The 71,879-nt window shown below is 35.0% G+C and overlaps 3 protein-coding genes and 1 long non-coding RNA gene across 9 annotated transcripts in view; 2 read left to right on the forward strand and 2 right to left on the reverse strand.

Annotated features, from left to right (window-relative positions):
- The first annotated feature begins 9,421 nt into the window (after window positions 1-9,421).
- On the forward strand, window positions 9,422-32,035 carry LOC114261331 (methylmalonate-semialdehyde dehydrogenase [acylating], mitochondrial). Of its 2 annotated transcripts, none has more exons than XM_028201596.2 (20): window positions 9,422-9,633; window positions 14,633-15,205; window positions 16,131-16,228; window positions 16,425-16,499; window positions 16,609-16,770; window positions 16,859-16,937; window positions 17,031-17,185; window positions 17,449-17,512; window positions 20,374-20,453; window positions 24,556-24,621; window positions 27,405-27,455; window positions 27,586-27,737; window positions 28,085-28,175; window positions 28,579-28,659; window positions 30,337-30,414; window positions 30,517-30,552; window positions 30,653-30,696; window positions 30,798-30,876; window positions 31,426-31,516; window positions 31,630-32,035. In XM_028201596.2, exons 2-20 carry the CDS (start codon window positions 14,656-14,658, stop codon window positions 31,848-31,850), a joined length of 2,253 nt encoding a protein of 750 aa, XP_028057397.2. In that variant the 5' UTR covers window positions 9,422-9,633; window positions 14,633-14,655; the 3' UTR covers window positions 31,851-32,035. The 2 variants fall into 2 exon arrangements, with proteins under 2 accessions (XP_028057397.2, XP_028057398.2); XM_028201597.2 differs by having other exon boundaries at window positions 16,428-16,499.
- A 3,502-nt stretch (window positions 32,036-35,537) lies between these two features.
- On the forward strand, window positions 35,538-51,276 carry ALDH6B2 (aldehyde dehydrogenase 6B2). Of its 3 annotated transcripts, none has more exons than XM_082905893.1 (19): window positions 35,538-35,756; window positions 35,897-35,994; window positions 36,749-36,820; window positions 36,944-37,105; window positions 37,195-37,273; window positions 37,360-37,514; window positions 38,289-38,352; window positions 39,810-39,889; window positions 40,142-40,207; window positions 40,645-40,695; window positions 40,816-40,967; window positions 48,464-48,554; window positions 48,757-48,837; window positions 49,856-49,933; window positions 50,057-50,092; window positions 50,191-50,234; window positions 50,319-50,397; window positions 50,849-50,939; window positions 51,074-51,276. In XM_082905893.1, exons 1-19 carry the CDS (start codon window positions 35,726-35,728, stop codon window positions 51,181-51,183), a joined length of 1,620 nt encoding a protein of 539 aa, XP_082762019.1. In that variant the 5' UTR covers window positions 35,538-35,725; the 3' UTR covers window positions 51,184-51,276. The 3 variants fall into 3 exon arrangements, 2 of the variants coding, with proteins under 2 accessions (XP_082762019.1, XP_082762018.1); XR_014350666.1 differs by having other exon boundaries at window positions 35,567-35,756; window positions 50,017-50,092; XM_082905892.1 differs by having other exon boundaries at window positions 35,588-35,756; window positions 50,191-50,397.
- Window positions 51,277-51,937: 661 nt separating this feature from the next.
- Window positions 51,938-60,358, reverse strand: LOC114261335 (uncharacterized). 3 transcript variants are annotated; one of them, XM_082905869.1, is made up of 8 exons: window positions 59,992-60,358; window positions 59,661-59,687; window positions 58,840-58,962; window positions 56,501-56,834; window positions 55,386-55,469; window positions 55,213-55,299; window positions 54,508-54,798; window positions 51,938-52,758 (listed from the first exon to the last, which is right to left on the reverse strand). In XM_082905869.1, the coding sequence occupies exons 1-8, from the start codon at window positions 60,048-60,050 to the stop codon at window positions 52,081-52,083; spliced, it is 1,683 nt and encodes a 560-aa protein (XP_082761995.1). In that variant the 5' UTR covers window positions 60,051-60,358; the 3' UTR covers window positions 51,938-52,080. The 3 variants fall into 3 exon arrangements, with proteins under 3 accessions (XP_082761995.1, XP_082761994.1, XP_082762003.1); XM_082905868.1 differs by having other exon boundaries at window positions 60,042-60,327; XM_082905877.1 differs by lacking the exons at window positions 58,840-58,962; window positions 59,661-59,687; window positions 59,992-60,358 and adding an exon at window positions 57,554-57,691.
- Window positions 60,359-69,827: 9,469 nt separating this feature from the next.
- Window positions 69,828-71,879, reverse strand: part of LOC145807529 (uncharacterized) — a 2,330-nt gene continuing 278 nt past the window's right edge. Inside the window, exon 2 of the long non-coding RNA XR_014350672.1 lies at window positions 69,828-70,166. This is a non-coding gene — a long non-coding RNA (uncharacterized LOC145807529). The remainder of the gene's footprint in view (window positions 70,167-71,879) is intronic.

Genomic DNA, 71,879 nt, shown 5'->3' on the forward strand with positions numbered 1-71,879 from the left:
TAGCGTTCCAGCGGTTGTCTTACGGGGGTCACGCCAGCGAGGAGGTCATAATGCCACCACCCCGCCTAGCTGTGCTTGTCCCTCTGGACACAGATTTGGCGAGGCTGAACGCCACCCCCTTCTCCCTTGAGATAGAAACCACTCCGCTCCCGGCGGGCTTTCACCAGCCCAAATTTACACTTTATGACGAAAAGACCGATCCATACATGCATATAAGCCACTTCCGGCAGGTTATGGCCGGACATAGGCGCAATAACGCCCTTATGTGCCTTATTTTTCCGTCAAGTTTGGGCGAGTTGGGCTTGAAATGGTTTGAGAGGCTGCCGGAGGAAAGCATCAAAAGGTGGCAGCAGTTGGCGGAAGCATTCGTGACTCGTTTCAAAACCAATACCAAAACGCCAAATAAAGTGGACCACTTTCTCAATGTTAAGATGGAGTCGAGTGACACTCTCAAGGCATACAACTCCAGGTATTGGGAAACTTTCAACAAGATTCTAGATTGCCCGATCAACCTGGCAATCACCCAATATAAGTGCAGTCTCCCGGTTGAACATAGGCTGTGGGACTCCTTACAATGAACCAGCCGACATCTATAGGGCAACTAATGCAGCGCATCAATGAGCACCTCCGCGTAGAAGATGATACGGCGGCATCCATCGCGAAGACAAATCCCGTGGTAATAGACAAAAGGGCGGCTGGCAAGGTGCACGCGGTCGGACAGGAGACTAACTGTCCAAGTGATCGCGTCGGGGAATCAGACCGTGGACCAAATCATCGAAACCAGGGTAGAGGTCACCGCAACGACCGAGCAGAATATCCCCGCGATGATGTAGCTGATGCTAACAAAAGGTTGAACGCCCGGACGGGCATCACCACGGTATTTAAGATTTCAATCTATCGCATACTTAGTGAAATCTGTGATGAGGATTACGTCTGGTTTCCTGCTAAGTTGAGCGATGCGCAAAAGGGCTTCAATCCGCGGTACCGCTACACATATCACAGGGAGCGCGGACACCGGACAGAGGACTGTTTGCCTTTGAAGCAACACTTTGAAGAGTTAGTCCCAGTCAGTCATTTAGACCTTTACATTGATGGGGGAGTTAAGGTCGCGCATCCCACTCCGGCTGATCCACTTGGACCGGATGACTTAGAGGCGCCCCCTCAAGGAGTGGTCAATGTGATCCACGGCATAGTGGAGCCAGCGCGTGTATGTGAGCTCCGAGGAATGATCAAAAAGACGGAACATATGAGTGAGGTTTTGTCAGTCCAGCCCGCGATCAAACGAGGGAAGACCGAAAAGAAAGATGTGATTAGTTTTTCATCTGACGACCTAGAGCATTTTCAAACACTGCACAGCGACGCCCTGGTAGTCACCCTCCGCATCAGAGACTTCGATGTCAAGCGCATCCTGATTGACCAAGGAAGCTCGGTTGAGATTATGTATTACGATGCGTTTAAGCAACTCAAACTCCAAGATACAGACTTGGCTCCGGCAACTTCGCCACTAGTGAGTTTCAACTTGTAACCGGAGTGGCCTATGGGAAAGATAATCTTGCCAGTCAAGGCCGGATCCGTGGTCAAGTAAGTGAAGTTCTGGGTATTGAAGGTGCCGTCCACATACAACTTGATCTTAGGTAGGGGATGGCTTCATGCAATGCAGGCGGTAGCATCAACCTATCACCAGGTTATGAGATTCCCTTCGGCTATGGGGGAAGTTGAGGAAATTTGGAGCGATCAAGTCATGTCGAAGCAATGTTTCGTGGCAGTGAATGGGAGCTGAGCTGCCAAAGGCTTCGTGCAAATGATTGAAGGTCCAGAAGACCAGAGTGTCCTTGATGACGTGGGCACCAGGGCCGAGGACAAGGCTGTTGAAGAGTTGGTAGAAGTACGGATTGACACGAAAAGTCCAAACAAGTTCTTTTTGCTGGGATCCAGCATGACCGCCCAAGAACGAACCGAGATGGTAGAATTCTTGATGGCCAATATCGAAGTTTTCACATGGACGCCATATGACATGCCTGCCATTGATCCAAGCTTTATTTGCCACCAACTCAATGTTTTCCCAGATGCGCGACCAGTCATTCAAAGAACGAGAAGATCGGCTCTTCATCACGACGAGGTAGTCGCGGAGGAAGTAAGGAACCTGTTAGAAGCAAGAGCCATCCAGGAAGTGCACTACCCTCGGTGGGTTTCAAATACGGTTGTCGTACCAAAGAATAATGGGAAGTGGCGAGTTTGCATTGATTACAAGACGATCAACCGAGCTTGCCCTAAAGATAGCTTTTCTCTGCCCAAAACTGACTAGCTGATGGATCTTACGGCCGGGCATAACAGGCTCAGTTTCTTGGATGCCTATCGCAGTTATCACCAGATCGCTATGCATGCTCCCGACCGCGAGATAACCTCTTTCACCATCCTAAGGGGACTATTCTGCTATCGAGTCATGCCTTTTGGTTTGAAGAACGCCGGGGCAACTTTCCAAAGAATGATGACCAAAATGTTCGCTCCTCTGCTAGGCCGGACGATGGAGGCTTATATCGATGACATGGTAGTCAAAAGTCGACATCAGGCAGACCACTTATCCGACCTAGCTGAGATGTTCGCCATTCTCAAATAGCACAAGCTACGCCTGAATGCGTCAAAGTGTGCCTCCGACATGGGATCCGGGAAATTCCTGGACTTCCTAGTCACAAACCGAGGCATCGAGGCAGACCCCACACAAATCAAAGCCGTACAAGAATTGAAGTAGCCCAACTTGGCAAATGACGTGCAGTATCTTGCCAGTATGGCAGCCACGGTTAACCGATTCATAAGCCGGTCATCAGATCGCTGCCGCCATTTCTTTCGAGCCTTGAAATCCAAGTTTTCATGAGACGAGGAATGTGACAAGGCTTTGGCCGAGCTCAAGGCGTATTTGTCCTCTGCCCCATTATTGGTGACGCCCAAGCCTTTCGAAGAACTCTACCTTTATTTGGCAGTTTCTCAGCATGCAGTTAGTGCGGTACTTGTCCGGTCCGAGGGTATCCAGTATTTGCCTGTCTTTTATGTGAGCAAAACCTTGTTACCGGCCGAGTCGAGGTATTTGCCGCTGGAAAAACTTGCTTTGGCATTGATGATGGCCTTTAGGAAATTGGCGCACTACTTTCATGCTCACACAATCATTGTGTTGACTGAATTCCCTCTCAAAGCCTTGTTCAAATGGGCGGATTTCTCCAGTCGAATCCTGAAGTAGGCGGTCGAATTGGGACAGTTCGACGTCAAGTTTCAACCCCGAATTTCCATAAAAGCACAAGCATTGGCCAATGTTATTGCTGAATTCTCGCCTGGAATTCATCCAGTATGCCCAGTGGATCTCGCCGCGGTAGCCGAGAAAGTGAATGAAGGCTCAATGGAAATTGCACAACAGGGTGATGGTGGCAACGCGGAACTTGCGCGCCCGTCCATAGCACCTCCTGTCGGCATAGTACAGCAGCCTGGCAATGCGATAATAGACTTGGGTATAACAGACCAACCTGTTGGGTCCTGTACCGCATCGTCGATGGGGGATGAAATGGAACCAAACAGCAGTGAACCTGAAACCGGACAGCTGAGTGCCCATGATCCCATCAACCTTCACGCCTCCCAGGACCCCTCAGAGTATTGGAAACTCTTCGTCGGTGAAATGTGAAAACTTTTTGTAGATGGAGCCTCAAATCGTCACGGCGCCGGGCTGGGCATAGTTTTGATCTCGCCAGATGGTCTGACCATGTCTAGTGTCGGTTTCGCTCGGCCAAGGATCAGGTCCCATGTCTAGAGGTGCAACTTGGGTGGGCTCAACCCGAGCAACCCGAGCCCAGCCCGAATTTTTTTCTTGGATAAAATATTTTTAAATTCGGTACGGGTTTGGGCAAAAATTTAGAAGCTCGAATTAAATTTGGGCTAGCTTGGGCAAAGGCGTCAAACAACCTGAGCAACCCGAAACCCGAATTATATATATATATATATATATATATATATAAATATATAAAAATATTAAATATACGTGTAAATTATTAGCCATTACATGATATTAAAGTAATTTATATTATTAAATCATATTGAATATATATTATATATACAAATAACATAAAATCTTATTTTTTTTTCTTTTTATTTTCACTCATAAATTGTAAAAACTACTGTAGTGGCATCTCTCTTACATTATATAAATTATTTATTTTGATAGTATTAATGATTTTCTATAAATAAATAAAAAATTGTAAATAGAGTCAAATTTTAATAATTTAATAATGTAGCTACAAAAAAAAAACAAACTAAAATTCATTTACAATTCGGGCAACTCGGGCAATTCAGGTTTAACTCGGGTCGGGCTTGGGCAAACAACCCCGGGTTACAATTCGGGTTTGGGCAGGTCTCAGCACAACTTGGACTGGGCTTGGACAACCTCCCAACCCAACCCAACCCAACCCAACCCAACCCGTCCGAGTTGCACCCCTACCCGTGTCTGGGCCAAGCTTACTTGGCCGAGATGATCGCTCGCCAACCCAGGTTCCATGGCTCACACGTTTAGCTCGGCGGGAAAGGCCTTCTGTTTACCGACTCGACCTGTCTTGAACTCGGCTCTGCCGAAATGCTACTGGGCTCGGTTGTTATGGAGCTCGGCGAGCGGAGCACTCAGACTTGTTACGCAGCACGGTCGTGTGAGGCTGAGGTGATGCCATCGGGCTGCCGACTTCCACCTAATGTTGTCTGGCGGTTTGGTTAGGTGGTGTTTGTTAGATTTGTGCTGACAGATGGGAGAGCAGCTCCACGTGTCAAGAGACTAATGAGTGCAGAGTAGAGTGCATAAAGTATATAAATATGACTGCGCCCCCCATGCTGATGATGGAACATCATTTGGTGAGATACAATTTGACATTAATAAAATTTCTCTCTCTCTCTCTGAGTGTGTGCTAACTTGACCGTCGGAGGGGTTTTCCGGCAACACACCGCCGGGTAGCTCACCGCCATTGTGTTCTCAGGTCGATCGAATAGATTCAGAATTTGGACGAAAGGAGTACGAATAGCATCGAATATCTTTTCCCCGTATAGGTATTGTATTAAGTTTTGAATAATTTTAATACAAGTATAAAAGATTAAATATAATTAAATTATAACATAGGTGATATAGTATAAGAAAAATGATGCCACTTCAAATTATTTATTTTCTTCATCTAACAATTAAAAATAATTATATCTTTTTGTTGTTTTCCAACCGAATATAATATCTCATTTTTTTTAACCATAAAAAATAATCAAGTAATTCATCCTAAAGTTTTCCTTGTATTTCTTGAGAACCCTATGACGCTTGACCATCTTGGTGCATTGTAGTGATCCAATTGCGATGAAAGTACAGATATGGGAAGGCTCAACTCTGGTGAATTATTTCTCATTTAACCCGTCCATTTATTTGGGTAAAAAATAATTTTTTGTAGAATTTTCTTTTTTTACGGAATATTTTTAGAAAATGTTTTTTAATGTTTGGTGATGGTGGAATGAGAGTAAAAGTAGAGGTAATGAGAGGGTGGTGGGATGGCAATAGTGATGGTGGCGGTAATCCTAGTGATGGTGGTGTGGTAATAGAGAGAGGAGTGATAATATTTATAAGACTTTAGTCCAAAAAATGACAATTTGATGACATTAAAATAATTTTAACAGTTAGATAATATTCATTATATATAGAATTTTCGTATATTCATATACACAATTTTTTGGGTGGGTAAACATATATACAATTAAACACAACATAAAGGCCATATTTGTTTTGCGGTTTGAGTGGCTAGATTAGACTGTCAGGGTTGTGGGTCTCACCACAACATGTTTGGTGGTGAAATAAGAGGGCGGATTGATAGTCCAAGGGGTTTAGTAATCCCCCTCAGTAGGAGGATTAGCTTGGTTGGATTTTAGGTGGAATTAGGAAAATAATGAAAGAATTGAGTCTATTTTATATAAAAAAATAAAACAATAATTTACCAAGTGCACCGGTTTGTTTTAAATTTTTTAATATAAAAATAATTTATTTATTTATATTATATAAAAATAATTTAGTAATTTAATAATCTAATCACTAATCATCTCCCATACTGTCATAAAAATAAACACACTTTTACTTAATCCTCTCATTAACAATCCACACATTAATAATTCCTTCACTAACTATCCTCTCACTAACCATCCCATCCAACTAATCTGTCAAATAAATGTGGCCAAAAAATATTTTCATTTCTAGATTAGAAATAGCAAAGACTAAGGTAACAACAATGATACAATAATTTATCGAATCTTATCTTTATATCTTATCAAATAAATTATTTATTTTAATATTACTAATAAACTTATTTAAAGGTCTAAATTTGCTAAATTAATTAGCCTAGTTAAAAAAAAAAAAAATTCAAATTTATGGTCAATACAAAGTTATGCTCAGGTCGGATTTAAGAAGGCATTCGAATAATAAATCAGGCTTGGACAACTTTAAAACAATTCAAATTGGGCTTGGCCAATGCAACCCGTGCCAAACACGCATGAGTTGCACCTTAGTGCCCACTTTCGTATCACGTTGTGGGCAAATCAGGGAGGTGGCTGGTGGACGAAGTGGGAATGAATTAATTTTATAAAGAGCGGCACTATTATGCTGTGTTTGGTTGGGGGATTTGGTGAGGGATTTGGAAAGGGAAATGGAAAAGGTAGGTGAAATGTGAATAAAATATGTATATATTTCACATAGTTTCACACACCTTTTCCCTTTCCATTTCCAAATCCCTTCCCAAATCCCCCAACCAAACACACCATTAGTGTGTTTGGTTTGAATTTTTTAAATTAAATTTTTGATTTTTGTGCTTTTTTATTTTTAGTAAATATTTTTAAATATTTTTTTATTTTTTTAGATACATCCTATTTAGATGTGTCTAAAAAGTAAAAAAAAATTGTGAAAAAATATTTTAAAAAATTAATAAATACATAAAAATATAGAAAATGTACTGAATTCTCTTTTTTTTTGTATTTTTTGTATTTAGTGAATTTTTAAAAGGTTTTTTTCACAAATTTTTTACTTTTTAGATATATTTATGTTAGGTATGTCTAAAAAGTAAAAAAAAAAAGCTTAAAATATTAAAAAAATCAATAAAAACAAAAAAACATGAAAAACAAGAAAATAAAATTTTCTGAAAAGTATTTTTGGAAAACTCTAACCAAGCAAATTAGCATTTTATTAATTATTTTGGATCTTTTATTTCTTTTGAGCCTTCATTTATAAATTTTGAAATTCTCAAAATTTCTTTTTCTCCTCAAATAATACTAAAATTATCCTTGTGAAAATATTCCACTCATTGAATGCACACTTTCACACTCCAAAAAAATCTCTCTTCCAAAAAATTATAACAAAACCCACACCAAGAAAAAGAACAGACAATGTGATTATTGTTTCTGCTGCCTCATCCACCATTGTCACAGTTAGTATACTCTCTCTGTCTCTCTCTATATATATACATAATTTCTTAATTTTTCTCGTAATAATTTATTCTCTTGTAATAAAAAAAATTTATAATAATGGATTTGGTTAGTTTTGTTGGTAGATATTATAAAATTATGAGTTCAACAGAGAATTACGCATCAATATTATCAAAGTTACGTGATGAAGGAATAACTTTTGAACTTGTTAATGGATTTGAGCTACTTCCGATAATTTCTGCAAGCGTTAAAAATTTTGACTATTCAATGTGTTAATAAATTTTCATGTTCAGACCTACATTCTCGAACATTACTTATTTGTTCAGGAATGCCTTCCCGACCAAGTAAGTAATGTTCAGGCATGTATTTTCAAACTTGAAAAAATAAAAACTTTTGCAAGCGTTAACAATTTTAACTATTCAATGTATTAAGAAAATTTCATATTCGGACCTGCATTCATGAACATTACTTATTTGTTTATAAATGTCTTCCCAAACAAATAAGTAATATTTGGACCTGTATTCCCAAACTTGAAAAAATGAAAACTTTTGCAAGCGTTAACAATTTTAACTATTCAATGTATTAAGACATTTCCATGTTCGGGTCTGTATTCTCAAACATTACTTATTTGTTCGAGAACGCTATCCCGAACAAATAAATAATGTTTGCGCCTTTATTCTGCCAAAAGGTTGCCATTGTTACTGCTAAAATATTACCATTGTTGGAGAAGTGTAGCTAGTCAAATGGTTGCCACTGTTACCGCCGGAATATTGTTGCAAAAAGGTTTTCAAAGTTTTGAGGATGGGTTGGTTTTGAAGGTGAGATTTGGAAAAGATGGATGAATCGTGATGGAGGTGTGCGCTCTCATAAACCCTAATTAATGATGTAGTGGGTGTGTATGTTTAATTGTGATATGAGGTGTCCCGAAGTTAATGATATCCTTTTTAGTAATTTTATTTAAGGTTATTATTGTAATAAAAAAGGTTAAAATTTAGGGAGTCCAAAATAATTTATGGAGTGCTAATAGCAACATTCTTTATCAATTACCTTGGCAATATTAAATATAAAAAAATTCCTGTAAGAACTACGTTGTAGGTGGTACTAGGGGTGGATAAATATTAGGTTGGACTGGGATGAGATTATATAATGAGAGATTTTGTGTTTTCATAAGTTCGGCCTAGCCCAGCCCTAACATTCGGCCTTTATATCTATTCAAGTCCAGTCTACAAAATAATTATAAATTCTAGAAAAATGTTTGAGGGCTCGAAATTGTTTGGCTCGAAATTGGCATGAAACCCAAAACGACGTCGTTTTGGATTCTCTTACCGGTAAGAGAAGTAAGATAATCAAAAAAAGAGAATAAAAAACGACGTCGTTCTGAGTTTCGAGCCAATTTCGAGCTTGAAATGTTCGGGCCCTGTAGCAGTTCTATAAATTCTAAGTCCACTAATCAGACTATATGTTAAAAAAATTAAAACATTTTATAATTAAATTCAATTACATATTATATATTTTAAATAAATATATTGATATCGTTATAGTTATAAAAAAATTATATATAAATTGAAGAATTTTTTAAATAAATTCAACCAAATATCACCACAAATGTGAGTTATAATAAAACTAGCAAAGATAAAATCTAGATAAAAAAAACAAAAAATTAATGTATTATAAATAAAAAAATAATTAATTAATTTAATAGCAAGTGAGTCCAAGCCAAATTGAATGTAGAAATCCATATTCCAAATTCCAAATCCAATTCATTAATATTTGAGACTGAAAATATTGATGTAATCCAATCTTATAAACTAAAACAGCATTCTCAAATTTTATAAAAACAGAATTGAACTGAGCGGGCCAACGGACCATGTCAGCAACATATGCTAAACCGGTATCAAACTCCTGTAACCATGAAGCGGTCCTTTTTTTGGCTGTTAAACCGTTCGAATAGCCGAGTTTTTCCCACAAATCGAAACTGAGACCCGTCCGGTCCAGTACATGAACCGTATTGCTTTAATATAGCCGATACAAAGAAACACAGTGGCCTTGGCCCCTAGGGCTAAATTTTTTTTGCTGATCTGTTTCGATGGCGGACTCGAAGTTCTTCTGATCGTCAATCAATTTCAATTTGCTTGTCTTTTTCCCAACGAATCATTCTATCCCCTCCAGGTATTTCTCTCTCTCTATAAATACATGTAGATTGTATCGAGAATTTGAATGTGTTAGTCTCAGATTGTCTGTTTGATCGTTCTATTGAAGCATCTTTTTCTTAGTATCGTCAAAATTGAGAAATTAGCAATTTTTTTGGGTCTAATTTGACTAAAAAAAGTTGTCATTACATAAAAATTATAATCGTGATGTCCAGGTTCAATAGCAATTGTGGCTTAACGTGTTCAATTATGGAGTTTTTGTAATTAAGTTTATACTTGGAGCATTTTTGCCTGTATTGTGGATGTTTTGGACGACAAAGTTTTGAACAAACAGGTTCATAGACTAATATTTTACTTGTTTTGATGTAAAATGTGTTACACTAGGGCTCCTTTTGTTTCGACGTGAAATTACACAAAAAAATATTTTTCTTGTAAATTAATTTTACACAGAAAAAATGTTTTTGTCTTTGTTTTTGTTTTTTGGCATTTGGTTTGGTTGACACTTGATAAAAACATTTTATTGCCTAAAAGAGAAATTTTGATTATATGGTGTCATTTTGATTAATATTTATTTGAAAAAGCTAAATGTGTTGAAAAGGTAGTGAGTGAGTGTCAATTTTGTAAAAATTGACTTATGGAATTTTTAAAGGTAAGTCATTTTTTGAAAAAATGATGCAAAAATATTTTCTTTAAAAAATGTTTGCTTGCCTTTTGTTCAATCAAACAACGGAAAATGAGTAAAATATTTTTAACAAAAACATTTTACGTCAAAACAAATGGAGTGTAGATAATTTTTTCTGTGTAAAAATGTCTTACAGGAACATGATTTTTTTTTGTTTTTTTGTTTTTTGAGATTATTTGGTGGCCTTCGAGCAATGACACTTGTCATGTTGTCTTTCTATAAACCCAACAAAAAGTATTGAGTTCTTTTGTATTGACGAATAAAAATCAAGTTGGTTCACCACATGAACTTGCCCCCAGACCACCAAATAATTTTCCTTTTTTTCTTCCAGTTACAGTGTTTCTTGTTCTTTTTATGCCCTGCTCCACTGAATGGTTCAAGTTTTGTAGAAGCAGATCATATATTTTAAGAAACTAGGTAGCACGGTGATATTTAGAAAGCAGTCTCAGTTGAAATTATTTCAGTTAAAAAAAGAAAAAAAGGAAAAAGTGCGAGACCAAAGTAAAATTCTTCAAAGTTAATTTAATGATATGGAATTCAATAATAGACCTTGTGATAATGTGTCATTGTAAATTTGTAATAAAAAGTTTGATATTCGGGTTTGGCTTGGTGTATTGCACCTGTTTACAAACGGGATGGGTTCAGGTTGACTTTCCTGGACCTAATTGGTCATTATACTGTTTTGAGCAATTTTGTTACTGAAAAGTCGTATTTTTTTTGTTTTTGTTTTAATATGATTAAAAACGTGTAAAATAACTGAATGGACATGCCAGGGTTGATGAACTTTTAAATAGGACACATACAATGTTTGTCACGACCCAAATCTGTCCCTAAAAGTTTAAGCCATGACCGGCCTGTCCGTAGGCCTCAAAACAAAAATATCCAAAAACATTTTAGTCACTAAAGGGGCCTAAAGCAGAAGCAAGTAAAAAATCTGAATGTTCATTGAGCAGTGCTTATATGCCAGGATTCTTAAAACATCATGCTGTATTTAGAATATTCACATACATGATCCATATACACATAAATCCAAGTCATATACACATAAGTCCAAGTCATCTAATTATGTACAAAGGGATAACCATCCAAAATTACTATGATGCAACGATTCCTTAGGTCTATTCAAATTACTAGTAAAGGTTTCCGACACAAAAGAATGGGTAGAATCTGAATCAAATAATACATGAGCGGAGTGACCATCGATAGAGAAGGTACCTGACACCACAGTCTCAGTATTCTGAGCATCACCAGGAATGAGAGCAAATACTCTTCCCTGTCTAGCATTGTCTCTAGTATTGGTGGGTTTTGCACTAGTCTTTGTAGTTCGAGCTGGAGTTGAGCCGGCTGAACTAGTAGTGGCTCTATTCCCGTTTTGTCGGTCTCTCTGAGGGCAATCCCTTGCTAAATATTCCGTCTTTCCACACTTGAAACAAGCCCCGGTTACCTGATAACAAGTCCCACGGTGCCTCTTCCTACAATCTGGACAAGCTGGTGCTGATTCACAAGTAGAGGCTGAAGTACTAGAGGTTCCCAAGTTTGGTTTCTTGTTCTGAGATGCCACTGGTCCCCTTGGTGCTTGCGCATTCTGCCTCTTCCCCGTCCATTCAAAGATTTGATTTTGAGCAGCTATATTACCTTTAACCACTATCGCCCTTTCCAACACATCGACATAGGTAGGCAATTTCAACACATTAATTCGATCCAAAATAGCATTCTGGTGTCCTTCTTCGAACTTTCTTGCTTTCTTGTAGTCCGTATCCACCATGTGTGGTACGAAATGGACTAACTCTGAAAATTGTGCTTCATACTCTGCTACCGTTTTGTTCCCTTGCCTCAAAGTCTCAAATTTTGTCACTTTCTTATCTTGCATACACTGTGGAAAATACGTATCATAGAAAAGCTCCAAAAATCGAGCCCAGGTCAACCCTTGATGTTCATTTCTAGTGAGTATCCACCATCTCCGTGCTTCGTCTTCAAGAGTAAAAGCGGCAAGTTGTACTTTCTGTGCCTCGGTGCAGGGAAAGACCTCAAACAATCTCTCTATGCCTAAGGCCGATGCTTCGGCTTTCATCGGATCAATACCCCCCTTGAATGGTGGCGGTTTCATCTTCTTAAACTCTTTTGTAAGTTTAATGGTTCGGTCCTTAGCTTGATGGTCTTGCACCATGTGGTACAGGCACCGGTGGCTGTGGTGGTTGCTGTTGTTGTTGTCTCATAGGTTCTGCCATGTCCGTAATCATTCTTTTCAACCGATCAAGCTGTGCGGAGGTAGAGTCTTCCATATCATCCATCCTTGTCCACATAAGAAACTCATCTTAAGACTTGATTTCAACCAATTGGAGGAGGATTTAGAGTAGTTTAGTTGATTCCCACTTACCTTGAGCTAAATCTTTGAATTAATCCTTCAATTTCTTCAATTCCCAAGCTCTTAGTTGAATTCTCTTTCCTCTCTCTTTTTTCTTCTTTCTTCTCTCTTTTCTCTTCCCAGGAGATATGTTTGATGTTTGGATGTGTCTAAATATCATAAGGCTCATATATATATATATATAATATCCAAGAAAGCTTAGCTCACTAAGTCTAAGGTCAAGCTTAACTAAGCATTGAGCCCAATAAATCAATTTAATTCATTATGAATCAAATTTTTACAAAATTTCATATTATGTCCTAAAAATCATACTAATCCTAACTGTAAAGTCAAATTCTGGTTATCGCGCCTTTAAGGCTTTCAATTTTCAGTCCAAAGGTCATGATTTCAAACGATTTTCTCATAACCGACAGATACAATTCCATAAACATGTAATTCACACATTTAAACATGCCATTCACATCAAGCACATAAACACACATATAATCACATATATAATGAGGAAATTAAAGCATAAGAGAGGGTCGGGTTGCTACAATGGTCATGTTCCCTATTGTATGTAATCATTTTTCTGTTAAGTTATCTACCACTTCTTAGTGATTATCATTTTGTATTAGAATCTTGATCCTCTACTTCTCATCTATCTTCTTATATGATATATATAATATTACTTTCAAGTTGCAAAAGATTAATGATATCTTAGCCTAACAACAATGTGGAAATTACTAAGAAAGAAATGGTCAGATTTGAATCGAAAAGAGAGAAAAATAAAGAAATGTAATATAGCAAATATAGACTTAACACACCTGTCATACTTTTCCTTCTATAATAATTGTCCTATCATCCTATACAACATAGAATTGAGATTTCTATTATTACTAAAGAAAATAAGAATGAATATTATAAGATGATAATTAATGATTCAAAAATTACATAAGCAATGGAATGAAAGGATTTTAATGTGTATGTTGAGCCAAGATTCTCCCTTTGTTTGATCTTTGTATATATTATCATTGCGTTGGGTGTAGTAGTGGCTGGTGTGACTTGTGAGAAATGAGAATTGATCACTTGATTGTTACTAGACAAGTGCCATATGCCATGACCAAGGCCTTATCTTTTGGGATTTTTTTCACTTTGAAGTTAGGTACATCCCACTATTTCTTTTGGTTATCAAGAGAGAGTCTGTATGGTTATTGAGAGACGGTTAGCCTGAAGCAGTTTTTTGAATTGTAAGGGAAAGAATTGTGGAACATGGGTATGTGTGTATATCTAATAATGGTGAAATGATCAGTAATTAAACCTCATATTTTCCATTCAGAAGTTGTTAAAAAAAGTCATAAATCATTAGATTCTTTACAAAATATGGTATGGCTTCGAGATTATATGAAGGGAGAAAACCATTTAGGTGCTCCTTTTTTCTTTTTTTCATGAAGCGGTGTTGATGACTCTAAAATAATTGGATAATTCTAAGCGTTCCTTAACAACTTAAATATATGAAATGAAGGGCAAATATGAGATTTAGTGGATTTTAAATTACGAGTCCCTTAAGATAAGGTCCACACACATGGTGACCCTTGTTTTGCTGTTGGACAACTATAAAAGTTGAACCCTCATCTGACCTCTCCCTTTTTATGCCATACCAGCAATTACACCACAACAGAGATACAACATTTTGGTACGGCCCTTAATGTCTTCAAAAATTTTTACTTGGGTGTTGGTCTCTGAGACTCTTTTTACTCTCCACGGCTTTGCCATTGGCAGAATATTAAAATGGACAAGTAAAGCTTTGCAGAATCCAGAGAACTAGCCAGTCTATTTATCAGAATTGATTGGAATAGGGTTTCACTAACCAATCAGTTGGATAAGTTCAATAAATTTGAATCTTATGTCTTTGCTGTAACTTAACTTTGAAAATGAAGATGTCCAACTTGCTTCCCCTCTTCTCAGCAAGAAATTCCATCTTTGATGCAGGTTTTTTACTTTCTTTATTGTTGATGGATATCCAAGATTATGCAGGGTTATCTGAAACCCTACAGATGCTTCCACCTCCACCTGGAAGTTTTTTAGATCGAGAAGAACTTATCCAACATGTTGGGGAGTTTGCCATATCCCAGGGATATGTTGTAACTATCAAGCAATCTAAGAAGGACAGAGTGGTAATCCTTGGCTGTGACAGAGGAGGTGTTTATCGTAATAGACGAAAACCTATTGATGAGGCATCTGGTGAACATTCTCGCAAAAGAAAAACAGGTTCTCGGCTTACAAATTGTCCATTTGAATGTGTGGGTAAAAAGGATGATGGCTTGTGGGTGCTCACCATTAAAAATGGTGAGCACAACCATGAACCATTGAAGGACATTTCAGAGCATCCTTCTGCTCGTCGCTTCACAGAGACAGAAGTGCTTTTAATTAAAGAGATGACAGAAGCTGGTTTAAAACCACGCCAAATTCTAAAGAGGTTGAGACAAAGCAATCCAGAGCTTTTGTCTACGCCAAAGCATGTTTACAATGTCAAGGCTAAGCTCCGACATGGAAACCTTGCAGGTCAAGCACCCCTCTACCAACTTACAGTTTGACACACTTTCTTTTGTTCATTTCTGTCTGGCTGTCTATCTATCTTTATTTCTTCACTTTTCATCATTTATACATGGTCACAAGATATGTACTACTTCATGTCAAGCTTCTTTATTTTTTATTTTCATCATTTGACTGCTCTGAATCTATTTTTATATGAACATACAGTGTGCTACAATCCTTGATTACTCTTTTCACCCCCTTCTCCCCTTCCCCTCTTTCACTGACGTGCTTTGTAATTGTTAGTCATATTTATTCCCTTATTAAGAAGTAGGATAGTACCTTTACATTGCTATTGTCTTATGATTGATTGCTATGCCTACTTGACAAGTCAGAATGCTTTCCATCAAGGCTTAAATTGGATTCTGCACTCCATTTTTTTTGTTCATGATTGGTGTGTCCTTTGATATCACATTGTTGATTGCTTATGCAGATAAAGGTGGTGATAAGTAATATTTTATGGATTGATGCTCATTATTGTGGGATCTGTTCTCTTTTATAATCTGTTTTTGAATGTTTTAGGTGTCGGTCCAATCTAGTGAAACTTTCAACCGTTTGTTCTCAAGAAAACATGCTGTTTTGGAAGATGATGTCGCAGGCAATGGTTAATATAAGATTAACATAGTGAGAGCTATGATATTTCAATTATTATTTTTTATAAGTTTTTAAAGTCAGTAAGTGAAGTGAGCTGAGAGAGATTGTAATGGTTCTGCTAAAGGGCATAAACAATTGGTGAATGTTTCTATTTTGCTTCAAGATGTTCAGTGTTATGAAATTGACAAGCTATCCCTTATGTCCTTCGCTTTAGAGCCCCAAGTATGCCTGATGTAAATTAGGCAGTTCTTGAAGGCTTTCTCTTTTTTTCTCACAAAAGACTGGTATTTTTGTGTTTCAGTGAAGAGATTCAAGACATTGAGACCTCAAGCATCTGTTGTGGGAAACATACATCTCCCGTCAACTAGTGAGCCATCTTGGAGGCAGCGCTACCCTCCGGTAAGCTTAGATGTGACTTAGATGATCTCAACTTAATGCCTGTTCTCGACTAGTGGGGGGGCAATGTTACATGTGTACATATACAGGAATAGATCATCATGTATTAGCCTTTATGCTTCTTTACTCCACCCTCCTCTCCTTGTGAGGTTATATATTTAGAAGTTATACTAGATTAAACCTCATTGATTATATCTAGCAGAGGGTTCCCAATCTCATTGGCGGTAGATTTGTTGATTCGCAATCATTGGCATCCATTGACATAATAAATCCTGTAAGTACAGAAAATGTCCAATTACTTTCTGTTTTCTTCCTTTCTTTCTTGCTTTCTTCTGTCGACTAAGTTAGTAATGAGTAAATGAATTTTTTTTAATCATTAATAGGCAACGCAACAAGTTGTCTCTCAAGTTCCTTTAACCTCAGCTGAAGAATTCAGAGCTGCAGTGTTTGCTGCAAAAAGGGCTTTTCCATCATGGCGAAACACACCAGCTACCACCCGTCAACGTATCATGTTCAAGCTCCAAGACCTTATCCGGAGAGACATTGTAAGTGCATTGGGATGTCAGTGATGTGAATCTTATCAAACTTATCACATTTCGTTAATGATAATTTGTAATTGTAATTATGTCCTAGGACAAGCTTGCATTGAATATTACTACTGAGCAGGGTAAAACATTGAAGGATGCATACAGTGAAGTTTTACGTGGGCTAGGTTGGTGTCTTTTCTGCTTTCTTTCTTGAAAAAATAGCTAAGGTTTTGAGCTCGGTTGGTTATGTTCATTAAAATTTTGCCTTTCTCTTGTAGAGGTTGTGGAGCATGCTTGTGGAACGGCAAGTCTGCAAATGGGGGAATTTGCCTCAAATGTACCGAATGGAATTGACACTTACAGCATTAGAGAGCCACTTGGTGTTTGTGCTGGGATTTGTCCTTTCAACTTCCCAGCAATGATTCCATTATGGGTAAGACAATTGTGTTTTTTTCTATTTCTTTTCATGCCTTGCATGTTTCGGTGTTTCTATCTAGATATTTCTTCTTTGTGCTTACTGAAATTATACGCATTTCTTTGTGTTCATACCACAAGTGCGCACTGCGTGGTCATGTCTGTGCTGTGGTTTTGTTAGATACTAAATGCAAATTTTGTGGTTTTGGGATGCTTAGTGGATTTCATTACCCCGACTCGAGAAAATAATAGTAATTCCATATTTTGTGTCAATTTTTGCAGATGTTTCCCATTGCAGTTACATGTGGCAATACATTTATTCTAAAGCCCTCTGAGAAAGATCCAGGTGATTGTTATCTCTTGCTATTATTTTTCTCCATGAACTACTGGAGCATTCCCTCCCAGTTTTATGATTTGTGGAATCCTAGCTGGTTTTGCCCTAGATTTTTACTTTTATGTTCTTTTCTTTTTTAGTGAAATGTTTTGCCTTATATGACATGAATTTAAATTTGGACAATTTATTCATTCATCTTGGTAGGAATGACGTCTAAAGCACCAGTGATGCATGTATGAAGAAGCTCTTAAGCATGAAAATTTTCTAAGGTCAACATTCATTAGTTTTTTAACATGCTTAACTTTTTTTTGGTGTCAAGACTGTCGGTAGCTATTTAATGTCTCTATTCATCTGATTAGCTTGTCACTGCTCCATAATTTTTATATGTGCATTAGTCTCCTTCAAATTATTGGGATTTTGTGTTTCAGTGGACACTCTTTCAACAACCTTTTTCTGATAAGTACTTTTTTCGGCAACCTAGAAGCTGATTTTACTTTTCTATTCCATGACAGATACCTTAATTCACTTACTAATGATAATTTACTTTAATTAAATAGAAAGAATCCCATGAATCTAAAAGTACAAAATTACCCCCATGCTAAAGATGAAATAACCAGACCTAAAAATACAAGTTCAACCCCCTTTCAAACTCTCATGATGCAAGCATCATTGAGAGTCGAGAGTCGAGAGTTTGTCAAGTAACAATAAAAAAAACGAGCAGATATGTGAGCCTTAGTAATGGAGTCTGCAAGCTTCAATAGACTTCCCCTCTCTCTCCTTTAATTTTCACTGTTGGAAAATGACTGTTGATTTTTATTCTTGACCAGTGAAAAACTATATTCAGCTTGCTTGTTTTCATTTTTCAAAAAATACTTTTCAAAAAATTCTACTTTCTTATTTTTCGTATTTTTTTGTTTTTACTGATTTTTTTAAATATTTTAAGTAATTTTTTTACTTTTTAGACACACCTAACATATATACACCTAAAAAGTAAAAAAATTGTAAAAAAAATCTTTTAAAAATTCACTAAATACCAAAAATACAAAAAAAAATACAAGAATTCAATACATTTTTTGTATTTCTATGTATTTATTAATTTTTAAAATATTTTTTCGCATTTTTTTTTTTACTTTTTAGATACATCTAACTAAGGTGCATCTAAAAAAGTAAAAAAAATGTTTAAAATTTAAAAAATATCCACTAAAAACAAAAGAATACGAAAACTAAAAAACTCAGTTTTCAAAAAATTTAATCTAGAAAACTCAAACCAAACACACTGATTGATTTTCTATTTCTGTGCAATAATGTATTTAGGAAAAATGATTGTTTAAGTGTGAATTTAGGAAAATATATTGATTTTCTAGCCTTTGAGAAAATGAATTAGCAGTAGAATTGAAGTGTGCATTATGTAAAAATATTCTCCAATTTGATTGTAAAAGTGGATTTTGGCAAATTCAATTGACTGAAGAGTCAAAAAAATTGACAGTCTTCAGTATACCTAGAGGACATTACCACTGGAATGTTATGCCTTTTGGGTTAAATATTGCACCACAGGTATTTCAATGGTGGATGGATACAATTTTTAAGGATATTAAAGATTGTTGTGTAGTTTATATTGATGATATACTTATCTTCTCTAAAACCAAAGAGGAGCATAAGAAACATTTAAAATTACTTTGTGAAAGATTCCAAAAACATGGAATTATTTTGTCTCCAAAAAAGATTGAATTAGAAAAAGAATCAATTGAATTTTTGGGAATAATTTTAGACCAAAAACGTTTAAAATTACAAGAACATATTTTGTCCAAAGTACGAGATTTTCCTAATACTCTTGAAAATATAACACAATTACAGAGTCTATTAGGCATTTTAAATTATGGACGAAATTTTATTAAAAATCTTTCAAGGATCAATCTGTTTCTTAGGATAGACATATCTACTTAGAAGAGTTTTGTGGCACTAGCAGTCGTATCAAATCTAAACATACACATTATGTAGTACACTGTTGAGTCAGTGAATAAATTCCTTTTGTTCATTGCCAAGTGAAGTGGGATATTTGGATTCTGTCTTCAATTTTTTCTTTCTTTTTGACTTGTTGATCATTGCCTCAAACAGCTTTTGACTTCGCTTTAAATTGGTGCATTTGATTTGAGAAGTAAGGCGGTGCAGTTGCTTTTTCTTTGGGAATTCAAATGAAAATAAATTGGATTTTTGTTGAAGGGGAAATGCTTATTGCAATGTTAAGGCCTTTTTTCTCTTTTGGGAAGTGCTAAGCTTATTGGCTTGTTTTGGTCACATTACCTCTCCATTTTTTGCTTGTCTCTTCGTAATAAGTAGAAAAGCCAGCTTTTTTAGCACTTCCCAAAACAAAATACCTATTGCTTTGGAGCTTTAGGAATTTTGCTTCCTTTTTCTGGATTGTTAGGATTCAGAAGCTTGAGAATGTGATTTTGGTTTCCCCCTTTTTCCTTGAATGACTGTTTCTTATAAATAAAAAGAAAAATGTCACCTCTCTAAAGAATTATAATTAATTCTCTAGAAAGCTTTTCCACCACTCTGTTCTCAATTTTTTGAAATTTATTTTTGATACATCTTCATCATAGCCTCACAATGGATGGGTTTTGAGAGAAAAACTGTGAATAGCTATCTTACAAGAGGTTCTGTGAACATTAGCTTGTTGCCTTGAAAATCCTTAATTGTTTGATTTGCTTGCAATCTTTCCTCATTATATTCATAAGCTGGTTATTGGTTGTTGGTTATGCATTCTCATTATTCTACATCGCTTCTCTCGAAGTATATATATATAATATCATATTTTATTTGATTGTTTTGTTAGTACGCATTCATAAGACATTTATTTGTTGTTGTTTCAGGAGCTTCTATTATACTTGCAGAGTTAGCAATGGAGGCTGGGTTGCCCAATGGTGTCTTAAGCATTGTTCATGGCACCAATGTAAGTTCTGAATTACTTGTGATAGGCATTATCTGATTGAGTGCAATCCCCTGACACTCTCAAGAGTTAATGTGCAATATTTTATTGACCTTCATTATTTTTTTGTTGGACTCCTGATAGATAAAAAAAAATGATGCATGAAGGAGTGCCAAACGAGGGTGGCATGTAAACAAGATGTATACAAAAAATAATGATAGATGCAAAATAATATATATACATGCATTCTCATTAGGGATGGCAATGGGGGTTAATGGGGTGAATATTAATTCTCCATCCCCATTCCCCAATAATTATTTTTCCCTATTCCCCATCCCCCATTCCCTATGGGTAGTACCCTCCCCATCTTCTAATGGGTTTGGATATTCCCTAACCCAACTTGACCCTTTTTTTTAATTTTTTTTTTTAAAGATTCACAACCAAAGCTAAATATACATTCAATATATATATATATATATATATATATATATATTTTCTATAAGATTCACAACCAAAGTTAAATATACATTCAATCTTCTTCTTTTTTTCTTTTTTTTTAAGGTTCACAACTCTTTTTTTTTTTTAAAGATTCACAACGAAAGCTAAATATACATTAAATCTTATTTTATTTTATTTTATTTGGCTCAACAACAAAATCAAATACACATTAATTAACATTGTCACATTATTCTTGTCAAATTTTATGTATATCTAGAATTTTTTTAATTTATTTAGAAAAACTCTATTTCCTACAAAAAAAATTCCATTTTCTTTTTAAATTTTTTTTTTTAATTTTATGTATCTCATTCTCTTTTCTATTAATTGATCCTCGATAATCTGAATGTGAGTTATTGCTCTCGTTTCCATCTTCTTTTTCTTCTTCTTTTTTCTTTTTAAAATTTTTATTTGTATTTATAGAATGAATTTTCTTGTTTCAATATCTCCTGCAATTGTTTTATTGGATTTCTCTCTGATTTGATGGTAACCTTAGATTGAATTTTTCAATTTTCATCTTAACTAGCGATCACCTTAATTAAAATTTTGTACATTTTTGTCTTCAATTTTCATGTTTTGGTTATGATTAATTGCACGTTTTTGATCGATAGTCACAATCTTGTCACCGCTAGATTGTCATCATCGCAAATTGCCGTTGTTGTAGTAAGAGGATGAGAGAGAGTGAGAATTAAAACTCTAATTGTCAACAGAGTAGGGATGGCAATGGATAACCTACCATGTGAGTATCCATGGAGACCCAACCCAAATACTTGGATTTCCCCTTTTTTCTTGTCCATTGAGTAGGGTAAGTGATATTCTTTAAATCTCAACCGGGGATGGGTCGGCGATGGGTACCCACTAATTTCCCCATATTTTTTATTGGGTACTTCGGAAAATAATTTCTCCATATGTTTTCACTATTCTGTTGACAATTAGAATTCTAATTCTCACTCTCTCTCATCCTCTCACTATAGTAATGGTGATTTGCGATGACGACAATCTAGCGATGACAAGATTGTAAATATCGATAAAAAAACGTGCAATTAATCATAACCAAAATATGGAAATTGAAGACAAAAATGTATAAAATTTTAATTAAGGTGATTGCTAGTTAAGATGAAAATGGAAAATTCAATGTAAGGTTACCGTCAAATCAGAGAAAAATCCAATAAAACAATTGCAGGAGATATTGAAACAAGAAAATTCATTCTATAAATGCAAATAAAAATTTAAAAAGGAAAAAAGAAAAAGAAGAAGAAGAAGATGGAAATGAGAGCAATAACTCACCTTCAGATTATCGAAGATCAATTAATAGAGAGGAGAAGGAGATACAAAAAATTTAAAAAGAAGATGAAATTTTTTTGTAGGAATAGAATTTTTCTAAATAAATTTAAAAAATTCTAGATATAAATAAAATTTGACAAGAATAATGTGACAATGTTAATTAATATGTATTTGATTTTGTTGTTGAGCCAAAAAAAATAAAATAAGATTGAATGTATATTTAGTTTTGGTTGTGAATCTTTAAAAAAAGTAAAGAAAAGAAAAAAAGGGTTGTGAACATTAAAAAAAAACAAAATTTAAAAAAAAAGAAAAAAAAAAGATTGAATGGATATTTAGATTTGGTTGTAAATCTTAAAATAAAAAAAAAGAAGAAGTTGTGAACCTTAAAAAAAAAAAAATTAAAAAAAAAAAAAGATTGAATGTATATTTAGTTTTGGTTGTGAATCTTAAAATAAAATAAAAAGTTGTGAATCTAAAAAAAAAAACAAAATTTAAAAAAAAAAGAAAAAAAAAAGATTGAATATATATTTAGCTTTGGTTGTCAATCTTTAAAAAAAAAAAAAAAAAATATATATATATATATGGGGAAATTTAGTGGGTACCCATCCCCGACTCATCCCTTGTGGATATTTAAAGAATATCACTTACCCTACCCGACAGATAAGAAAAAAGGAAAAAACTCATGTATTTGAGTTAGATCTCCATGGATACCTACAGGGTAGGTTATCCATTACCATCCCTAATTCTCAGCCTCCTGTAACTAGATGAATGCACCATAGCACGCTGCATCTATGTGCACTTTGAGCAGCCTCGAACTATCCTATGGGTTAGTTTTCCATATCATATTGATCTTAACTTCTATTTCCCTAACCTCAAGGGGTTGGCCTACTGGGCACAACTTGGGGCCTGGGAGTGTGCTCCCTATAGGTCTTAGGTTCAATACTCACTAGCTGCAATAAACTCCTTGGGGCCAGTCCATATAGGGTGTTTGCTCTGGCTTTAAATGAGGCCCCCGCAAGTGGGCGGTAGGATTGGTCTACTGGGATTAGTCGAAGTGCGTATAAGCTAGCCCAAACACCCGATTATCAAAAAAAAAAAAAAGTTTCTATTTTCCTTTCCTGATAATTGAAAGTTGCACTAAAGCGTGCAAAGGGTACACTATGCATGCATGTGGACATGCAGTGTACATAAAATAATGATAGGTGCACAATAATTAAGTGTGCTCTACACCTCCTCCAGCTATCCAACCCTTATATGATGCGCACACTGCGTCCCAGATAATGATAGGTGTTGTAAATCCCAGTGAATCTTTTCCAAATCTAGGAAAGCCATAAAGCATGGAATAGAACTCCTATACTGCCTCAACCGGACTTGCAACTCTCAACAAAAGCAAAGCTTCCAAACTAACACCCCCTTCCAGACTAACTTGCAAATGCTCTTCGAAACTGCAGTCCTGAATAAGTCTGGAAGTGCTTCCTTCAAGGGGCGATTAGCAGACCAATATTGATCCAAAATCTAACTAAATGCCCGAATTAAAATTACATAATGTGCTTGGAGAATTCCTCCCAACCGTGCCAATATTATCTTTTTTAATGGTAAATTACAAATAAACTACTTATGTTTATGAAAAATATAGATTTTTCCTTGTGGTTCTAGATATTACAATCACCCCCATGTCTGTGAACAGTGTTACTTCGGAATGTAAAATGACAAAAATACCAATCATACCCAAAAATAATAAAAAAATATAAAATTTTATGTCTTCTCCTTCACACCCGAGGTATTTTATCCCTCCTCCTCAACCCTTCATCAACTCTATTTGAAGTATCTCTCCCCCACCCCCACCCCCACCATGCCTCTTCTCTCTCTCACCCCTCTCTTTCTCTCTCACTGAATCATTACTACCACCATTTATGTCGATTGCAATGCTTTTATGTAACATGTATATATGTGCTATATATATAATTACAGTGCACAGTGCATGCCTCAATCAACCAAGCCATAGTTGAACATGTCCCTTTGAAAGAAAGGAAGAAAGGAGAAGCAATCCCTTTGAAGTGTTTCTTTTTCTTGTGGAGGTTGGGAATGGAAAGATGGACATGAAGTACATCAGAGGCGTATGGGCCTGTGTTATTTGTTTTTTTATTTATGTGATTTTGTTTTTTTTTTTCTTTTTTCATTTACTTGACTTCTCATCCTCCATTGTACTCTCTATTTACCTTTTCTTTTATTTAAGAAAATTTCTCATTTTATTGCATATTTTCCTACTGATTTATCAGTTGCCATAAACTAGTAATTTGATGTGTTGATGTCTCATTTTGCATTTATTTTCTTCAACTTTGGGCAGGAGATCATGAATGCTATCTGTGATGATGACGATATTAAAGCTATATCATTTGTTGGTTCCGATACAGTGAGTTTTTTTTCCTTGGTGTTCAATTCCTATTTAGTTACTATAGAATGCTCTATGTAATGATATGCTTATGAATTTTCTACAATCTGTTTCTGCAAAACTGCAAAAACTGGTAAATCTGCATCAACTGAATCCATCAGCAAATGCATGAATGCTGCTCTATTGAAAGTGAAATGAAAGGGGAAAGAAAATAAAAGTTTAATGATTATCTGACACAGGTGTTGCAGCTGCCAATTGTGAGCCTTGACTCCAAATTGATTGATTGCTATTCTCTTTTCCTTTTCTATCTGATTCCTAGTTTTAGTTTTATTTTATATAAATTCCAGATTAGTAATGAAGAATTGATGACCTGAAGTGGAAATGTGAAAAACACATCAAAAAGTGAAGAAAAAAATAAGAACTGTGTAATAAGAATGCACAAATTCCATAACTAAAAAACTATCACCCATAAAGAAAAAAGACAAGCAAATTTTTAAAGAAATTATAAAAACTTGTGGGTGAGAGGTGTGGTTAGAGGTAGTCCGGGACGATGGCGGGCATTTCAATGGCCTGAGATCACCGGAGGTGGAGAGGAGGAGGTCAAGGCAAGCTTGGAGAGGGAGAGGTTGGCAGTGATAGACCTTTGTTCACTAATGTAAAGTATAAGAGGGTGTTTAAGCATGAGGCTTGGTTGTATTGTTGTTGTTGTTGTGTCTCGTTGCATATACGATACGCTATATAGGCCATAGGAGTATTGGAGTCCAAGCGAACTGTTGGACAGGTGGCTCGTTCTCCTCAACTCTGCCAGAAGTGATATAAGCCTTTCTGCCGTCTGTGGCTTGCCGGCAGGCGGAGAGCAATGTTTCATGGCAGGCAGAAAGTAACGTTTCGTATATGCATCGGATGACATGAACGTAAGGTCATTGTTGCCTCTTCTCCAAGCTTGGTCGAGATGGAGTTGTCTTAGCAAGAAGACAACCATCTCGACGATCCCATGACCTCAGCTGCCAGTCCAGTATCCTCTGATGATCCAAAGCAGTAGTGCCTGGGTCCTGCTCCCAACCTAGGCATCCAAGTAGATAAATGGGCCAGGGCTCACCTTAGTGTTTAAGAGAGCCAAGGGCTCGCTTCCAAGTGACCAAGTAGGAGAATGGGCCGCGGGCTTATCTCAATGTTTAAGAGAGGGGCTCGCTTCTGAGCGATCAAGTAGGAGAATGGGCTGCAGGCCTATCTCAATGTTTAGGAGAGCCATTGTTTATCAATCCAAGTCCAAGTTAGCCGGGGGCTGATTGTATTGTTGTTTGGCCTTGGAGCGAGGTATGAAGGACCATGGGCCCTGCGGGGCCATGGTGCTGCCTATTGCAGGGCTCTTCATATCTAGATATATTTGGGCTTATATATACGGTCCCGCTTAGGCTAAGCAAATAGTTTTGGTTGCCTTGGCACATGGCGCCCATAGGGCTCGCCATGTATCAAACATACGAAATGTCAGACGTGGTGCCTTATTAGTCTGCCACGCAGGTGTGGTTTTGGTGATGTGGCACCTGTAGGGCTTGCCACGTATTGAGCTTGATACAAGTACCCACAAAACTCATCAAAATGTAATGGACAATCAAACAAAGAATTCAACTTAATACCTCTTCTATAAAAGAATTGCACACCTCAAATAAGGTGAAGTAGTAAAGCATGAATTGGTGTAATCTCATTATTGCCATGAAAGACTTTCTAATCAATTCTTAGCACCACCATCTGATTTTCATTACTGCCACCAACAAATCATCACTGCCAAAAGAAAATTCTTCTGATTAAAATGTGCTTGTAGATTCCATGAATCTATCAAAATCCACTTGTGGATGGAAAGAAAGAAATGAGTCTGGATGAATGCAGTGGTAAGTCATGATTTTGAAAGTAGTTGGACATGGTCTTGTTGGAGCTTTTATTGAGCACTTATGATTGGGACAGTTCATTGGTAGAGATTGCAGTGAGAAGGTAGGACTAGTATGTAAACGGATCGAGGTATTGGCTATTAGTAATTCTAACTGTTACTGTTTATTTATTGGAAAAAGAAAAAAAAAAATCCTAACTGTGACTTGTCCTTTTGTAAATTTTGTTATCTTTGCAAATTTCCACTTAATTACACTTAGAAGCAATAATTTTGAGAGATAAGTAAACTGATAATTTTGTTGTACAGTTGTAAATTTTGTTGTCTTTGCAAATTTCCATTTAATTACACTTAGAAGCAATAATTTTGAGAGATAAGTAAACTGATAATTTTGTTGTTTCAAAGAGAAAGGGAGAGACAAAATAACGTAAAAGCATTAATATTGTCAAATTTTTGTCTGAGTTCATTAATTGGAAACTAGAGAGAGAGAGAAAGTCAGTGGGACTTTTAGAAAGACAGAGTACCTGTGTTTCTTAATTCTTTAGCCATCTTTTACCCCTAACAGCGACTCATAGATGCTTGAAATGGATTCTAATGTTGAGAAGTACACTGATGCTTAATCAAGTTGTTTTCTTCTTTTCGTGAGACAATCATTTCTCACGCTTATATGTCAAAATGAGGGTGTTTGACTTGGTTGTTTTTTTTTTTTTTTTATTCTTTTTTTTATTTGTCATTGATATAGTAGGCATCTTATAATCATTTTCACTAAAATTGAAATGCTCAGTTCAAATATTTGTGGGTATACTCAGCATTTTTGTGCCATCAATTGATACTTGACTTTGACTAGGGCAAATAAAAAATTATTAAATTGATGTCACGTACTTTTTGTTAATTATATCCTTGTTTTTTATTTTTTTTCAAGGCTGGCAGGTATTTAGATGCTAGAGCATCAGCTAGTGGTAAACGTGTTCAGGTAGTAGCAGATTATCTTATCCTGGGAACAAACATGCATTTCTCTTTTGACTTATGAGCAAATATTTTAACCTTCCATACTCATAATGGTTGAAGTTGTCATGATTCGGTTGGCTGACTATTCTCTTCAGTCCAATATGGGAGCCAAAAATCCTGCAATTGTCCTGCCTGATGCAAACATGGATGCTACCTTGAACGCATTAGTTGCCGCTGGTTTTGGAGCTGCAGGACAGAGGTGCATGGCAATCAGCGCAGTTATTTTTGTCGGAAGCTCAAATTCATGGTATTCTGTTTCACTTTCACATGCTTGGCTATCCGACTCCTTTTTTTTTTTTTATCAAGGATTAGTCTCTTCCCTTCCTTCAATCATATCCTCTGTTTCCTTGTTATGTTCTTCAGTCTCTTCCTATTAAGATTAATTTGCCTAAAGTACTGAACTCTATTTAACTGAAAAAGTTGAAATTGATTCGTGTGCAAATTCACTTCTTGCAATATCACATATGCTATTTGTTGAAGTATCTAGTTTTCTGAATAGAAACCTGATAAGGATGATGGGAGTACTTAATTTCAGTTTCATGCTGGAAATGAGATGCATCAGAATAACCTGGAGCTCTATTATTTCCTTTTCAGGGAGGACAAACTAGTGGAGCGTGCTAAATCACTTAAAGTAAATGCTGGAACTGAACCAGATGCAGACCTTGGTCCTGTGATTAGCAAACAGGTTGATACATAGTTTAAATGTTGATTAATGCTAGAGACCCTAAAAATTTTACCAACGTTTTTACTAAATGTCTCACATGGGTGTGGGATCCACACAATGTGGGTCCTATGTGGGTCCCACACCCATATGAGACATTTGATAAAACTTTTGGTAGAATTTTTGGGGTCTCTAGCATTTTTGTTAAATGTTTTAATCATATATCCACGTTATCAATGTTGAGAAGATGATAAAATTAAATGCATCTACTTCTAACAATTATGATCTTGATACTTTTTGTAATGTTCATGATTAAAAAAATAATCTGTCGTGTGTGTGTTTTGGCTCTATGAGCTGCAGCACTCCTGACTACTTCTTGTTTCTGCTTATATTTTTATATTGCTTGGGTTTTCTGCTGTATCCACAGGCAAAAGAGCATGTATGCAGATTAATTCAGAATGGTATTGATAGCGGTGCCAGACTAGCACTTGATGGAAGAAACATTGTGGTATCTGTTTGTATCTTTCTTGTTTTGTCTTTTTTATTTCTGATGGTAGCAGATTTGCATATGAAGCATTACACCATTCCTGTGATGAATCTACCTAGGTTTTTATGTTGTTAACAAATGAGGGCCATGTGCTAACTCTCAAGCCATGATTAAGGAAGGATAAATCTGATTGTACATTTTCTTTACATAGAACATGCATGGCTACGTTATTTTTCTTTTGTTTTATTTTGGGGGGGATTAGTTTAAAGAACTTAAAGCATAGCATGATATGGTGCTTGGACCCCCAACCTAGGGTTTACTAGGAACTCAACCAGTGCAGCTATCAGCCCAGGTGGTTATTTTCTTGTTTTGATGCCTGTACTTTTGGATTTTATCAGATTGCACCTGTGATTTGTGAAAATTTTATGAAGCCTTTTGTCCCTTGAGAATTTTCCTGAATTAGGTTAAAAAGATACTGTCGAAGGTGGAATTTTTTTTTTTTTGTTGGGTCAACAATGCATGGGTAGCTATTGCTTATTGACGATTTGATTCACAGTTGTCACATTTTGGTTAATTGGTGTGCGTGCAAGTAAGATAGAGACCTGTTAATCTTCTCATTCATTGCCTAGTGGCCAGAGAGTTTGGGACTTGCTTAGTTTTGTTTGGGGTGCATTGGATTTTCCATAGGAGCGTTGGAAAAGAAGAAAGAAGGATTGGGTTAGCTCTTTTGCATTGATGATGCAAATTGTTTGTGATGAGCTGAGTCATAGATCTTTTGGGGGCATAGAGGAACTAGGGATGTTGAAACAACCACATAGTTTTGTTTGGGGTGCATTTGATTTTCCTTGGGAGAGTTGGAAGGGAAGAAAGAAGGCTTGGGTCAGCTGTTTTCCATTGATGGTGTAAATAGTTTGTGATGAGCTATTCATAGGTCGTTTGAGGGTATAGAGGAACTAGGTGTTGAAACGGCCACAGCCCATTGTTGGGCCCAAGTCTGGGCCCCTCCCTAGCTCACACCCCCCGGGTAGGGTATGGGCCTAGGTATTTGGTACCTGTTCCTGATGGCCCAACTCTGAGTGTGTTTTTCAAATCGGCTATGTGCCCGGCCCACCCTAGCCTGAAATTTCATAAGAGGGGAACAGTTAGCTTCGAATTTTTTTGTTTTTATTATTAATTTTGGCTGTAAAAACCCACCATCATTTTTTGTGTCTATAATGGGAATGGAGAATTGGGAACAAAGTTGGTCGTTGAAACTGAGGAACCACGAGTGGGATATCCACCATTTTGGGGAATACTTATCCAAAATGTACTTTTCCTTGAGCATGTCTCAAATAGAAAATTTGGAACAGTTTGCCAACTCTGGCCTCTAAATTCTTTCAACTAGAAATGGCCTAGTTAGTGTGTGAAACCCTCATCCTTCTATCTGGTGGGCTGAGTAGATCAATGTCTAGAGTGATACAGATAGATGCTGCTTTGACATAAAAAATGTGAGTCATAAGAAACTGAAACAAGACTAATGAAGGGTATGATTTTCAGTCCTCGAACGAGTCTCATGTATATTGGCTTTTGTGGTGGTGTAATGATTTGTTTGAAAGAATTTTAAGGAGCTTGTTCCTGATTGTGCTTTCATTTTTGAAGTATCCATGGTGGTCTATACTTTTAAGTTTTAACTAATTTATTCAAGGATGACAAAAATAGGTTCCAAGATATGAACTGGGCAACTTTATTGCTCCCACCATCTTATCTGACGTCAGAATTGACATGGAGTGTTACAAGGTATCTTATCTTTATGTTTCCAAAATCGACATAGGATATTTTGTGATATCCGGTGGAAGGACGGACTTGATCCTTGACAACACTTGATCTTCGTCTGCGCAGGAGGAAATTTATGGCCCGGTGCTTCTTTGCATGGAGGTTGGTATATCATCCCTACAATTCTCTTCGAAAATCAGGTGCTCTTGCTTATTATGGAAATTTAAATACATAATTGTTTTCTTGCCCTTGTTACCTTCAGGCTGATAACTTAGAGGAGGCCATAAACATTGTTAATAGAAACAAGTATGTCCCGGTTTTATCTTCCCTTGAACCTCTTTATAAATTTTGAAATTCTTGGAGCGTTGTATTTTTATTCTAGATGCTAACCCGCTCTCCTGGGGCAGATATGGCAATGGAGCCTCTATATTTACGACATCTGGTGCAGCTGCTAGGAAATTTCAGACCGAGGTTGAGGCGGGGCAGGTAACATGACATTTTTTAGCATGCCCTTTGACTGGTCAACAACTAGAATAACAGATGCTTTGATTGTACTTTAGACCCCAAACTGCTCTCGAGTTTTGTTTGCTTACTGCAAGTCCGTGATGGTCTTTTTGGACTGCCTTTTTTACTACTCTAGGTTGACGTTTGATGCTAGTTTAATTAGCTGAATCTGGAAAGATGGTTCCATCCAAAAATCAAAATGCAAGTTTAATTTAAAATTAAAATGGGGAATTTCCAGTTTCCCATAGCCGAGATTCCAGAAAACACAGAACTTGTTTAGCAAACTATTTCTGAAAACTGTTTCGGGGAAAATTTTCCGAAAAACAACCCACTATATAGTAAACATCAAAAAGTTGTTTTTGAATTTTCCAAAATTGTTTTGGCACAAAAAGTGAAACGATGTAAAAACATTGGGTGTTTTCAAACTTTTTTTTGTTTCCTTTCTGAAAACACAAGAAACGAAAATAACCAATCAGTTTTCATTCGAATTTTTTTCATAGGAAGCTCTAACATGAACTGTTTTGGACTCAGGTCGGTATAAATGTCCCAGTTGCAGCCCCGCTACCCTTTTTCTCATTTACTGGCTCCAAGGCATCTTTTGCAGGAGATCTCAATTTCTTAGGTAAAAATATAGTAAATCAAGAGAACATGCTATTTAGAGCAGCTTACAAGTGGATATGATAACTGTAATATTTCTGAATTTTTGCGGAAATTGAAAGTTTTGTGAATTTGCAGGCAAGGCAGGAGTACAGTTTTACACCCATATCAAAACAGTGACTCAGCAATGGAAGGATTTTTCTGTAGGCGACGGTGTATCCCTAGCAAATGATGAGTCCCTGGTGTTGCCAACATCGGATGGATCACAACAGGCACTGCCAACTTCTGATGGATCGCAACAGACATTGCCAACATCCGATGGATCACAACAGACCGCAACAGACATTGGAAACTTCTGATGGGTCACAACAGATGCAAATCGCCTAATCATCATTCTAGTTTACACATGTTTTTTTTTCTTTTTCTTTTTCTTTTTATTATTTGTAATTTATTTTTGTGTATTTTTTCCTTTTTTTTTGGAGTAGCTTCTGTAGATTCTCTCTTAACCCTTCAATGATAAAAGTAGTCTTTCCCTTCTCTTTTCTTATACTCCTCTTTTCTGGGTTATATAGGCCATGGGCAATGTCCATTGAGTATATATTTGGTTCTAGTGCTTGTACATAAATAATATTTATATATATATATATATATATGAATATGAATATTATTAAGGTGATGTTAAAGAAATTTTAAAATTTTGTATACCTTAACAAGACTCTGTATAAGAACATCCATAAATGGAATGGCTTAAATGAAGTTTGAAAACTATCTTGGATAAAATGAAGTTTTCAAATGATAGGTATTGGTCTAAATAGAGAAGTTCTATCATTTTTTAAGAATGTAAGAAAGTCCAATCTTATTATTTATCTTGTTTTCTCAATTTTAGATATAAAATAATGAGACTTTCATTAATAAATGCATATGGAATTTAATCACTTGTTTCTAACAGTGAGAAAAAAATGTAAGAAATGAAATTATATGTAAAAGTGTTAATTAATAGTGAAGTGAAATATTAGTTTAACAGCAATCAATAATTTCTAATTTATTTTTTTCGGAATTTATATTTGAATTTGAAAATAAAAACACAATTAGTTAACTACAATTTCTCAAATCTCAAAATAATTTATTTGGTTAAGTTGTTAAAATTTGTTATTTATTTATATTTATATTTAAATAAAAATTAATTTGATGAAAATAAATATCAAAAAAAAAAAAAAACTTTTAAAATGATAATTATTTATTATTTATTTTATCAAACTATTTTTTTAAAACAAATGTGTAAAATTTTAAAACTCAACTAACTAGTTGTGAATCAAAAATGTTAGAGACCTTAAAAATTTCACTAAAATTTTTATCAAATATTTTTTTTTTTTTGAGAACACATCAAATATTTTGTATAGATGTAAAACTCACATTTAATAAAAATTTTAATAAATTTTTTTAAAATTTCTAACATTGCTTTTTGTAAATAGGTTGATGTAGAAAGAACGTTCCAACAAGCATGTGGAGGCCCAAAGACAATTTGTTGACTGTCCCAACAAGCGTCACCAATACGTGGGTTATCTCTTGTCCAAAATAAAAGGAAATCATCTTTTTTGTCGTGAAACTATTTTTAAAAACTCATAATTTCAAATAAATAAAACAAAATTAAAAGTATACAAAATAGTATAAATCAATGAGAATAAATCTTACCTTTTACAAAATAAAATGTGATTTATTTTTGTATTTATAAATGTTAGATAAAATTATTTTTTTTAATTTGAATGAATGACTTTTATTGCAGGATCAATAATTTAGACGGTTCATAATATCAATATGCGTCTGAATTGAAATCTACAAGAGGGATATGAATGAGTATGAAGAGATATTAATATGAGTATAAATATTTAGGAAAAACTAGACATAAGTATAGTTTTTATAAAATATTTGTAGATTAATAAAAAAAAATATGAATTTAATTATTAATATTTATATAAAAAAAATCATTGATTTGATGTTTTTTTTTTAGAAAGATATGATGATGTGTATTTTTTCCAATATTTAAAAAATGAGGAATTTGTCATTACCCTCCTTGCTCTCCTCCTCCCACTTTTAGTGATTATTATTGGATAATAATATTCACACTTTCTTTTTAGTTTCTTGCACTCACACTTTATTTGTGAGACTAAAAAATAGAGTATGGATAACATTAACTTAATTACATTTGGCCACAAAAGTATGAGTTTTGCATCATTTTAATTTAAAATATTTTAACAATGTCAATTTTATTAAAAAAATTATGTGTCTTAATATGGCGCCATGTTTTAAAATGGATTCTCTTAAATTGGTCATCTAACTTGAGATAATATTTAGATTAGACTTCCCTCTAGAGGGTATTGTTGGACCTGTAGGGACTTATCACGAGTCCCATTTTAATAATTTGAACTGTTCAATGTGTAGAACTCATCGAGTATTATAAACTTGTAAAAAATCACGGTTAATCGGATATCGATAGATATCTCATTGGATCAGATTTTTGTCAACCGTTTATTTTTTCACCGTTTATTTTTTTTTAATGATACAAAACTGATTTGATCACATGACTATCAATATCCAATCAATGTAATTTTGTTTAGGTATGTATTCGACGAGTTCTACACATTAACGGTTCAGATTATCAAAACGGAACTCATAGTGGGCCTCCACTAGCCCAACACTATCTTCTAGTCCAATCACGAACCGGAGAAAAGCCAACTCCATAATATTTAAGCTTGCCAGACTTATTGTGGGGTTGACTTCGATGATTTAAATCTTTGTTGGGTAGAGAATATTTATGCAAAAAAATATTAAGATGATTAAATATTGATAACTATGAGATTGTTCGATTTGTATCTCAAATATAATTTTTGAGAAATTTTTTTAAAATTTTGTTTGGTTCAAATTTTTTGAAAAAAGATATCAAAATCACTTTCTCTCTTCTACAAATCAATCAATCACCTTTTTTTTTTCTCCTCTCTTCTTCTTAATCATTTTTTCTCTCACACACATCTACTTAACTATAACAACATATCAAATAATCCCAAACTCTCAAACTCCAAAACTATTTTTAAACTATACAACCAAACAAATCAAAAAATAAAAAATAAAATTAAAATCTCTTCCCAAATTATTTTTTAAAAATTTATCTCAAAACACAAACCAAACACACCCTATATCTCTAAATTACATTTGTATTTAAAAAAAATAAATGATTAAATGGTTCATATAATCAAAGTTGGCCTCAAAATAGACTAACTAAGACTAAACAATTTCTCAAATTGAGATAGTCAACTTGAGAAAATCTAAATTCTTACATAGTGTTTTGTTCACTGAAATAAATGAAAATAAAATGATTATTCCATCAAAATATTCATTATAATGTGTTTGATTAATTAAAAAATATATTATAAATGAAATCATTATCCATCATTCTAAGAAAATGATCATTTTATAAAATAAAATAAAATAAAAAATAAAATAAACCCTAAATACTAGCGCTTCATAACATTTACTTTTTTGGTTTATGTTTACAAAAATTTTATAAACTGATTTTTGTTTATTTTTAGAAAAACATAAACTACAAACGTGTTTGGTTTGAACAAAATGTTTGAAAAATTTTAAAAATATAAACTAAAAAATATGTTTGTTCAGGCCTAAAATATTTATATTTATTTTTTTATTATTTATGACAATGGGATCATACACATTATAATTGAAAAAAAAATTGTTAGTCAAAATTTTAAATTTCTATTTAAAAACTAACGTAAACTCAAGTTTATGTTTTTCTCTCAAATTTATAAACTGAGACAATCATTTATAAATTAAAAAGATTATCAAACATGTTTTTATGACAATTTTTAAAATTTTTATAAATATAAATTAAAAATTAAAAATAAAATAGTTGCCAAACAAGCACAATCATTCCAATCCATTATAACTTATTCCAATGAATCATATTTTTTTTTGTTTATCGAAATATTTTATTCAAACTTGATAAAGATTAGTGTAAATAAAGATAATATTAGTGTAAATAAAGATAATAAAAAAAATTAAAAATGGACCCACTAATGTGATAGGTCACACGTCAGTGAGTGAGAGTGACGGAGAAAATTTTGTAAAATGATTACTCGGCCAGTATATACTCACAAGCAGAGGAAGCAGTCCCATTTATTCTATCTCCTCCAAAATTCTCCAGACAATCATTAGAGCAAACACGATGTTACGGTTCACACTTCGACGAGGAGGAGGTATAGATAATCGAATTCTTATGCCTATATCTACATCTATATCCATCTATCTATCTATCTATATATATATATAACAATCGATTCAGTTTGTGTATAAACCCTTTGACTGAATTGATTCCTTCTCTCTGCGTGTTTTACAGCGAGGTCCTTGAGGTCTTTGAGTCCTCAGATCTTCGCCTTCACCAATTCTCACCTATCAACCGCCGCTGAACCATCTTTGAAACCACGCAGCCCTCCGGTTAGATGTGTTTGTTTCGTCAGAAAATTGTTTACTGGAAGTTTTTTTAATCCGGTAGATCATAAATTTCTTTTGTAATGAAACGGAACAAGTATTATACTCCAAGTATTTGAATGAGCATGATATTTTACTCTTATCTAATATCGATCACTCTCTGTTTGGTTGACTAGAATTTCCAGACCTGATAAGAAAGGTAATCGTTATGTTGTTCCATTTTGATGTAGAAGAATGGACTCAGCTAAGATTAGAAGTTCAATTAGTTTGCTTCGTTGACTTGAGATTTGTTTCGCGAAGGAAGAGTTTCATTTTTTTTGATTTTTTGTTTCCCGGGGAAAAAAAAGCGAAACAATTATTGTACCCTGCTGTATTTGAATGAGCATGATAATTTCTCCATCTATTGGTGTCCGATTGGTTGCCTGGAATTTCGAGACCTGAGAAGAAAAGTATAGAAAATAAATTGATAAATCGTTATGTTGTTCTATTTTGATGTATAAGAGTGGGCTCAGGTAAGGGTAGAAATTCAATTGGGTTGCTTAGTCAGCTAGTTAACTAGAGATTTGTTTCAAGAAGTCAGGGTTTCATTTTTTTTTTTTAATTTAAGTTTTTTCTTTTTTTATTTTTTTTTATCTTTGAGGTTTATGGCGTATGCCTTTTTGAATTTGTTTTCATTTGTCTTGTTTCTAGTTGCTATTATAGTTTGATTCTTTTTTGAAGTTGCAATGGCTTAAACGTCTCCTTGTTCTTATGGTATCAGAGGGTTCCAAATCTTATTGGAGGCCGCTTTGTAGATTCGCAATCATCTGAATTCATCGATGTTATAAACCCAGTGAGTGCTAGATTGCCTCAACAACCTTTTTTTTTTTTCTTCTCTTTCTTGTCTACTTGTTATTTTGTAAACAATCAATAGTGGATTTAATTTTTAATCTAATTGCAAGAAATTTGGTTATAGGCAACACAAGAAGTTGTTTCTCAACTTCCATTGACAACAAATGACGAGTTTAAAGCTGCAGTATCTGCAGCTAAACAAGCATTTCCCTCCTGGAGAAATACACCAATTACTACCCGTCAACGCATTATGTTCAAGCTGCAAGAGCTTATTCGGAGAGATATGGTAAGCGTGTTGGCAATTCTAAATCTAATTATATTAACTTTACACAAATTATGACATGTTATTAATGACAACCACCATACTTGTCTCAGGATAAGATTGCCATGAACATTACTACTGAACAAGGAAAGACGTTGAAGGATGCACAAGGGGATGTGTTCCGTGGGCTAGGTTGTTAGTGTTATTGTGCTCTATTCATATGGGATGATTTGATGGTAAGGCTTAGACTCTTTAAATTCATGGTTTTTCTCTTGCAGAGGTAGTGGAGCATGCTTGCGGAATGGCAACTTTGCAAATGGGGGAGTTCGCTCCCAACGTATCAAATGGAATTGATACCTACAGCCTCAGAGAGCCGCTTGGTGTTTGTGCTGGGATTTGTCCCTTCAACTTCCCTGCAATGATTCCCTTGTGGGTAAGGTGTTATTAATCTCTCTTCTTTTATTCCTTTTTCCCCCTTTCCCCTTTCGTCTTTTTTTTTTTTTATTTTATAATTTTTTTATTTTTCCACAAGTAGTATTGTTTTTTTGGGTAAGAAAAAGGTGCCAAGAGGGTGCCATTGAAGTACAAAAGGAAACAAAAGAAGAAAACCATATTCCACATGACCTCATGAATCATGGTTCCATAGAGTCAACAAAATTAAAAAAGAATCATCAGATGTCTTTCCTCTATGTGTAACCAACTAAACAAGAACTTAAAAATATACTCTAATACGCACCAAAGGATCAGCCCCATCAAGTGACTTCCAGTTTCTCTCCCCCCACTAACACCATATCAAGCATATTGTTACTATGTCCCACGCCTTATTTTTCCTCTTACTCATTTTGCTACCTCTCTAACATGAAAATAGCTTCAACACCAATCTGGAGTGAGTGAAACTCATGAAATCCCTAACAAGGATAGCACCAGGCTGTGTAACTCCCTAGCCACCCCACAATGAACGAGAAGCTGATCCACTGATTTTCGATCTTTTTTGCGCATACACGTCCAAGTTGGAAGGAGTTTCCTCCTAAATAAAGGAAAACTGAGGAAAGCCAAACCCAAACCCAAACAAGGATTGTCCATATGATCAGTAGCGGTTTTATGGTACTTGTTAGATTCTCTATACCTAATATATACATGCAAAAGGAAGGAAACATATATGTGCTCATTTTTCAAAATATTTGATTTGTTTTGTGGTTTTCTACAGATGTTTCCCGTTGCAACTACATGTGGGAATACCTTCATTCTAAAGCCATCAGAGAAAGATCCAGGTAATTGTTATTTCTTCATGCTAATCTGATTTATGAAATCTTATAGCGTCGTCACTTCCCTTATAGTGCTGTGATGAGTCAGTTTCTTGAGCAAGAATATTTGTTTTTTTTGGCATAGACAACATTTATCCAGGATAGTTTTTCGACCAGCCCTGAAGAGGTTACATCTAAAGCATGAGAACATGCAGGGGTATGTGAAGCAATTGGAGATGAGGATTTTGGGATCACAACTACTTTTGAGGTTGTTGATACATACAAGAGTGTTTAACCTTGAAGTTGGTCGCAAAACTAATCGTAGTGGCTCATTACTTATTCATGATTGCAAGATTCAGACATAAAAAAGACATTAATAATGTGGATGCAGGAAAATTGTCGCATATGCTATCTTTATCTTTATCTTGGGTGGTTTTGTCCATTCTGAGTTCAGAAATATTTGAAATAATTTTCTGGAAGCAGTTTGTGTTTACTAGGTGGCTTTCATGCTGCAGCCTTAGATGGTCTTTATCACAGTCATCTGTTGTCAGGTATACTGGAGGGTAACTTTAAGAGATTCATTTCAAGGAACCAAAACCCTTGTAATGCTGGTGATAGGCTGTTTAGGTTATTTGCTACTAAACCCTAAGAGATTTAGCTCAAGTAGAGTTCCTTCAACTGTTTGTGTTGAGACCTCGAATCTAGTAAACAGCAAAAGCCATGCCTTAACTGATAGAAAGCTCATGACTGGATAAAAAATTTAGGCTTCCTTGGAGTGATAGAACAACCTGTTTTTCCATTTGTGTTCACATCGTCTCTGGCCAAGTTTACTGTATGAAACAAATTTGGTGTTGTTTGTGCACATTCCTGCCGTCAACACTTCCTTGAAGGATGGAAATGATTACAGTTTTAGTTATTTTTACATGGATAAGCTATACCATGTCAGTGTTGCATATTGATCCCCTCTGCAACTTCAATCTCTGAAATTGAATATCAACCACTACTAATAATCTAGTTGGTACCTTGTCTTAGTGCTTTACATTTTGAGAATGTTTATGCTCTTAGTCCTTTACATTTTGAGAATGTTTATGCTGGATTTGCTTTGTATTAGTAAATATATACCTAATTTCTTACAGAGCCTTGAGGTCTGTCTGATTCTCAAGTTTTGACTGCCAATAAATTCTCACTTGTGGCATCAAAAAGGATAGTGTATTGAAAATTTGCCCATGACTGTCACAAGAAAGGTCTCTTAAAAGCCGTCAGCCTTTTGTAATTTATACCTTTTGCAATCCTGTAAATTATGTGACTTCTTTAGTCTTCATTCTTAGCATATAGGCCTGTCGTCGTCCATTCTCATCTATGTCTGACTTTTAATTCATGTTACTTGTTGTCAGTGTCAAGTCAAATGATGTGCAAACAACATTAAGTTTCTGATGTATGGCAAAGAGAATTCTTTTATTATTGCTCGTTTCTATTTTCTCCAGGTGCTTCTATTATGCTTGCAGAGCTGGCAAAGGAGGCTGGTTTACCTGATGGTGTTTTGAATATTGTTCATGGCACTAATGTATGCTCTAATTTCAACCATCACTATGAGACAAGCTTTCATTTGCCCACATAAGGATTAATTTGAGATATTTTATTGCTCGTCACTTTTAAATTTTTGAAGCTTGTGGCTTGTTACCAATGAAATTTGACAGATGCTTTATGCATAATTTGACATCTTCTCCACTTTAGCTCTATTTCATAAACGAATGGATTTTTTTTTAACGCTTGATTAATTGACTTTTAATTCCCTTTTTACTTAAATTTGAGGCAGGATATTGTTAATGCTATTTGTGATGATGACGATATCAGAGCTATTTCATTTGTTGGTTCAAATACAGTAAGTACTACCTCCATTTTTATTCTTTTTTGTTCATTTCCCAACACAATTCACTAGTCGTTGATAGTTGATTACAATTTCTTTGTCAAGTTATGTGACTGCTATTGTGGGTTCGCAGCCCATAACAATAGAAATGCATCTAGCCCATGCCTACCTTTAAATTAAAGGAAGAATAAATAAATAAAGATGTAAATGTACTTCTGCATCTCATTGCTCAAGTTAGTGAATAGTTAATGTATGACAGAACGTATGCTAGCTTCTGTTTAGCCAGTGTATTTCTATGGTATGTTATTAGAAAGACGACTTTTCCATATGCATGATCAAATCATTTCATTCTCTCATCTTGTTTTGAACTTATTGCAACTTTGGTGGGTATTACTTTGTGTATTGGTTAAATTCTGACTTGCTCCCCCCCACGCTCCCTCCTCCCTCCTTAGGCTGGGATGCATATATATTCAAGAGCATCAGCCAAAGGAAAGCGTGTTCAGGTTAGCACCAATTATCTGTTTAACAAACATGCAACTTTTTCTCCCAAGCAAATATGATTGCTTTTATAGCAAGCAATACATGACATAGAAACAATTGACAAGCTCACTCAACCTATTCAGTCCAATATGGGAGCCAAAAATCATGGAGTTGTCATGCCTGATGCAAATGTGGATGCTACATTAAATGCTTTAGCTGCAGCTGGTTTTGGTGCTGCAGGACAAAGGTGTATGGCCCTCAGCACAGTGGTCTTGGTTGGTGGATCAAAATCATGGTATTGTGGTGTATTCTACTTGTTTTGTTATTGGATCTTCTTGATCCAGCTCATCTCTGTTTCTTGACTGTTGCAAACTAAAAGAGTAGAATAATGACCCTATTGCAAATTGTTATTATCTTGAAGCTACAAGGGAATGGATGAGAAAGTGATTTGCTCTCTTAACTGTTACTTTACACGACACTATTATTTTGCACAATCCACTTCATGGAATTTGTGTTTTCGGTACTAGAGGTTACTCTTGAAGGGGTTTCTTGATGAAATGACTCTTAATTTAGACTGGTGCCAGCCTTGTTTCTTCTGTTGGTAATGAACAATTTTCAACACCATCCATAGTGAAAAATATAGAAATCCCCTAGATGTTAATTTGCGATTATGTATCAATTTAAGCAGTAAATAACAATCCCAATCAAATAATCAAGACAAATCGACACAACGATTTTACGAGGAAAAACCACAATTGGACACCTTCAATTGTGATAAAAAAAAAACCACGGGTAACAGTCACAAAACAATCTACTAATAAGATATAAAAGAATTACACAGGTATACTCTCAATTATCAAGCGAATCCACGCCCGAATTGAACCAACCTCTATGTGCCTCTTCCAACCCGTCTTCACCTCGGAATTGTCTAGACGATGAGCCACTTCGGAATCCACCAAAGTTTCAGGCTCGAATTCTTCAGAATCCACCGAAGAACAACTCTCTCTTTTGTGTAGAACAAACAAATAATCCTTTGATGTATACTCTTTAAACCATGAGTTGAATACTCAATCAAAACATCAAAAAAAACTAGCAAAATATCTCCAGGGATAAACCTTAATATCCAAAAGAAGATTTGGAGAAGTAATCATAGTTTTGGACTAAAACAGATACTTATAGAAATCTGGGACTGCGAAACTCGCTCGAGCGAAGACTCTCTCGCTCGAGCGAGGAACCAAAAACGCGTGTTTTCCATAAGTGGCTTCGCTCGAGCCATGCACCCTTCGCTCAAGCGTTCATTCATCTCTTTCAGGTTTTTTGCCAGACGCAGCCTTCGCTCGAGCGAGCACTCCTTCCATAAGTGGCTTCGCTCGAGCCATGCACCCTTCGCTCGAGCGTACATTCATCTCTTTCAAGTTTTTTGATCCCCGTCATAATCAGCGAAGTGATAATCTTGAAAACATTAACATCACAAACTTCTCTGCAAGGCACAATTCGGGTTGGATTCGCATCTAAAAACTCATAGCCTTACTGAAATAAAAAGTGCGAAAATAAGTACAACAGAAAGGAGTTTTGTCAAATGGGATTGCCAAGAATAAAAACCTAACAATCGCCCCCATTGGCAATGCCGTGACAAAACACATCTAACAAATAAAATCCTAAAAACTCCAACCCATTACTGTCAACAAAAGCAAATTTCTTTCTCGAGGTCATGATCTGCAAAACAGCTATTAGTGTCACTATCTCCAAAACAACTATTAGTCCCAAAAGAGAATATGAAAAAGCAATAAATACATGACAAGATTATCTTGAAATATGAGATGGAAAACATGAATAGATGCGACTTGGAGATTTTGAGAACATGTAGCATGGATAGATGAAAACACATGACATGAATACATGAAATCCTAAGACACATGAAAAACAACTTTCTCTCCCCTTTTGTCACGAATTGACAAAGGAAGCTCAAACAACAAAAGCAAGATCATAAACCACACAAGCAATGATACGATGATGTAAATATCAGGGGCATGCAAGAAGGAAATAATAAGCAAATAGTGCATAGCAACATGCTAAACAACTAAAGCCAATCTTCCTTACCAAACAAATCAAAGTGTCCATGCTAACAAACTCTTGCTAAGATAAACCAAATTCCCCCTCACTAAAAACAATGAACAAGAAGAAAACGACAAAAATAATATTAGAACACACAAGATTATCCAAGAAACACAATTACTTGAAAACACAATGTGCACAGTCTATAAAAGAGTCCTCATGAAAGAAAGTGATGCATTATGTGAAAAGCATAGATCCTATGATAAAAGTGTGTGTGTGACTCTTGGAGTTTGACAAACACTAGATTCAATCCTAGTAGTGATCTGAAAGTTGGACCTCCGATAAGAGAATTTAAGCACAACAAAGGAAAGTCAAACCACTAGGAATCAAGAGGTATTTGGTGAGTAAAGGCGGAGGCTCCCCCTCAATCAATGAATCTTTTTTTTTTTTACATCTTTTTCTTTTCTTTCTTTTGCACATCCTTTTTTTTTTTTTTTTTTTTTTTCTTTCTTTTGCACATTTTTTTTTTCTTTTGCACATCTTTTCTTTCTTTTGCACACTCATTGGCGGCTGATACGCTCAAGAGTATGGAAACGGAATCAGAGAAGTATGTATATAATAAGGATGGCCTAGTTGGTGACTCTGATGTAGCCTTTTCCTCATGCCTGGACTACAAAGAATAGAGGGGAAAGCCGTGGAGATGCAAAAAGATGGAAGGTGGTTAAGAGACTCAACATCACCTATGATATTCTAGTATAGGTCAATTCCTCTAGAAAAGCAAAAGATACAATGCTAGAAGTCCATAGAAAAAAATAATCACTAAGGCGGAAGACTCCAAAATTTGCTAATCCAAGAGTGTGTACAGAATGAGACATACTAATAAAAAAACACACACTCCAAAATGAGTAATGACAACAGAAAGTACACACAAATTAATATGTAATGGATATTCTTATCAATTCTAATATGCACCAAGGACCACTCAAAAATTTTAAGCTTGCAAAACCATACTAAAAAAATCTTTTTGTGTTTTTTTTTTTAATTATTATTTTTTCTTTTTCTAAACAAAGCAAGACAGAAAGCAAACATGCACACATTAAGTGACTCAAACAGAAAAAAACACATAGAAATCTAAAACGAATAAACAAATTAACACAAGTCAAGTTTTCTCACCCAAACCGCTTTAGTATGAACAAAGTTGTGAGAATTGCGGTTCTTGAGTGGTGTCTTGACGTTGTGGTTCCCTTCCCTTTCAATGGGAACCCGTCTCGACTTGGTTTCCAACTTCCTATTCCTATTCCTAGGACTAGACAAACAAAACCTCTGTTCACGATTGGTCTCAAGCAAATCAAAATAACGAGGTCTAATATGACCCTTAATCTCTTTACTACCAATGAAGTGTCTCCTACCCCGCGAGATGTTGGAATTTCTTCCATCTCTATGAGACACTTTCCCATGCAACTTATAACAGTAAGGGCGAATATGACCATGCATACCACAATGATGACAAATAAACACAGGGTGTACAGGGTGTACCTTCTTTTCTTTGACCTTACCAACTTTAGGAAGATTGAGAAGTCTTTCCACTTGTTAAACCTTGTGCTCCCCCTGCCCTTGAGTTCTTGTATCATAAGATGTGGATGCACTTTGTTTTTGCTCTTTCTTACCACCAAAGCCAATGCCACTCTTGTCAGAACAAATTTGTTGAGAACCAATGATATTGTCCAAAGTCTTTGATCCTTTGTTCCAAAGATCAATGGTTGTCATAGCACACTTGAGATCTTCCTCTTTTTTGATCATTAGTTCTTCTAAAGCAATTTGAGACATCTCAAGAGTTTTAATTTTTTTTTTCATATGTTGCATAGATTTGTTGTAGCTCATTCCTCTCTGTCTCACAAGTTAAGAGTTTTGCACAAATAACTTGTCGATCATTAGAAATCTTAAGGGCATCATTCCTAGCCTCGGAAATCTCTTTCTTTAATTTGATATTCTCACTTTCACATGCTTTGAGTTTCGTAGTGAGTTTGTCATTCAATTTGGATAAGTTAAGAGATTCCTTATACAACTTTTCATAAGCTTGCTCAAGCTCTTCATCATCACTTCCCGAGGATTCATCATCAGTGGCATTCTCAACCGGCCTCTCCGGATACTCTGTTCGTCCTTCAGTTTCGGAAGCCGCCATGAAAGCAAGGAATTGTTTATGTCCCTCTTCGCCTTGATCTTCGTTGTCACTTTCATCTTCATCAGATTCTGATTCATCATCCCAAGTGATGGCGAGGGCTTTCTTCTTCTTCTTCAAACGAGTGGGGCATTCTGAAGCAAAGTGGCCAAATCCTTGGCATTCATAGCAGTAGACTCTTTCAGAGTTCCCTTGTATCTTTTCTTTCTCCTTCTTGGCTATAGAATTAATTTTAAGTTTATCTTTGCCTTTAGATTTATGGGTATAAGTAGATTCCAAAAGATTATGATTCTTTTTCAAAAAAGTTTTTTTAAATTGTTTAACAAAAGTAACCGTAATCTTGGAATCTATCTCACAATCCTCATCAGAATCCTCTTCAACTCTATGAGCACTACTAAAAGCAATATCTTTTTGTTTCTTTTTAAAATTCCTTTGTGCCTCGTAAGTTTGGAGATTTCCAACCAAGTGATTCAGCTTGAGGTTGTCAACATCTTGAGCCTCCTCAATAGCCGTAACTTTTGGTTGGAACCGATCGGGCAAGGATCTCAAAATTTTTCCCACAACTTTGGATTCTGGTATTTTTTCACCTAAATTGAAGCTGGAATTTACAATGTCACTCAACTTCGCATAAAATTCATCAAAGGTCTCACTATCTTTCATTGAAAGGTTTCGAAACTAGACGTGAGTCTTTGAAGTTTTGAGCGTTTAACAGAAGGAGTGTCCTTATGAATAGTTTGTAAGATATCCCAAGTCTCTTTTGCGACTTCACAATTGCAAATACGACTAAACTCTTCAGGTGTGACAGGGCAATAGAGAGAATTGATAGCTTTACTATTTCAGCTACTATTTTGGTAATCAATTGTGTCCCACTTATCAATTGGTTTGGGGAAAGATACTCCATCAACGGTAATTGTTGGTTCGGTCCACCCATTCATGACAGATTGCCAAACTTTTTCATCTATAGATTTCAAAAACAATCTCATCCGAGCTTTTCAAAAAGAATAATTGGATCCGTCAAGTAGGGGTGGTCGAACCATAGAATTTCCCTCACGTATTGAATCCATTATCACAAATCAAACAAGATCTCGTTCTAAAAGAAATTTTTTTTTTAAAAACAAAATAGAACGACTTGCTCTGATACCAATTGAAAAATCTAGAAATCCCCTAGATGTTGATTTGTGATTATGTATCAATTTTAAACAGTAAACAACAATCTCAATCAAACAATCAAGACAAATCAACACAACGATTTTACGTGAAAAAATCACAATTGGACACCTCCAATTGTGAAAAAAAAACCCACGGGCAACAGTCACAAAACAATCCACTAAGAAGATATAAATGAATTACACAGGTATACTCTCAATTACTAAGTGAATCCACGCCCGAATTGAACCAACCTCTATGTGCCTCTTCCAACCCGTCTTCACCTCGGAATTGTCTTGACGATGAGCCACTTGGGAATCCACCAAAGCTTCAGGCTCGAATTTTTCAGAATCCACCGAAGAACAACTTTCTCTTTTGTGTAGAACAAACAAATAATCTTTTGATGTATACTCTTTAAACCATGAGTTGAATACTTAATCAAAATATCAAAGAAAATTAGCAAAATATCTCCAGGGATAAACCTTAATATCCAAAAGAAGATCTGGAGAAGTAATCCTAGTTTTGAACTAAAACAGATACTTATAGAAATCTGGGACTGCGAAGCTCGCTCGAGCGAAGACTCTCTCGCTCGAGGAAGACTTGAGCGAGGAACCAAAAACGCGTGTTTTCCATAAGTGGCTTCGCTCGAGCCACGCACCCTTCGCTCGAGCGTACATTCATCTCTTTCAGGTTTTTTGCCAGACGCAGCCTTCGCTCGAGCGAGCAAGGGTGGACAGCAACTTCGAATGCAATTTTGCATTTTGCTTCGGGGGCGCTGCCTCTCGACCCCGCCATGGCGCTGCCCCGGACCCGCTAAGGGGAGCTGCCCCTTGGACCCCTGTGAGCTGACCGGGCAGCTGGATCCCCGTCATAATCAGCGAAGTGGCAATTTTAAAAGTATTAACATCACAAACTTCTCTGCAAGGCACAATTCGGGTTGGATTCGCATCTAAAAACTCATAGCCTTATTGAAATAGAAAGTGCGAAAATAAGTACAACGGAAAGGAGTTTTGTCAAATGGGATTGCCAAGAATAAAAACCTAACACATTGCATCAAGAGAAAACTAATCAAGATAGCCATCAGAATCTGCATTTGCCCTCAGCAATGTGGACCCTGGCACTATGTTGCAATTTAGCTATGAGACTACAAAAGGTTGATCTCTTTATCTATATTAAGGTAACAATTACTGGAGAGCTCAGAGCTGTTTATTAACAAAATAGTGATCATAGTTACACTACAATCCATTTACATGCTGACGCACACATAACATGAAAATGGCAAATCCGGTAGTGGACTGCATGGAACTTGCTACGTCTCTGATTCTGCCTTGAAGACCACTCTTGTATTGGAAGTGTTAGGTTACCAATTGTCCCCAAAACTTAAAACTGTTAGGAAATGGATCTAACAATGTATATCAAGTTATTCAACAGCTTTCCTCACATGCAACCTCGTCTTTCTTGCACATGGGGATGCAAACAAACAAACATAGAGATTTTTCAATGCAAGCGAGAGAAGAAAGAATGCAAATGGGGACCAAATGCAAATGGGGATACCATGTTAAGTTACTGACTGTCCCAAAAATTTAAGCTGCTAGGAAATGGCACAACAATGTATATCAAACTATTCAACAGCAAGATCTAGCTGTTTTGCAGTCATTTTTCCAAATGTTACAGCATGTGATTTTAGTCACATTACAAGTGCTACTTATCTATTGCTGCTCTCCTAGAAGGCTATCTTGATCTCCATTTCCAGATGCAGTAGAGAGCTCCATTTCATTACTCATTAGAGATCTGGTAAATATCTCTGAAGCAACACCTTCCTCATTTTTAGAAACCTTGTTATAATGTTGTAGCCTTTTAACATATCGCATATTTTTTACTCTAAAAACCTAATAGGTGGCTTCTCAAAGTAACAAGGAGCTTCTGTTGTAATTAAAAATTGTGGGAGAAAGTGTTTAGGCTTGCTAAAGCTTTCCCCAGTAAAGTTGTGAGCATTAGCGGTGTCACCAAGTTTAAAAATTCCATTTCTAACGGATTTGAATTAAATAATGAGGCACAAACAATTTCAGCCTGTTGCGCTTCAGTGCACCCTTAACTGGATATGAGGGGCATCACTATGATGATAATTCTTCATAACTACAAGGACCTGGCATTCTCAACAGAAACCTGCAATCAAGCAAAAGGACCTTGTCTTCTCAATAGAAAGTTTCAGTAAAGGACAGTGATAATATAAGATTTAAGTTTCTTAGTCTTGCTATTCATGCTACATAAAGAGATCCTCTTCCCTAACATATTTTAAAAGGATTTTTCAGTTTTAAATGGCTGAATGTGTAACGGTGCTTATTTAGTTTTATAACAGTTATGAGATACCTTTGTTATACTAATATAGAAATCTGTTAAAACCGTCTCAGGGAAGATAAGCTAGTGGAGCGTGCTAAAGCACTTAAAGTAAGTGCTGGAATGGAACCTGATGCAGACCTTGGTCCAGTGATTAGCAAACAGGTGCGTACATGATTCAGAACTTTATCATTATGCCTGTACGGCTAGTTTGGTTAAAAAAATAATGAGTTGCGCAAGGAGACCATTAACTTTTAATTGTTGTGCGGGACATATCAACGAAAGTGTCCACTCTTCTCATGTTTTACATGGTATCGATTTGGTTTGAAATCTTTGTAATTGTATGTTTTCTTTGAAATTTTCACAGGCAAAGGAACGGATATACAAATTGATTCAAAGTGGCATTGAGAGTGGTGCCAGACTATTGCTTGATGGGAGAAATATTAGAGTATGTGTTTATATCTTTCATATCCCGCCACTTGTATGCATTGCCTGATTCTGCTGACTTATTAATGGTTTGATGATTTGTTTTTATTACTTGTTCAATATTCTCCTCATGTCGACAGTTCAGCTGTCTACTAGAAATGTAGATAATGAAATTTGGATAACAATGAGAAAGTATAAATAATAATATTGAGCTGGTTAAGTTTGTATTTTCCAAACTGTGTTTAAAATAGATTTTACTACAAATGTTCTGCACCCTCCCCTTCGACACAAAGGTATGCACACATTAATCTATATGAACCATCATTTTCTTGCAATAAGAAATTAAGAGTCACTGGAAGAGGATTTATGTATGAGATGGAAATCTCTGTTGCTCTCAACACTGCATGACTGGTAGAAAAGAATTGAAAATAATTTAAATGTATAATCTTGTGCTACTGTTATTGATAAAGGTAAACTTGTTCCACAATTTTTTGCATCAATTTCCTTCTCGAAATTGGCCAACCAGGTCATTGACTAACACTTGCATATATAAATTTTTTTTAATAGGTCCTTGACTAACCGTGAGAATGTTGTAGCTGTGATGTAGGACTACAAGTTGATCTATCTATCCATATAAATAGATGCATGATCCTGCATGCCCATTTATGAGAGAAAAAATATATATATTCTAACATAAAATACATAAAAATTACTAATGAAGTTTAGATTAACTCTAAACATGATTATATAAGAGCCGAAGGATGCTCCATGTAGAACTTCATATTTGCCCTTCAACTTGTTGGTCAACTAAATCTTACATTGATTCTCCCCCCTACCAACCACCAACACCACCAAAGAAGTGCAAATGCCTAGTAGTTGACTGTATTTTGTTGCCTTATTGGCCAAACAAGCTATGTTTAGATTGACTAGATGGACCTCATTTCAAGTTAACGAGCTAGTTGGTAGACCAATATGCACTATGGTTAAGAAATGTGATAATTATCTAATCAAAGTAAATATTTTTCATGGATGACAAATAGGTTCCAGGATATGAGCAAGGGAACTTTATCGGTCCCACCATCTTGTCTGATGTCACTCCCGATATGGAATGTTACAAGGTATCTTATATTCTTGTTTTGAAGGACTTATTTTTGTTCTTTGGAGTGTAACTTGGATTATCTTTAATTTTTGCTGCAAGAAGAGGTTTGACTGTCAAAATTTTCTATCTGGGTTTGACACAGGAGGAAATCTTTGGCCCAGTTCTTCTTTGCATGAAGGTTTGTCAATAATATCCCTCTTGCTTCTCTTGTAACCAAATTGTTTATGCTTATAACGGAGATTTACTGAGATAAATATTCATGTTCCCCGTGTCCAGGCTGACAGCTTAGAAGAGGCCATAAACATCGTTAACAAAAACAAGTACTTTATCATAACTCATCTTTGCACCTCAATTTTCATTATCAAACTATTGTATCATCATATGTTTGAGTTATCCTCTTGTAGATATGGCAATGGAGCTGCTATTTTCACCACATCTGGTGTAGTTGCGAGGAAATTCCAGAATGAGATTGAGGCTGGGCAGGTATTAAGCACTTTCTATCATGTCCTTGGTCTAGTTTACAAGCATATGAATACAAAATGGAGATTGAACCTTAAAAATGAAATGATAATTTGATATATTTGCACTGCATTTGGCCTATTTATCTACGAGTATGGAAGATATTGACAAAGATAAGTAGTTCCACAAATAACTAGACGTGTTTGTTTTTTCTTTTTCTTTTTCCTTTTAGTTCTTCTACTTGCACAAAAACTAATCACAGAATTGGACACTAACCCTCTGCAGAGCTGTGGGACCCACAAAAAGGTGGGAAACACCCACCTCAAGTGAGAGGGTCCTGTCCAATTTTGTATTTTACTTTTACGTCTCCCCCCCCCCCCCCGCGCGATATCCTAGACATAGTTTTACTGAAGAAAAATGTCATTTATGATTGGATTTGTGTGTAAACCTCTGACATTAACCAAATATGGCTCAGGTCGGCATCAATGTTCCTATTCCAGTTCCTCTAGCCTTTTTCTCATTTACTGGCTCAAAGGCATCTTTTGCAGGCGATCTGAATTTCTACGGTAAAATATCTTCCTCCAAAAGTTTACTCGGAAAAATAATCATGTGCGCGCTTGCACACGTTATCAGTTATATAAATTGGTTCAGAATGTCAGATACTAGTAGGTTTTTGAAGTCGGCTTCCTTTGATTTGCAGGCAAGGGTGGAGTTCATTTTTACACTCAGGTCAAGACTGTGACTCAACAATGGAAGGATTTGCCTGGTGGCTCTGGAGTATCGCTGGCAATGCCAACTTCCCAAAAGTAGACAGTTTGGTTAATGGTTACCTATTTTGGAACTCGTGTGTATTGTGTGAAACCCTTTCGATAAAATAATATGGAGGCCATCCAATTGTATCCACTATTGGTGTTCTTATCTTCAATTTTCCTTTTTTCTACTGTGTGCACCCGTGTGTCTGAGAGAGAGAGAGAGATGGTCAATTTTCCTAATGATAAAGTGAACTAGCCCATAAACCTAATCAGATCTGACTTTGATCCCATTAGTTAGAAAGGGAAAGGATATTTATCAAAACAAAAAAACAAAGAAGGGAAAGGAATGGTCAATTTTCCTTGGATGAGCACTCATTATTCACCATAATACCCTACAAGAGTTCCTTATCATCCAAAACCTAGGCACATGAAAACCTGATTAATTGTGTATAAATCACAAGAGAAAAATACAACTGGCTTGCTGCAAAACTTCACAGATCACTTGTACTGTTGTATTATGTAAAGCACACAACTTACAACTTTTAAGTTTCAGTCACTTTTTTTTTTTCTTATTTCTTTTTTCTTTTTTTCAATAATTGACATGAAATTATTAATTGCTAAAACTATTGTAAACAATTCTCAAATTGAACCTTTTTCATTCATTAAATCATCAAAAAGTTTAGATCTACAATTATAGACATACCGCATTTGCACCCACCACTATTAATTCTATATAGCCTAAAGTTGTATCGAAAGACAGACATCTCCATTTTTTGTACTAAAGCTACCATGATGAACTAAAAACCACAATCACCAGTAAAATAAAGTACATTATTAGAAAGGGACTCTGTTCACCGGACCATGACAAGTTTAGTACAATCCCATCCCTACCTAACCATAAAACACACAAAAAAATCAGGTAGAAATGATATACTAAACTACCTCCATAATCCTATTAATGCCATCCACCTACAGAATCCAACATCTGTTGAACCTGGGACAAGTGCCTCTTCCCTTTAAGATGAGAAGCCACATCAACCTCACTATGGCACTTGACATTACAGATGATGCACCATAATTGAGAATTATTATTCACCCCATAACCAGTAGTGTTCTTTACTTCTTTCTGTCTGTATTGCTCACTAGTCCAGTTCACTTGCACCTTGTCCTCTTGTTTCTTACTTTTATTCTGGTTATTGGGCTTTTTTGGCTGCTCCTGATTGACTGTCGAAGATGAGCAGCCCTTGTTTTTGTTTGCTTGCTTGCTTGCCTGCAGCTCTGCACACGTAGCCCTGTGTTTTCTCCCATAAAGATGAGACATCAAGTTTGCCTCACACGAGGTCGTCACCTGACATATGGCACAGGTCCACTCTTTCTGAACGTTCTCCAAAGCAGGTCTCTCCACATCTTTGTTCCCCCCGCCACCAGATGTCACAGCAGGCACCTCCACGATTTTGTTCTCTCTTACGGCTGCTGTCACTGTCTTTCCTTTAATTTCAATAGATGCAACTGTTTTCTTCGCAGTTTGAGCAAGATTTGGATCTTCTACACACTTACCCTGCTCTTTAATTCCCCTAGCTGCAACCATTTTCTTCTCAGTTTGAGCAAGATTTGGCTCTACTACACACTTAACCTGCAATAAGTAGTTAGCGGAAGTTGATTACCATGTATGCTTGCTGGGCTTGCTATCCTTGTAGTTATGACATTGTTGCCAAATAGCAAATGGGGTATGATTATCAGTGTCGGGTATGTGTCAAATGTCTAACCTCCTAATCCTTGGTTTTAGATTTTTGAGATGTGTATCCAAAAGATGAATATGAATATGCTGATATGTCCTAAACTTTTAAATACATTGTATATAGTATAATATCCTGACGTACGATGATATTATTTAAAAATGTTAATTTGACTTAAATGGGATTTGGGGTAGGGGAAGAAGGATTTCTATCCTCCTACAAATGTGAGAGACTATAAAATTTTCTTTATTATCAAATGTTAGCTGCTTTTTCCTCAGACATTGGTAGAGAAGTAATGATATACAAACAGAAAATTCATATAGAATTTTCTTACAGAATGATGTGACTCAATATAGACCTTGAACTTTAAAACAAAATACCCAAAAAAACTTTTATTTACAAAAATGGCATTGCCACATCATTCTTGTGATTTTTTTGTATAAATTTTCTGTATGAATAGAGTTTTCCTTGTTAAAAATTAGATAATTAAAGTCATATAACCAATTTGGACATGGAGGTAAAACTTATATCCCATATAGGTATACTTGGGGAATAGAAGAGTGAGAGTTCATATAACACTGTTTATAACCAATTTCAAATGAGGTAAGAAACTAAGGCTCCGTTTGTTTCAACATAAAATGATTTTATCAAAAATATTTTACTCATTTTCCGTTGTTTGATTGAACAAAAAGCAAGTAAAATATTTTTGCATCATTTTCTCAAAAATGACTTACCTTTCAAAATTCCGTAAGTCAATTTTTACAAAGTTGACTCTCACTCACTACCTTTTCAACACATTTAGCCTTTTCAAATAAATATTAGCTCAATAAAAAGTCATAAATGACACTTTATTGAATCAAAATTTATCTTTTTAGGCAATAAAATGTTTTTGTTTCAAGTGTCAACCAAACGCCAAGAAAAAAAAAAATGTGTAAAATCAATTTACAAGAAAAATATTTTTTTGTGTAAAATATTTTACGTCAAAACAAACGGAGCCTATAAATATAAAAACCTTCTAGTGCAAGCTCATTAGTATATCATATAGTGCTGCCCACAAGAATTAAAATCACTCCTACATGGATTTCCCGGTTACCAGATTTTAACCCATTGAAGGAGTTTGCCTGTGTCCTCTAAGTAGAATTTGATGCATAAAAACAAGGGCAAATTACACGAGGTTTGGATAAAATACAGCAAGTCCCACAATTTTAACATAATTACATTTAGTTTTCCTTAAGATTTTAATTCACACGATACTTAAATCCCATTTTCATTAATATTTCATTAGTCATATGGATGAAAAAATATTGTCATCCTTTTACATTGAAATGTGTATTTTTCTTTGTTTATCTTTGACTTTTTACACCATCTGTATTAGTTTTGGTCCATTTAATCTTAATCAAAGAGAGGCCAGTGTAATTATGCCAAAACTGTGGGGCTTGTTGTATTTTCTCCAAATCTCAGGGGAGGTTAGTGTAATTTTCCATAAAAATGACAATGAATTTTTCCTCTTTCCAAATTCTAACCCCAATGGAGGAGTGGGTCTCTCCCCTCAATCTAAGCAAGACTAACAGTAGCAACCCACTGAAATTTCACAACAGAAACAGATAAAACTCATGGATTTGAGCAGCAGCATTAAGAAACTTTACCTGGATTTCTTTGTCCTCTGCTGCAAACTCCGCCTTGTGTTTTCTCCCTTGAAGATGAGACTGAAAGTTTTTCTCGCACATAGTTGTCAACTGACATGCTGTCCACTCTCTCTGAACATACTCTGAAGCAGGCATCTCCGTGACTTTGTTCTCTCCACCACCACCTGCCGGTGCAGGTACCTCCACGACTTTGTTCTCTCTTACGTCTTGTGTCACCATCTTTTCTATGATTTCGCTTGCTGCAACTGTTTTCTTTTCCGTTTGAATAAGATTTAGCTCTACACAGTTAACCTGCAATAAGTAATTACCAGAGGCTGATTACCAAGTATTCCTGCTGATCTTGCTTTCCTTAAAATGACATCGTTTCTTACATTATGCCAAACAAAACCAAAAAACAGAACTGAATCGTAGTGAGCCATAGCAAATCAAAAATTGAATTGTTTCATTCACTCTTCAACAACATTATTCGAACCATTTTGGTTGAAACTCATATTGAATCATATGAATCGAATCGTGAATCACACAATTCTAACAACCACGATGAATACTATAGAAAGATAGTGCACGTTAATATAGTAGTACAACTAAACCAACAAAAAACCAACTATAGGAGAAATGGGTTGAATATATGAACAAAAAAGTGAATGGAAAATTGCAGCACATAAGGTACCGAAATATAACGAAAAATACAATAGGAGACATTACCTGTTCTGTTGCAGCTGCGGGATTTTTCTCGTTTAGTTCCCCTGCTTTGGCATTTTTGTTAGCAACATAAGGCTCTTCGAATTTGGACTGGAAAAGAAGAAAAGATGGTTCATCAGTGGTTGTCTTTAAATAAAAATATAAAATATGATAGAAAATAACATTGTAAACCTTACCCATTGTGTTGAATCTGACAGAATTTTCTCCGTTGGATCCACTGCTTTAGCATCCTCCTTGGCAACATTAGGCTCTTTGAATGTCTAACACAAAAGATGGTTCATAGAGGATTACAATGTTACTAGAAAACGCTAATACCCTAGTGAATTACATATTGGTATATACGTTCCGAAACATGGTACACTTCCATTTCCAAACGGTAAATTTTGATCCAAAGCAATCCCAAAAGTTTTTTTTCAATATATGTCCTTAAATGTTACCTTAGGAGAAAAAAAATCAAATATAATGAACTAAAATCTAAGGTGAGTAAAGTTTTGACAAAACAAAATCATCAAAAAATGGGTCATAATGCTCATAGAAAATATTACATTTTATTGGATGTCTAATAGTCGAAAAAAAATTACTCTAGAAGTACCTTTAATTCTTAAGTATAATATATACAAGTATACCCCAATCGTACCACATTTTAGGGCATATGGCGTACCGCGTTTCTGTTCCCGTTCCATGTACCAGAACAATCCACGTTGTAGGTAACATTAAATAAAATCGTGTTCCAACACTTTAATCATTGTTGCACAAACAAATCCTTTGTTAAACTCAATCATACCCATCAGATGTGGGTATGTATTCAAATGCCAAAACTCCCTAAATCCACAATCTTAGATTTTTGAGATGTGTATCCAAAATTCAATGAGTACATGGATATGCCCTAAACATTAAAATATATTATATATTGTATATTGTATATTGTATATTGTATTATATCCTGACATAAGATATTTTGGAATGTAATGCAATTGAAATTTAGGGAAGGGGGAAGGGTTTCTATCTCCCATTAATAAGAGGCAAGGAATTTTGGTTACTATAAATTGTGAGCTTCTTTTACTTCAAACATTGTTAAAATTAGATAATTCAAGCATATAGTTTGGATATGGGGATGGGACATGTATCCCATACCCCCTCCCCTTGTCATATCTGATAGATAGAGGTACACTATATGGGAATAGAAGAGTCCACGCAACATTGGATATTACCCCTAGTAGCGACCCACTGAAATTTAACAACAGAAACATAAAAAATTCATAGTTTTTAAGAGCAGCATAAGAAACTTTACCTGGATTGCTGTGGCTGTTTCTTTTTCCTCTGTATTTGTTACTGCCTTTATTTCTTCCTCGTCAACATTAGGTTTCGTATGCCTTGATCTATCAATGAGTTTCTTCAACTCTTCTGATCCGTTCTCTTTAACGTACCTCTCTGCCACAGCCAGAAAGCTTTCTGCATTGAGAGGTAGGTCATCCTTGTGCTTAATGAAGCGTTTGATAACTCCTTGTAGATTCACAGATAAGAATGAACGAATCAGGCAGTCGTAAACATAACAAGCGCCATTAAAATTGGGAATCCCCAACCAACAAATGGCCATTAGCTTCATGTAAGGCCAGAATGGAAGCCTGACACGCACAAAGAAGGGAATTAGAAAGCACAATCTACCGTCTTAATAATGAAATCTGGTTACATAAATCGAACAATTCTAGAAAAAAGATGCAAAACACAGATAAATTATTTCCATTTAAGAGCACACAACAACGGATAAACAAATATAGGCCAAGGATCCCCGAGGTAGAAAACTTGAACTATAGGAAACTTGAGACATGATCGTGTGGCTGGAAGTGTATTGAGGACGGGGATTTAAGTTGAAAATCTCAAAATACAAAAATCTTGAGGAATGATTAGAAGTGTATCGGGGACTAGGGACATCAAGCCAGGGATTTAGGGAAATTCTATTTCCACACATATACACACATTTAATGAAATTTTATTTCAATGACAATTGTGTCCTAAAACAAAATTACTATAATAGATATCAAAACACATCCATAATATTATACCAGAATTCTCTGTACACATCCTTTTAAAACAAAAAAAATCTTAATACACTGATTTCATCTGAAAATGTTTCCGGTAGCTCTGTAGTATGTAACCTTTATGCTTAGTTCTCCTCTTCTACTTGTACAGCTACTTCAGGAGATAACTTCTTGTATTTTTTTTGTGAAAAATCAATTAAATAAAAGGTGTACAAAAACTCTAATGCACTGAAAATCGAAAAAAATGTAGACTGACATGTGTTTATCTAGTGGTCATAGTTTTTTCATTGTTTGTCACTTCTTACATTTTTAGGGCTCATGAAGGCAGTGGCGAGAGTTGGTGCTGCGGTGGTGGATCTACCTAAATCGCAACACAATCTGGCGGCAGTGACTGAGGTGGAGGTTCAGAGTCTGTTTGGTGGAAATGGTGGTGAAAATCGAGGTCCAAACCAACTTTCCTGCAAGAATTACAGTTTGTTTGGATGTGTTGAGAGTGCACTGGTCGAGGATGACCCGGTTTTAGCTTGGTTCAGTGAATTCAACGATGAAAATGGCGGTTCGGTTCTCTATGATGGGTTAATTCGAACCCAATTTGGTGAAAATGAAGTTTCAATTTTTGGGATGAAGCAATTCAAGGGCTGTCTGGCATACCTATTGAAGGCATTAATTAGTTTGGGAACTCTGGTAGCCAAGAAATTGAGGTTATTGAGAAGGATGGACAAAGGGGATACAGGTACGTGGAATGAGGGTTAAATGGTGTGTGTACAATAGTTATGATTGAAGGATATAATTGTAATTTTTAGTGTATGAATTGAGAAAATTAATTAATAAACAAATTAATAAGTGTGTGTATTGAGAAAAAATGTGCACTGACGTAATCAAGTGTGTGGAAATAGAATTTCCCAGGGATTTAGGTATAGAGATCCCCTGCTCTATAAGGGTAGACTACTAGACATGTTCTCCTATATATGACTTTTTTCACCCTAGCAACTCTTCATTTGTCTAGGATTACATTTAGTGTGTTTGGTTTGAATTTTTTGGATTAAGTTTTTTGAAAATTGAGTCGTTTGGTTTTCGTATTTTTTTGGTTTTAGTGAATATTTTTAAAATTTTAAACATTTTTTTTTACTTTTTTAGATGCACCTTACTTAGATGTATCTAAAGAGTAAAAAATTTATAAAAAAATATTTTAAAAAATTAAAAAATACATAAAAATATAAAAAATGTACTGAATTCTCGTATTTTTTTTTTGTATTTTTGATATTTAGTGAATTTTTAAAATATTTTTTTCACAATTTTTTTACTTTTTAGGTATATTTATGTTAGCTATGTCTAAAAAGTAAAAAAAAAAAATTGCTTAAAATAATAAAAAAATTCAGTAAAAACAAAAAGAACACGAAAAACAAAAAATGTAAAATTTTCTGAAAAGTGTTTTTTGAAATACCTAACCAAGCAAGCTGATTATAATTTTCGTTCAATGTTTGAACGTAGGAGGTGAAGAAAACTTTGAAATTTACAATTATCATTTCTCAAACAAATAAGGAAAGAAAAATGAGGTATGTAACTAGAGTATAGTAGCATAATTAATTACCATTCAATGAGTTTCACAAAAGCAAGCTCGAAGAGAGAAATCAAAGAGAAAACAATCCAATATGCCACCAAATTTCGCATGTCTGAGTTGGAATTACTCTCGATTGCCCAAACTGAGGCATATCTGTCAAACAGATCAACAAATATAACAAAGCAAAATCTATTAAAACAAGGATTATAACAGGTCAGGAAAAAAAAAAAAAAAAATTCTCACTGCCATGTTTGGAAGGATAAGTTAAAAACAAGCATGCGAGACATATAAGTAAGCATGGGAGAAATATAGGTGAAATTTTTTATTCCTTTTTAGTTTAATGGGCAATATCGGTATTTTAAAAATTTTATAACCAATCAGTTTATTTCTCACCAAATCTCATTAATTTTATAAAAAAAAACCTAAGAAAAAAAGTGTATATGATATGCCTAATTATGACTTCTGTGATTTTTATTATATTGGATTATGTGATGAGCTATTGTGATAATTATTTTAATTATTTATTATGGTGTTTGGTTATGTTCATTTGTGTTTTTGTTTTTTTAATTACTGACTCTAAAAATTTTAGTTATGAATGCACTAAGGGTTGGTTTGGGATGTCCTAAAAAAGTGTACTTTTTGACTTATTGGTGGATTTGGGTTGAGTTTGATGTGATGTGTTAGAGAGGTGATGTGATTTAAATAAGATGATGTGACTTAAATAAGATAGTGACTTTTTGACTTATTTAGTACATGCCAAACAAACCCTAAATTTCTGAATCGCATTAGCATACAAAGTTAACAACTTTACTCTTTGGTCATCAAAAGCTAGAGAGAGAGAGAGAGCTTACAGAGGACAGACCAGAGCAAAGAGAGGCCTGCAAGTAAAATACAAGAATACGTAAGATTATATGTATATGTATCTACATGCATACGTACGTACGTACATATATATATGTATACACACATACACATACATATGTATATACAAATGAGGTTGGGACAAAACATAGAGATAAAGCTGAAAATCAACTTCACAAAGATCGGCTAGTATATCTAACGCGAAAGTTGGACATTCGAACAGAAAATAAAAAAACAGAGGAGTAAAGATAAAGTAAGTAAATAATGTAAAAAATTTCTTTCACTTTCTTAGTGTAGCCAGAGAAAACAAATGATTCATACCAAGCAAGAAAATCGAAGAAGCACTTCAAACCAAACTTGAGAAAACTCACAATACCCATCTGGAATTGGACCTCTTTCCAACCCGACTTTCTCTTCTCAGAATTTCTTGGGGTTTGTAATAATAACAAATCAAGACTTTATACATGTCAGAAAGAGGGAAACGATGATTCTAGTCATCAAGTACTTCGTTAATTACGAAAGTGCCCTGCCGATGTTGTACGGTACGACTTTGGTAGTTGAGTGGAAGGTCAATGGACAAGCCTTTCTTCAGGATTAAGAGAAACCCACCCGGCCGACACTACTTGAGCTGTGGTGATCCCACACGGTCAAGCTATAAAAAATTCTTGAAATTTTTTTTTAATGATTCCATTAAATAGGGATTCGCAAAGTTTAAATTGCTCTGGTTAGCAGTTTTTAAAAATAGTATTTGATTTTTTTTTTTTTGGTTCTCTTGGGCCAAGTTTGGCATCCTCAAAAAAATTCAAAAAGTCAAAAAGTCATTATCCTATTTAAGTCACATCATCTTATTTAAGTCACATTACCTCTCTATCACATCACTTCAAACCCAACTCATACTCAATTCATATTTCATAAAAAGTCAAAAAATGCACTTATTTAGAACACCCCAAACAACCCCTTAATCTAAAAATATTTATAATTTTTTTAAAAAAAATCACCAAATATATAAAAATTCAGTATATATATATATATATATATTTGTTTCTTCATTGATTTTTTGACAATTTATTTTTTTAAGTACATCTATCTTATGTGCATTTAAAGATAAAAAATTAAAAAAATTGATTAAAATATAAATAAAAAATTCTAAAAACAACAAGATATGAAAAATAAAAAACTCAAATTACCTTTAAGAACTGAAAACCAAATAGAATGAATGTTTTTTAATTTAATTTTTTTTCATATAAAATTTATAAAATTTAAATTTGTAAAGTAACCTCAACTACAAAGATAAACCAACACATACTCGCTTCAGACACATATCCTTAAGGCACCAAGTGAACGGACCATTCTTGGCATAAGATTGGGCTTGGTGGACCTATCCAGATTTTTGGATTTAGGAGAGGATGGTGATATACAAGATCATCGATGATTCTATTTGCACATAAACAACTTATATATGTATTCTTTTTCTTCCCCAAGTTTTAATTATTTTATTTTCTTCTCACTTCAAAACCTTAATTCACTCCACCAAAACTCTTCATTATTATCAGTATCATTTTTTGTTATTGTGTTATTACTTACAAAAAAAAAAAAAAAACACAATATGTGCCATTGTATTTTCATTGAAAGCTTCTTAATTTTTCATGAAGCCAATCTTCTAAACATCTTCATGCCTCTGATTTTCTTTGTTCTTTCTCTTTCTTGCCTTTTTCTTTTTGCATACCATCGTTGCATATATTCAAATGTGACAATCATGTATGGATTGGTCATTAATGGGGTTATTTTTGAAAAACTACCAAAACAACAATGATTTAAATAGTTTACAAATCATATCTATGAATGTGTATATATATTTATTTGATATTATCATATATTAATATTGTCATATTAGAAGAGAATGACAAGGTAGAGATGAAGAGAGACATGTGTTTCATGATTTTCTTCGTCGGTGCTGTCATTCTTTATATATGTACAAAAGGAATATGTAATGAGAAATCTATTTAAGGATTTTTTTAAGCCGTGTAATTTGAGTTTTTGATTTGTTTATTATTTGGGTGTACCTTGAAAGGTAATTTAGGAAAAAAATATAGGGTGCATTAAGAATAAATTATAACCCTAAATAATTTAATAGAGTGTATTAAAAAATTAGGAATACTTAATATTTTTTGGGTGCAAATAGAATCTCCCAAGACCATCAATAGTTATGTCACAACCCAAACTTGCCCCTGTAGGTTTAGCGTCGTAATTGGTCAGTAATCCTAGGACTACCAAAGGCCTCTGGCATGAAAAACATATGATATGGGGCTACGGAAGCAAATATAGAAATAATCATAGTCCATAGAGCTGTGCAAACATACATGGAACAAAAACTTAAACTTCAATATATAGGAGTGACGTTATATAAATACATTAGTCATACGTCACCAAAGCCACATATACAGAACTTCCAAAATATGTTTAGATAAAACATAAACATCAAAAAGTACAAAATTCCTAGAGACTCAAAAACTTGATTGGATCTCAAAAGGGAACCTCCACAGGAGACACGTTGGCTAGTTGACCTAACTCCCCAGGCAACAGCTTGGGCCTGGTCACGCGCCTGCTCACCTACATACATAAATAATACATAGTGAGCGGAAACCCAGTAAATAATAACAGAGTAAAGGTTTTACTGAATGATGTCCATAAAGAAACAAAGTCTTACAAATGATTGGATGTCAAAACGGAAGCAGTTTCATATATGTAGTCATCTTCATATTCAAAGTCCATACATTTCACATTATAGTGCGTGGCACATCCATTAGCGTTAACAAATCCGATAACCCATGAAGGGACGGCCATGAAGGCATTCTGATGACTCATGCGCACAGAGACGTTTTTGATGACCCATAAAGGGACGATCATAAAGGCATTCTGATGACTCATGTGCATAGAGACGTTTCTGATGACCCATAAAGGGACGGCAATAAAGGCATACCGATGACCCATAATGTGACGCGTATCATATGATGCTAAGGATGTCACGAATACATTTCAGAAATTTGGACAATCATTCATTTATACAAAACATAGGATTTCACAAAATTGATCATTTCATATCATCAGAAAATAAATAAAGTTAAACATAACTTTATAGAGTTATTACTCACAGATAGTTCCAAAAGCAGACAGATTGAATAGCTCACAGTGCATGACCTACACAGATACAGAACGAATACGTACTGAATTACACACCCCGAATTGTTAACTTATTACTATCTTATCTTGGTGTGTTTCTACTTTTATCCTCATTATTGTGTCTTAATCTTGGCCTAGGAATGCCTATGATGAACTGAAGATGCAAAAATACACTTGAAAACATTTAAGGAAACTTACTGAAAACAGGGGTCTCGCTCGAGCGGACATGCAAAATATGAGTGGTCGCTCGAGCGGTTTGTAAACTCTGCAAAAGTACTGGTTACTTACTTTTTTCGCTCGATGCTCGCTCGACGGTCGCTCGAGCATGAAACTCAAGTCCTTGCTTGAGCGTAACTCTTGTTGCTTGAGCGGTCTACAAAAACATGAAACTTCTGGGAGCTTGCATTTCATGCACGAGCGAACTTCTGGTCGCTCGAGGGGAAGTGCAAGATCACAGAGTGGTTGCTCGAGCACAAATTATGTCAGTCGAGCGGAAAGCAAAATTCTGGAATTTTTAGATTCGCACTCAAGCATCAAAACTCAAATTCAAAGCCATAAATCCTGTTCTTTTGGGCTAAAACTCCAAAAAACATGTCTAAACTTGAAATACATTGAGAATTAAAGATCATTTCATGAAATCAATGCCCATAAGCTTGTCAATTGAGTAAACTCAGACTTGAATTATGAAAACATAAAATGAATATGATATGCATAGGGTGATTTGAGCTCCAAGTTTCCAAATCATGAGCAAATGAGATGTTGAGGTCAAAAACATGTTGGGTTTCTTAAACAAAACCAATATATGGACATGCATGCGGAAATTTTTTAGAATCAACTTGCAAAATTATGAGAATTATGTATTCATGCATGAGATGCTCTTCTTTACTGCTTCCTTAGTTCAATTTATGCATTTCATGGCCCAATTTCTTTGAATGCATGCACTAACCAATTAAATTACAAGACTAGAGGCTTGATTGTTTACCTTAGATGCTTAATTGAACTCTAGTTGGCTAATTGTGTGAGTTTCCAAGTCAAATCCTCCAAGTCTTCTTCAACTTGTTACTCTCACTCCAATTCTCTCTCTCTCTCACATTTTGTTGCTCAAGATGATGGTAGGAATGAGTCTACTCAACTATAAGTGGCCTATTTATATGCTTAATTAGCTTAGGCTAATTAATTGTGATTAGAGCAAAGTTGATTCAACTTAATAATTAATTTATTTTAATTATTTGATTCCGAATTGAATTCTAATAAAACTTACCAGAAAATTCCAAAAATTCTAAATAACACATAAACTTAGTCAATCTCATGATCAGTGGCTGATAAGGCCTTCAATTAATAGGACAAAGCAGAATTCTAAACAGTTTCCTACGATTAACAGATAAGAATGCAAAGCATATACAAAATGCACAATTAACGCATGTTCTCGTTCTTAAACCTTAGCATTCTTAATCATGGATTATACGTTAATTATGGGTTGGGGTTGTTACAAGTTATGTAAGCAAAGTTGGGCTTTACAAGCTCGGGATATCAAATGTGAATTTTTGTTAGCCCAGCAACTTCCAAAAAATAAAAATAAAAATAAAAATAAAAATAAAAATAAAAATAAAAATAGTTAGTTGTTAACAAAAACTCTTTATAAATAAGTAATGCTTAACTTTTAAATTATAAATTTAGTATAAATTACGAATATATCTTATGGGAATTACTTAAAATACAAATTGCACCTGTAGTTTTGAAAATTATATCTTACTCCTTCAGATTTCTAATCTCATAACAAATAACTCCTTTTATTAATAAATCACCAAGTTAATAAACAATTTTTAATGATGTTAGAAATACATTTCAATTAACAATTCAAGTAATTTTATTATTGTATAGGACAATGATTGAGAATATTATTTTTATTTTTTTGTTAATTTTGTTAAATTTTAGATAAAGGAGCATTTGTAATTTTTAAAATTATAAAGGATAGTCTGTATTTTAAGTACATATCTTGGATTGTATTTGTAATTTATCCTAAAAATAATATGAAGGTCATCCAATTGAATTTCATTATTGATGTTCTTATCTTCAATTTTCTTGAAAATAATATGACGGTCATTTATTAAAAGTGAAGTAGTCCATGAACCTAATCAAATCTCAATTTTTATCCCTTAGGTAAAAAGGGGAATGAATGGTCAATTTTCAATGGATGACCACTCGACATTCATTATAATACTCTTCTAGAGTTCTTTAAATCAAAGACTGACCACATAAAATCTTAAATTGTAAAGTTGTACCAAAATACATAACATCCCATTTGTATATAAAGCAGCTAACCCTCACTGATTAATACGATATTGCCCATTTTGGAGTTTGGTGAAAACCAACAGCTAACCCCTTACGGCTTTAAAAGGCCTCATAGTAGTCTAAAGGAGTTAGTCCACTTATGTAATGGAGCTGTGATCTCTCATAGAGTGATGTGGGATAGTGCACCCATATAACTCCCTAGTGGACTGGCTGTTTGAGCAAGGAGTTCCCACAGACAGCACTAAATGAAACAGCTAACCCTCCCTGACTAGCACGATATTATCTGCTTTGGAGTTAGGCAAAAACTAACAGCTAACCCCTCACGACTTTAAGAGACTTCATATATGGGAAGCTAACCCTCCCCGACTAGCACTATATTTGTCACGACCCAAACTCGCTCCTATAGGTTTAGTATTATAATCGGCCAGTAATCTTAGGATTACCGAAGGCCTCTAAGACAGATTCACATATTATTAGGGGCTAGAGGAAGCAAATAACAAATATACAATGTCTATTGAGCTGTGCAGACTTATATGAGACAGAAAATTTTAAACTTTATATACATACATTTACACATCATCATATATATAGGCTAGTGTAGACACCTCATTTTTTATTGTCTTTAAGACTTGAGCGTTTTATTCCAAACACTCGATGATGAAAGTTACACTGTGCAATCTTTTGAATTCTCAGTGAAGAAATTTGGATTCAAGCTTTAATCCCAAACCTTGCACCGCATTTTGGCCAAACTATTTTAGACCTTAAAACCCTTTTTTCCAAAAAGACTCGCATTTCGTTAAAATATTACACTTTTCGGTAAACCGAGTAAGGACAAAGTGGAAATAAATGGAAGGGAGGTGAACTCTTTGAAAAATCTTTCAAAACATTTTATTTATAGGCTTGGAGTTAAAGGAAATAGGAGGGGAGAGAAGAAAACTAGTTTAGGAAGAAGTTGAGAATCAAACCGTTGAGAAAGAGTGAGCATTTTTTACTAAATTAGGCATATCTCTTTGCACACTTAGAATTTAGATGTGAGGCCACTACCATTGGAAAAGTAGGCTTCCGGAGCTTCAATCTAGACTCAAGAATCACTTAAAATTGAGTCCGGATGAGGAAGATATACCCATTTGAAATCGGGCCTGAAATATAGATTTTTGGACCCGACCAAGTCCATTTAGAATCGGCTATGCCTCATTAAGGCCCAGCCGGGCCTCAATGAAAACTTTTCTAGACTTTCTTTTTAGACTTGGCCGTGTGTTTTTGGGCCTGGTCGTGGATTTTGAGGCCCGATCCGGTCTCAATGGCGCTAGACAGACAGTTGGCGAAAATTGAACAAATGTCTTTGTTTGAAGATATTTTCAACCTAATTGGCTCAAATTCTATAAATAGGGCCTCTTCTTTCAGAATTCAAGGTTAGCAAAATTTCCAAAAGCTTTAAATAGCTAAATAGACCTCCTTCCATCTTTCTTCCTCCTTTGACCCTCAAACCTTCTTTAGCTATACATACACAACACATACACCATTAGATCTTGTTCTTGAAGCTTTTGTTGAAGTTTCAAACCATATTTCATAAAACTTGAGGGTGTTGGAATCAAGTTTGTTTAACTACAAGCATCCTCTCTTTTAAGAGATGTAACTTTTGCATCTTCTTCCTTATTTCTCTTTTACTCTTTTTCTCTCTTTTACATGCTTTGTACACTATTTTGGGACTGTTTTGTAGGCTGAAATTTGTGATTTAAGAGCTACCAAAGGTGGAGGGGTTAACCACCCTTCCTTGAACCTTATTCCAAGCTTATATCCTTGTGTTTCCCACTTATTTCACTAATTTTAGCCACTATTTTGGGACTGTTTTTGGACTATTTTCATAGACTAAAATATGGTTTAGAAGTCCCAAAAGTGAAAGGGTTAGCCACCCCTCCTTAGCTTTGTTTACTAGCTTTGTATCTCTTTGTTTTTTGCCTATCTTTTTGTGCTCTTTTAACATGGTTTTAGCTACTGTTTTTTACACTTTACGAGTTGTTTTAGGGCTGTTTTAATTTATTTAAATAGTTTATACTTTGAATATTATGATTGTTGTGTTATAAGTCCTCATGGCTTTGGTTGTTTAGGTCTTAGACACTGAGTCATTTGAGTTGATAGCTCTTTCTTACTTAATTCCATGTAAAGAGTTTCACTTGTGTAGTAAATCAACATTGCATAATCATTTCTGCAACCTTCATTCTTCCTTGGTTTTTCTTTTCTTTTGAGAGTTGTTTCAACCAAATGTTATTTAAACATGAGAAAGATACATACAATGCTAAATGGTTTAATCTTTTCGGAGGCTCATTATCAGGGCATTACGTCTCTCTAATGTCGAAAACAACTTCTCATTTGACGCTTCTCTCCTTTTTGTGGACGTAACTCTCATTATTGGACAAATTGATTAAGTAATGGAAAGGTAAATAAAAAAGGATAATAAAATTGACTTAAAAGCAAGTCAACCGACATAAAGAAAATGAGTAGTTATATTGCTTGGGTTCGGCCAGACGTTATACTGAATCCATCATGTCAAGGGTCGTCATACGTCAATTCATGATGTTTTACTGAACTTTGAAGCGTCTCTGCCTTCATCTTTGAGCTAAATTTATGATAAGGGGGAGAGGCGGTCACCTTTCATTGCATTTATTAATTTTTTGTCCAGTTGTGTTCGAAATCATCAAGCCACCAACATGTGCTTGTTGATGATTTTGGAACCAAATCCACTCTTTTCTTGAAGTTCCACATGATAGAAAAGAGCAGGGGGGACAAACAGGGCTTAAGATGCTCTGTCTGCACTGTTTTCACCTTAGAGCACAAAAACAAGTTTTGCATGAAATTAAGGCACAACCAGCCTTATTTGGGCTCAACCGGGCCTCATTGGGGGGCCGGCCGGGCCCCAATGTTTTGGTAAGCAATGCATTTTTGGCAGAAGCAGTGGCTGAGGATGAAACAGAGCAATTGCATAGAAGGCAGACATAGTAGCTTCTGAAAACCGTGCATCTTTAGTTCATATTAAATCTTGTAATATTATTGCTCATATTATTGTTGTAATTAGTGTTGTAAATTATTCTTGTTGTAATTGGTATTGTTGTAGTACTGGCTTATTTGTAATTATTATAGCTAGTTAAATTAGGTAGCTAGTTTATTATTCATTATTAGCCTTTGTTGTAAAAACTTAGCTAATTAGTTATTTATTTATTCATTTGGTTTTGTAATAGTTAGTTTATTTTGGACATTTGGACATTCATTCGAACCCTTTCGCATGAGGGCAAATAGTGTAATAAGTGTGTATGTCTTCCAACCCCCATTTCTTTCTCCCTTTTACTTATTTACTTATGATGGTTATTATAGAACATCATTTTTCAAATTAGCATTCTTATGATTCGTATCCATTGTCTTGCATGCATCCAAGGTTTGCCTCATTATACTAATTAAATGTTTAGAATTCATTACTTGAATACGTGTTTTATCGCATATCTTGAATGGAATCATATACCATGTTGTGGGGACATAATTTTTGAATGACAACACGTGGCCAATGTGTCACCGAAGTGCCAGCCGAGGTGCCACGTGTCCTGGTCATAACGCTGAGATCATCTCGGCTAGGCCGAGGTTATTTGCGAAGAAACCAGAATTTGGGATAAACGGATAAGGGACAAGAATCTTAGAATAGGAGAGGACTTCATTTGGATAAAGATAAGACTCTTAGAGAGTTTATTCCAATCTTACTGGGAGTCTAAGATTAACAGTAATCCTAAGTCCATTGAAGCTAGGCTTCTATTGGGACTAGGTTTGTGTTGGCTATAAAAGAGAGGCACCTTCATGGGATCTAAGGTATGCCTTTTATGCTCTGAATAGTGAGTTAAGCACTTTTTCTATCTGTGAGAGATAACTGACTTAATCGTCAGAGTGCCTCCGGGTGGACGAACCACCGCCGGAATCTCTTCTTTCTGTGACAGGTTGTTCGGGCTTAATCTATTCTGCTAGTGTTCTCCAGCTGAATGCTTGATTGGCAGTGTGGTCGGAAATTGACACACACACATGTTAATAGCCGAGCCTATTTAAAATGGCATATTACATGTGTTGCATTAGCCATTTTGCATCTGTAGGATCATGCATTTTTTCTAATTCTTTTATTTCTTTTGGCTTACCATGGAGTACTAGGTGAGCACTTGCTATGATAAGCATGAATACCATAAGGCTAATTGCTTAAGTGATATAACTCTTTTAATACCAGTGGATGAAGGCCTTTTTACATGAGTTGGGATAAATTGATTAATGTACATGCAAACTCACATTTTCAAGTGACGAGTATCAAAAACAATTTTCAAATAAATATGAAATCAAATGTTCCAACTTTTACAAATTGGTCTATACTTGCGTGTATCACAAAGTAAAGTTAGTTTAATAATCAGAACAAAAGTATATAATGTAAATAAAAATCATATCATGATTAGTAGAAGCCGATCTTTGATTGGGCGAGTGGGGTACTCAATTCATGACCTTCCCCTCTCGTACCTAAGTTCCCAAGCTGAGATACTTTGGTGATGATGGATAAGTGGCCTTTGGCACGAGTTTCGAGTTTCTTAAATTTTCTAAAAATATTTAGGTGGCGACTTTGAAATCTGGCAAAACAGTCAATTTTTGACATTTGATTCAAATATCGATTTTCCAAAAGAATTGTCGGATTTGGACTATTTTGTATTTATCTATTTCACATTGCACTTGTGAGATCAAATTCAGAACCACGGGAGTTTGAACTTTAGGGCTAATCGTATCCGAAAGGAGCACGAAAAGTCGAGCTGCAGCTAGACAAAAAAAGACTTAGCCCTAAATACAAAATAAACAAAAATACTTGTTGAACCAAAACAAGAAAATAAAACTTAAACTTTATACACATAGCCATAACCACTTGACATATCCAGAACCTCCATGGGAGGCACATAGGTTGGCTGACAAAACAAAGTCCAAGCAGAAACTCTAAGCCTAGTTACGCCCCTGATCACCTACATACATAAATAATACAGTGAGCTGAAACCTAGTGAATAATAACAGAGCTAAGGGTTTTAATGAATGATATCTATAACAGATTTAGAAATCAAAGTTCATATCATAAACAAATTCAAATTCATATTCTTGTTCAGAAATTAGTATTTATAATAGAAATGGAATCATAATTATATTCATAATCAGAATTTACAGTTAATCGTATGTAGTATATCCATTAGCACTAACAAAAACAGTTGACCCATAAATGGACGGCCATGAAGGCATACAGTTGACTCACATGTACGGAGACGGTACAGTTGGCTCATAATTGGGACATAACAGAACAGATAACAGATGTCATCTAAAACTAAGGAAGCCACAAATACATTTCAGAAATTTGGACAATCATTCATTTATACAAAGCATAGCATTTTAGAAAATTGAACATTTCATATCATTAGAAAATAATTAAAGTTAAATACAACTTTACGGAGTTATTACTTATAGATAGCTCCGGAAGCAAAACAGACAGATTAGCCAGATCAAGTAGACAATAGCATGTGACCTACACAAACACATAACATATTCACATTGAAACACAATATCACGTCCTTGATCAAACTTGACTTTTCTTGTCTTTTTTTGTCTAAGTATTCTTTCTTTATTCAAATGAATCGAGTTCTTATTTCACATATTCTTTCATTATCAAATCCCTCTTTTCCAAATAGACGATTTCTTACCTGGCTTCTTAATTAATTATTATTAAATCAGTGATTTATTCCTTAACCAACTAATTTGTATTGATTGTTAGTTTATTAATCTTGTTAAGTCATAATTCTTGCCTAAGAATGCTTTGAAAGAGATGAGATTGAAAATATGAACTAAACGCCATTTTCCAAAATATGCTGAAAAAGAGCTGTTCGCTCGAGTGAACTTTTGGTCGCTTGAGCGGTCTGTAAAAACTAGAAAAATACTGGAAGCCTTCAATGTGCACTCGAGCGGTCTATAAAATTTCAGAGTTTCGAATTTCTCAAAATGGCTTCCAAACGCATTTTCAATCTTTAAACCCATACTAATCTTGATCAAAACTTTGAAAATATTTTAGAAAACATAAACACTTATTTATTTATAAATTATTTGCTTAAAATCTTGAAACACAATATTTAAATCAAAATTTTACTTAATTTCAAAATCAAATGCACAATAAAATTGCTTGTAATTTATGGAATTTAAATCAAATCAACCAATTCTTGATTCTCAAAGTAAAATTATAATTCATTCTTTAATTTGTCCAAACTTAAATTTAATTTATTTTCTTTATAACAAAATCAGTTTCTTAGAATTTGAACTTATTAACTCTATCTCTGACCAAATACTTAATTTATTTATAATCATAGATGTTCCAAAATATATTTGAATTGAATAACACTTTTAAATTAAATTACATGCATGGTTTAAAAATCAAAATCAAACAAATTCCTAATTTTTATAATAAAATGAAAACTTTGTCTGACTTTAAGATTAACTCCAAATTTCCATAAACGTGATTTTTCTAAAACTTTTCATTTTTCTCTTCAAAAATATGAAATTGAATTAATTCAGATTTTTCATAATCCATGATGCATGTTGCAATTAGAGTATTAATTGTCTCATGCATGTAACAATGAAGCTTGTTTTCATACAAGATCACAACATCAAATCCAAAATAATTAATTTTCATAATCATGAAC

The sequence above is a fragment of the Camellia sinensis genome, chromosome 2, assembly GCF_055761805.1.
Source record: "Camellia sinensis isolate YWXY chromosome 2, ASM5576180v1, whole genome shotgun sequence".
NCBI lineage: Eukaryota > Viridiplantae > Streptophyta > Magnoliopsida > Ericales > Theaceae > Camellia > Camellia sinensis.

What these genes read in the sequence shown, in the direction of transcription:
- LOC114261335 (XM_082905868.1), bottom strand. Translation starts at nt 60,136, where the DNA reads ATGTATAAAGTCTTGATTTGTTATTATTACAAACCCCAAGAAATTCTG. An exon ending in TTTGCTCTGGTCTGTCCTCT is followed by an intron (nt 58,963 to 59,660) that starts GTAAGCTCTCTC and finishes TCTGTTTGACAG; the next exon opens with ATATGCCTCAGTTTGGGCAA. An exon ending in CAGAGGACAAAGAAATCCAG is followed by an intron (nt 52,759 to 54,507) that starts GTAAAGTTTCTT and finishes TACTTATTGCAG; the next exon opens with GTTAAGTGTGTAGTAGAGCC.
- LOC114261331 (XM_028201596.2), top strand. Translation starts at nt 14,656, where the DNA reads ATGGATATCCAAGATTATGCAGGGTTATCTGAAACCCTACAGATGCTT. An exon ending in GTCCTGTGATTAGCAAACAG is followed by an intron (nt 28,176 to 28,578) that starts GTTGATACATAG and finishes CTGTATCCACAG; the next exon opens with GCAAAAGAGCATGTATGCAG. An exon ending in AACATTGTTAATAGAAACAA is followed by an intron (nt 30,697 to 30,797) that starts GTATGTCCCGGT and finishes CTCCTGGGGCAG; the next exon opens with ATATGGCAATGGAGCCTCTA.
- ALDH6B2 (XM_082905892.1), top strand. Translation starts at nt 35,726, where the DNA reads ATGTTACGGTTCACACTTCGACGAGGAGGAG. An exon ending in GTTGGTGGATCAAAATCATG is followed by an intron (nt 40,968 to 48,463) that starts GTATTGTGGTGT and finishes AAACCGTCTCAG; the next exon opens with GGAAGATAAGCTAGTGGAGC. An exon ending in CAGTTCTTCTTTGCATGAAG is followed by an intron (nt 50,093 to 50,190) that starts GTTTGTCAATAA and finishes CCCCGTGTCCAG; the next exon opens with GCTGACAGCTTAGAAGAGGC.